General features: G+C 36.6%; 1 long non-coding RNA gene across 1 annotated transcript; it reads left to right on the top strand.

Annotated features, from left to right (window-relative positions):
- Nucleotides 1-14200: 14200 nt before the first annotated feature.
- On the top strand, nt 14201-60471 carry LOC123651626. The gene is made up of 4 exons (XR_006740465.1): nt 14201-14309; nt 15782-15935; nt 58265-58344; nt 59528-60471. It is a non-coding gene; the product is annotated as an uncharacterized LOC123651626 (long non-coding RNA).
- The last annotated feature ends 11618 nt before the right edge of the window (nt 60472-72089 follow it).

The following is a 72089-nucleotide window of genomic DNA, read 5'->3' on the forward strand; positions in this document are numbered from 1 at the left end:
AAAGAAGCCAATCTGAAATGGCTACACACGGTATGATTCCAACTATGTGACATTCTTGAAAAACTGTACTTAAGCCCTGGACAGTGTGGTTCAGTGGGATGAGCTTTGTCCTATGCACTAAAGGGTTGCCGGTTTGATTTCCCATCAGGGTACATACCTTGGTTGTAGATCCTTAGAGTGCAGAATCTCTCTCTCTCTCTCTCTCTCTCTCTCTCTCTCTCTCTCTCTCTCTCTCTCTCTTTCTCTCCCTCCTTTCTCTCTCTCTAAAAATAAATAAAAAACAGATTTTTAAAATCTTCCTCAAGATCATCTTGAGTGGAAACTACATGTGGATGAGGGTTGACTATTAAAAACTGAATAAGAAAAAAGAAAAGAAAAGGCAACACTTCAAAAGAATACAAAAATACAAAGAATAAAAAGAATTAGAAATACTTTATGTAGGTTTTACATCAAGGAGAGGGAACATAGCTCCCAACTTCTTAAGCATGAGCTGCACATGGTCACTTATTTATGAAGAAGACAGTAAGGACAGGAGGAGAAAGACAGTGGCTTTACAGAGGAGTAACATGACAGGCCAACTTAAATGGTGACAACCCATGTTCCTAGTAAATACCTTGATATGTATGATGTGTTGAAAATGGCATATTACCTCTGTAATCCTCCTCCTATGGCCAGTCTGATCATGAGAGAAACATCAAACAAATTCCACTTACGGGGACATTCTACAAAATACCTAACTCATACTCTTCAAAACTCTTAAAGACATCAAAAACAAAATCTGAGAAACTGATAGATTCAAGAGCAGCCTAAGGAGATGTGATGACTAAATATGATGTAATATCCTGGATGCCATTCTATAGCATAAAATGGACACTAAGAGCCCTACTCAGTTTTTCTCAGTGGCTAAAGTATTGGTCCTTGTACCAAAGGTCTTGGGTTTGATTCCTGTCAAGGGCATGTACTTCAGTTGCAGGCTCAATCCCTGGCAGGTAACCAATCATTGTTTCTCACATCAATATTTCTCTCTGTGTGTCTCTCCCCTTCCCTTCCACTCTCTCTAAAAACCAATGCAAAAATATCCTCAGATGAGGATTAACTAACTAAATAAATAATAAATAAGTAAACAAACAAAGAAATAAATAAATATTTTTTAAAAAGACACTAGGGAAAAACTAAGGAAATCTTAATAAAGTATGGACTAACATTAGTTCATAAATTGTAACCAACATACCATACTAACACAGTTGTTAACAATGGAGAAAACTGGGTGTGGGGTGTATAGGAACTCTGCATTATCTTCACAATTCTTCTGTAAATCTAAAACTGTTCTAAAATTAAAACATACATGAATTTATATCCCTTCTCTCAGCCATCCAATCAGTCCTCTCAACTGAGTTTTATTGCTAATTTTAGGTCAAAATGTGTTCACCCTATAACTTAAAATAATACAACAGTTTCTTTATTCTTTGTTTTCCCCCTATGAAGAATAGTAATTGACTTTATTGTATAAGATAAACATTTTATCATTCAGACTCTTTCAACTCATCTACTATTTAATTCCAAAATTATATTGTGTTTTTACACGTTTACATTCTTTTCTATAAGCTATATGTTTAAATTTTTATGGCTACATAAATATTGTTCTCTGAAGAGCTGATAATCACTATGATTTTGTTACATTTTTGAGCTTCTAATTTTCTTGATTTCCCATTTTTCTTTTTTGTGTGTTTGCTTTTTATTTTGCATAATTTACAATATTGTACCTTTAAATTCACCCCAATTTCTGAATGGAAGGATTTAAATAGCTTATAATCATTTCCTCTCTTTTCAATGGGCTACCCCAAGTGAATGTGGGCCAGATGTGCATGTCCAATGTCAGAAGGAAGGACAGAAAGCCAATGGTTTGGCCTAAGGCCTATCAACTGGACCTGTACGCACAGCCATGCCTCGCATAATAATGTTTTGGTCAATGACAGATCCCATATAGGACGGTGGCCCCATAAGATTATAATAAAGCAGAAAATTCCTATCACCTAGTAATACTGAAGCCATTGAAATGCCTTACACGGTGCAATGCATTACTCACATGTTTGTGATGATACTGTGTTACCAAGCAGATAAAAGAATAACACGCTTCATTATGTAGATACATAATACTTGCTAATGATAATAAACAACTGTTACTGGTTTATGCATTTACTATACTATACTTTTTATTGCTATTTGAAAGTGTACTCTTTCTATTTATTAAAAAAACACACAAAACAGTTTGCTGTAAAACAGTCTGCCTTGTTATGCTGGCAGAAGCCTCTTATACATCATGTTTACTGCATCTCTTGATTGTATCATTTTCTCTTGTTCTGATTTAATCTCATGTTGTTTGGGTAGTAATACGCTGTAGCCTAGAAGCAATAAACTATATCATGTAGCCTATGTGTATAGTATGTTATACCATCTTGGTTTGTGTAATTATACTCTATGATGTTCGCACAATGACAAAATTGCCTAAGGATGCTGGGGATGGAGATTGACCAAAAAAGAGAGAGAACTCATGGACATGGACAATAGTGTGGTGATAAAGGGGAGAGGGGTTTGATGGAGGTGGAAGAGGATATAGAGGAGATAAACAGTGATGGGGAAATAAAAATATTAAAATAAAAAAGGCTGCATTTCTCAGAACTATCCTGCTCATTAAGCAGAGCATAGCTCTAAACAGGCATTAATGAGATTTGTCAGGAGGATAATACCTAATCTGTAAAATGCCCTTTGCAAGATATCCCTAGGCAAAGGATTTCCTGCAGTAAATATTAAACCCAGGACCTACAGGTTTTGGATCATGATGCCTGGAGTATGCCACTTAAATGAAATCTCTGAAGGTATTGAATGGAGATGTTCCACAACTTATAAACATTCTCTACTGTGAAATGTGCTTACAAACATCACTGAGAGATTCATTTATTATTCTGGGCCAGATGTGTATGCCCAATGTCCAAAGGAAGGACACAAAGAGCCATATAGAATGTTTCTTTTCTCTACTTCATCTAGATCTTGTATGTTACCTATATCCTTGAAATTATTAGTAAAACTTGCTACTGGTTAAAATCTCTAATTTGTGTGAATCTAACTGACAATCTAATCCAATGGTTTAGCTCAATATCCTTCCTACTAAACCTTTCAAATGTCCTTTGTCTCTAACTCCCCTCTCCCATATACTGATTTCCTTTTCAGGTCTTTCTATCCTGCTGTAAAACACAGTGTGTTCACTCCAGTCCTACCATAAAGAAGCAAGCTAACTCATCAAAAAATGAGTCTCCAAAGTACCAATTTAGTAACTGACCCATTTGCCAAAATTCACTAATTGACCAAATTCACCTTATTTAAAGAAACATTTGAAAATATTACTTATTGACTGTATAGAATATTATTTTCAACTCTTGAATATTCAAGAATATTCCATATAATTTAATTATATTTGCTATGGAAAAGACTATGCCAGAATTCAAGAGAATTAAAGCACTTAATTTTAGTTGATTTTCAATGAATTAAACATTCATTAAACTAATGCTATATTTGTGTATATAATCATATGAGGAAAATATTAATATTTTCAAAACAATTCACTAGCAAATTGGAATATTTGGGCAATTCAGTGAATTTTTACTTTGAAAATTGATCCATTAGTAAAATGGTTCACAAGAAATTGATTTCTAGCAAAATAGCCATTAGGTATATTGATTGACTATAATTCTGGGACATTTACTTTGCCCTGGAGTTATTGAGAGAGTCTTTTCTTTTTTCTTGGCTGATTTTATTTTATTTTTAATTCAATTTAATTTTTTTAAAATTGTAGCTTACATTTAATATTATTTTGTAATAGTTTCAAGTGTACAGAATACTGGTTAGGCAATCATGTACTATACAAAATGTTCCCTTTCATATTTCTAGTACCCAACTGGCACCAGCTATTATAATAGATTGACTATATTTCCTTTGCTATACTTTACACTCCAATGAATATTTTGTAATTAACAATCTATACTTCCCTATACCTTAACCTTTTTCACCCAATCCCTCCATCCTTCTCCCCTCTGGAAACAATCAGTCTGTTCTCTATATCTATGAGTCTGAAAATTGATCCATTAGTGAAATAGTTCACAAGAAACTGATTTTTAGCAAAATAGCCGTTAGGTATATTGATCGGCTATAACTCTGGGTCATTTATTAAAAAAAATGTTTGTTTGTTCATTTACATTGTTCTTTAGATTCCACATAAAATGAAATCATATAGTACTTATTTTTCTATGACTGACTTATTTCACTTAGCATAATACCCTCTAGATCTATCCATGCTATTTCAAATGGTAATATTCTGTTCTTTTTTAATGACTGTGCAGTATTTCATTGTATATATGTACCATTCCTTTTTTATACAATCACCTATTGATGGGCACTTAAGTTGCTTCCATAGTTTGGCTATTGTAAATAACATTGCAATAAACACAGGGGATCATATATTCTTTCAAAATTAGTGTTTTGGGTTTTATCAGATATACCCAGAGAATTACTGGGTCATAAGGCAGTTCCATTTTTAATTTTATGGGGAACCTTCATCCTGTTTTTTGCAGTGGTTGCATCAATCTGATGATATTGAGGAAGTCTCATGGTCAAAAGCTATTTCTTATTAAACAACTTGTCTTTGACAATTATAGAGAAAAGTGCAACCACTGAAAATTTATGACATATTCTGACTAATATTTGAAGCTTTACCCCAAAGTTTGCAAACATTTGTTTCTAATATTATAGAATTTAACTGCATAATACATATTCTAAAATTTAAAATGTATGTATTTAAATTTTTCAAAACTCTACATTTGAACTATATATGGCCCCATTACATTCAGTAGCTAATTTGGACATGACAACAATTCTATGGTAAAGTAATAGTTGTGAGTTATTTTTAGGTTAAAAATAAGACTGTTGATATTAGGGAGTTTAAATGATTTGTCCAAGACTTGTATAGTCAGTGGTAGCAGTGGCAACCTAGTCTGTGCATCTAAGTTTAGAGTCTTTGAGACATTCTCATGATTCATATACCTTTATATTATTTATTATTTTAAATAACATTATATAAAACCATTAGTTGTAGTTTACTTTAATCAAGAACTATATTTTCCAATCATGGAAGTATTATACATACAGAAATTCTGTAAAACTGTGTATAATAAATAGTAAAGTGAACACATAACAGAACTTTAGAAAAATAAGATTACATATCCTTTCAAAACCCTCTGTATAATAGTCTCATATCACTTTCCCTTACTTTCCCCTAACAAAAATCTTGACTTTGAGTTAATAATTCTCTATTTTTAAGTTATATTTTACCATTTGTTTAGTGTTAGTATTTTCCAAGTTTATATGATGAAGCTACGGATGATTTTAATTTTCTTCCACATGTCTGTATTTTTCAAATGCTCTGTTCTAGTTATTAATTACTTTTATAATGCAAAAAGAAATGTCATCTTAAGTATGTTTTTTATCTCCACAACAAACTGACGCATTTCTTGATGGCAAGAACTGTGTAATTTACTTCTTTAAATCACAACATAGCATTATGCCTAAATTAAGCTCCCACTGAAAATCTTCCAAACGGACAATGACTGATAGCTTTCTCCTTTTCAATTCAAGTGCTTTCTAGGACATCAAAAGGGAAAAAATATGATTCAATCTGTTTTATTTCTAAATCACATCCCAAGGTTCCATATATGTACCAAATTATGAAGCTCAAACTAGGCAGTTATAAACTGATTTGAAAGGAAAATATAAAAAAAAAAAAAAATAGCCAGTTCGCTAAGCTGTGTGAATAATATAGCATGTGTAAGATTTGAAACCGGCTCATACTCTGATAACGCCAGATTCCCAAGAGAACCCATTTCTTGTCTTTTCCCCACTTAAGGAAAGAAATATCTCCTTCTACCGAGGAACTGAAAGATGAGGTGAAAAAGAGTGGGTTGAATATTTCTACTGAAAACCCAACACCGTGGTTGATAGTAATACATGATCTCAGAGTCTCCTCTACTCGTCCCATCTGCTGAAATGGCACTGTGCCTACCCGCCAGATGGTATACTGGCTTCACAGGGACGGAGGTGCCAAAGAGATGGTTTTAGAAGACATTGTTATTACCACCCCCTTGGGCCTTCCGCCTCAGTAACAACTCACCCAAGTTGGTACCCTGTCATATCTCACACTGCTTTCGTAATTTCTAGAGAGAAGTGGTTTAAATACTTACTAATTCACTTCCTTGAGCTACCTACTGGTTTAAAAAGCTGAAAACGACTGCCAAAGTGGAGGGGTGGGGAGGAGAAGCTGAGGGTATACTAACACCTGAAGTTGCCAATATCTACAGGTTGTACCTGAGGACCATTAGGATCAAATGACGTGTCAAACTCTATTACTAAACTTAACCACTCTCAACGAGAAGAGAACAGACAGCTCTGCTACATGGCAGAGCCAGTTTATAAAGTCCACTCATCTGAAAAAAGTAAAATAAAGTAGCTCCAGTCTTTTAAAGGAAAGCAATAAAAACAAGCTTTTTTAATATAGTCAATAAAATAAAATAAAATGTCAAATGTATTTATTAATAGCTTAAAACGTGTTAATTAAGCATAAATGAGCATGGATTCTGTCAAAGGATTACTTTTTTTTTTAGAAAAAAGAAAGATGTGTTTTACACAAAAGACATGTAGCTAAGACATGTGACCAGTAGGATACTAAAACTGGTTCAAAAATCATTTGAGGAACTAATTATAGAGACATTTTAAAACATAAACATTAGTTGTCTAGGTAAGTTACAAAGCTTAATCAGTTTCAATAGGGACAATAAGACTAAACTTTGGGGTGACCTTTTCTATGGGAAAAAGATCTCCAAGTAACATGTAGCTTCAGCACTATATTCTCTAAGAGAATCAAATAATCCAAGGATGGACTTGTTAAGAAAATGTCTGTTTCAAGTATGTCATTGGAAAAATATATTTTACTCTCTTTTATCTTATTTTCAAATTTAGAATATTTCTTAAGTATAGGTATGCCAGAGAAACGTCATAGAAATTTTATTTAGCTACAAAATGGGGCAGATTTCCACTTTCCTGGATTATAGTCAATTTGTATTTATAGGCAGTTAATCTCCTTTGCTAAGCTACTCTATCCCCTGATATCCACAATCACTGAGGGGGTCACTTGTGCTTCATTCTGAATCCTTTTACCCTAGGATCTTTTTTGACTTATTCTTATCTCCAATGTTGAGCTATCCTCATCAACACATATTAAGCCAAGATAGTTTAAGCATTTTTCTATAATTTACATAGAAACAAAATACTTCAACATAAATAATAGAAATACTTGCTGATTGCATTCATAGCATACATTCCTGTTTTTCTGTCATCCATTTGTCTAATTGTTCTACTCTAAGATCAAATGGTTTTGGAAGGGATATTAGCCCTGTGGATAATACATAGGATTCAGGCCTATTATAAATCTACCTTCTACATTCTCAAATGAGTGTGTGTATATCTGTCTTTCTGTGTGTGTATGTACACATATACACACACATATACAAATCTACATATATAAAAGCTTAGGCAACAGTTGTGCCCTGTTGACTACATTAGCGGTGGACCAGTCGCTATGAGAATGCACTGACCATCAGGGGGCAGATACTCAATGGAGGAGCTGCCCCGTGGTGGTCAGTGTGCTTCCACAGCCACCTGGCCTTGGCCCGCAAACCTCCTGTGGGTCCTTCTCCTGGCCAGCCAGCCCCAATTTCGGACCAGCCCAAGGGACCCCACCCATGCACAAATTCATGCACTGGACCTCTAGTCTATATATATAAAAGGCCAATGACCATAATGGCAGAACAACCAGCAATATGGGAACAACTGGTGGCTATGATGTGCACTGTGGCAGTCAACCAGCCTGATCCGGCAGATCAGCACCCACCCACACACACCTGCTGGTTATGGACACAGGGAGCATGTGACTGAGCTGTCGGCACCCCTTCTGAGGGAAGAAGCCCACCACGAATACAGAAGGCGCTCAGCAAGGAGTCCGCTCGGGTTGTGTTCGCACCTTCAGGCTGTCCCCCCACCACCACAATGCTGAAGACAGCCTGATTCAGGAACTCTGCCCCTCGCTCCTGCTGACCACCCACACTGAGAACAGCATGTGATAAACATCCTGTCCCACAGATGCCTGAATTGTCTCAAGAGGAAGATGCTGCAGACCCAGAGCGGGAAGATTTGGATGAGACAGAAGGTCTGGGAAAAGCAGGGCCGCAGATGGCTGTGTTCTGCGTCTGTTGCCCGACCCTGCTCCCGGGCCCTTCTGTGTGCCAAGCACCTGCATCGCCGCCCTTGGACGGAGGCCTGTGAGCGAGGGAAGAACTGTGGCTGTGCCTGTGGCTGCGCTCGGCCTCCTGCCCTCATGGATAAGCAGGAAGCATATTCACATGGCAGAATCTAAAACCCTCTTTATCGCCAATAGCGAAATAATGCAAGACCTACATGTGTTTCTAAATAGGACTCTATCAGCTGTATGTGAACCCAGATCAAAGGCTGCTCTCCAGCCAAGAGGCTGCAAAGGTAGCTCCTCTCTGGAATGCACACAACCTGGAGAGGTTTAAAGGGAAAGAAGATAAAAATAAAATAAAATAGCAACAAGATTTGAAGCCACTGCTGATGCTGTCATCTCCCCACCCCCCACGTTGGGGTTCAGACCATCGAGCTGCTGACATCTGCCAGGTTGCCTGGCACAGGCCTTATCTACGTCACCACTCTCAACCTCCCGCCAGCTCCTGCAGGCAGGTGGGCTTGCAGATGGAGGCTACAGTGTTAAAGCAGTCCTGTTGGTATAGCACAGACACACGTGGGGTTTGTGATGAGAGAGAACCCATAATATCCCTTCACGAGTGAGTTTTTAACTGTTCTGTGATCATGCTCCCAGCCTTGGTGACTCTCAAATAGGCCTCAGTGATTCCACACGCTGGATGCAAAGACAGACCCGGGTTTCATGGAGACAGAACCCTCACCCCCAGAGCAGCTGTGTCCTTCCAAAAGGAAGGTCACCCTTGCTGCAGGTCCTTGCTCTTTTGTCACTTTGCATATTTCTTACCTTGCCCTTCTCTACCCACAAAAGCCCATTTAGAATTGAAGGCCAGATCAAGAGCTTCACTGACAAGAAAAAGCTAAAGGAGTTCATCACCCCTATTGAGGGCAAGGCCCGTCAACCATCTGCTGCCCCTCTCCCCGGCCAGTCCCACCCCCACTGGGGTTGGGTGGACTCCACCCATGCACGAATTCATGCACTAGGCTTCTAGTCTTATGTAAACACACATATATTTATATAAATGTATATGTGTATGTGCATAGTCATGTACTTAATTTAGAGAGGAATTCTAAGATTTTTTGGCTTTTTTTGTTTATATTAATTCAATCATAAATATAGGGTGCTATGAGAATGCAAATCAGGGGAAATAACCTACTCAAAATCAGAAAAGTTTTCCCTGAGGCAATGACAAGGAAGCTAAGAGATGGAGACTAATAAGTAAGATTTACTTGGGATTTCATGGGCCATGTTTAAAACAGCACTGGGAATAATTACATAAGGTTTCTGTGTGTGTGCGTTTTTTGTTGTTGTTTTTGTTTTGTTTTTTATCAGAAACTCAAAAGCTCTGTCTACACTGTGTTCAAGAGGACAGTGATGCCTTTCTATCTTTACTTTCTATTTTGAGTGATGAAAAGCCCAGCTCAAACTTACTTAAAAAAGAAACTATTGCCTCATATAATGGAACAATGGTTTCAGATATGGCTTATACTAGGGTTCAAGTCTCTTTCTCTCTCTCTCTTTACACACACACACACACACACACACACACACACACACACACACACACATTTTTTAGGCATTTCCTGCTTGGTATTGGCTTCATTATCTAACAACCCCACATAGTTGCAAGACAGTTAACTTACCACCCTGGGGCAATATCCTTGCTGGTTTTAATTCAGCAAAAACGACCTGATCATAATTAAATCTGAGATTCAAATTAGACCATCTCAGGTTACTTACCTGAGATAGAATCACCATGTAACAAAAAATTTGAAAAAACATAATATCTATGTTCAACCATATCTCCAACATAATATTAATCTTACTTTTTATGACTGCATACTTAGGCTGCTTCTTTATATAACATTTCTGTAATATTTTGCACAGAGGAAATAGAAAGGCAACTCACTGTTTTCTCTAGCATTGCCAGTATACTTTTATTATTGATAGATTATAAATGTATCTGGTATATAATTAAATAGAAATGTTTGCTTTTTTTGTCAAATATATGAGAAACTCACTTGCAACCAGCAACTGGTCCTTATTGTCAGTTCTGAATCCCATTCTAATAGCTTTCTGGGGTGTTTTGGTACCTGCTTTAACCTGGATTTTTCTGAATACAATGCCTGAGCCAAAGTCTTATATGCAGGTTCTTTAATTAGCAAGTGATTTCAGAGGCCAATAGTAAGAGAAATGGGGATTAGCTAGGACTGAACAGTAGTCCAATTGCATTGGACAGCATTGCAAGGTGCCAATCAGACCTTCTGGGGAGCATTATTCTATGAGTCTCTAAGCTGTTCTTTGAGTGAAGAAAGGGAAGCACATTTACATTTTGGATTCCTTTGCATTCCACCTTAACTGGTCAAGAGTGACCTTTTGGCACTAACCCCGCCCCACTGCACATGATTGAGTGCCAGGTGAATTTCCATAAGTATCTTTGGACAAGCCCTGAGGCAGAAAGTGATATATAGGTACATTGTGTGGGTCCAAGACATGTTTGTTTGTTTTTAGGTTATGCCTATGCAAAGCTGGTTAAAGCAGGTTTAGAACTAGTTTGGGCAATAAACAACAAAGCAGTGTTAAGAAGATTTGAAGAAATTCTTTTGGGCAAAAAAAAATATGTAGCTTAAGAGTTCATAGAATTACCAATTTTTAGAATATTAAAAGGCAGACAATGTACATATATGTTTATACTTAAATATATGTTAAATTCCTCCCTGTGTTGCTAAGTGATTAGAGTGTTGGCCTGTGCATGTGCATCAAAGGGTCACAGGTTACATTCCCAGTCAAAGGCATGTACCTTGGTTGAAAGTTCAATCCTGGCCCCAGTTGGGGCAGCTGTGGGAGGCAACCAATCAATGTGTCTCTCTCACATTGATCTCTCTCTCTCTCTCTCTCTCTCTCTCTCTCTCTTCCCTTTCCCTTCCACTCTCTCTAAAAAAAATCAATGCAAAAAGCATCCTTGGGTGAGAATTAACAACAACAAAATTGTTAGATTCCAAGAATACTTCTCACCCATAAAAAGCAATCTTACAGAAATTAAATGCTCTTCCTCATACCTCTTTGGTGCATTTCTGTATTACTGCTTTTTGGCATATGTGAGGAAAGTAAGATCATATCTGACTTCATATAATATCATCTTAAATAAATCATTGTTTAACAAATACACAAATAAAACTTTTAAAAGGGAAAAAACAAGTTTGAAATAAAATTTATTTAATTATTTTTATGTCTATATTTTTATAGATTTCTTTACAGCAAAATTCCATTAAAAACTCCAGTTGTCTGAACTATAAATGTTTATACAATACTCTAAATGCTTCTCTATTGTGTATTGTGTCTCTTCTAAGTCTTCTAAATTTAAAATAAACAAAAAATATAATCATCCCCACTGGGTTTAAGTGTTTCATAGACCTAAATGGACAATAAATTCCTAGTTGGAGAAGGTGATTTCCTATCCTTGACTATTTCTCAGCTATTATAATCATTTGTAAAAACAGATTAAGAAAAATCTTTGACATTCTCCTGTGGCTTCCAGATTGCTATGTAGCTATTCATCCTCTACACAGAAATCAAATGAATGAATTGCTAGCATATGACAAAAAAATAAATCTTCACATGAAAAAAGCTGGGAGGTAGTTGAAGAGACCAGTAGAGTGTAATCTAGTTAGTAAATAATAATGCAAACCACAGTGCAATAGAAATGAAAGCAGAACAAATATGTTTGCCTGATGAGATTTCATAAAATTTTTGGCACTGAACAGCTAGGAAAATTACCTTGTCTACTCATATTAGCTAAAACACTTCCTAATAAGAAAAGCATAAAGAAAGTAGAAATTTTCTGTAGAGCTCTAATAGGTTTATTTGATTTGCAATTTTTGTTTCAGCTTGCTTTTGTGAAAAGCATTATTTTAGGACACCAGGAAACCAGGTAAATGTACCTAATTTATCTGTAAGTTTTTCTGTACAAAGTAGGCAGGAAACTGATTACTTCTCAAAAACATTAGATATTTTCCTGAATGTCTCCAAGGAATACAAGTTGATGCTTTCGCAAAAAAAATATTTTAATTGCACAATAAATTCATGTTAATTTTAAAAATTGGAAAAATCATGAGGAAAAAAATACTGCTTGCCTATAAATTTAACATCTAGAGAAAACCACTCAACATTTTGATAGTCTTTCAAATAGCTGCAATACTTATAAAGGCATATAAAATGCACAATCACAAAATACACTCATATATATGCATTAAAATCCCAAGTAGATCATTTTGTAGCTACCCTTCTACACTTTGCATATATGCTCCAAAAATCCTTTTGTATCAGTAAAAAGCATACACATTTACTATGCATATATGTATGTCTGTTTAATATGTATTTGTACATATTTGTGCACTCTTTTCAAATTTCGAAGTCACCATTTCTGAAAAATAGTGACCTTGATTTTGAAGTAAAAATGATTCATTCTTATTTTAAACAATTACTGCAAGCAAAACTAAGAACTAAAAATAAAAAATCTTAAACCCCATGATCTGAAAATAACCAGTTAACTTTGATGAATCAGACCAAACATTTTCCTTAGAAATATACTCAAATGGAAAGATGGATAAATACATAAACCAAAATCATTTTACAAAATAAGTAATAAAATAAATGTTATTATCCTTAATATTTCTAGAATTTAAAAGCAAAAAAGAAGCATGTGACACTGAAGAAAATACCAACACTTCTGAAAAATGCTATTTCACTGTAATAGGTATTGTTTTTTGAAATATATCTAAAATTAAAATGTATACTTATGATAATATTAAACAATTGGAGGTTTTTACAGTTTTATATGCTCTGACTTTAAACATTGTTTTATCCTTACTAGATAGCATACTCACACATTCTCCCAATTCTCTTCCCCATCGCTTAATTTCTGTTTATTTTTATAAGACTTATATTCTATTCTCTTTCTATCATACCTATTTATCTATTCTTAGATGTATTTTTAAATAAATTCTATGCTCACCAACTTTTAAAAAAACATTAATGGTATCAACTATTTTGTGTGCCTCCATTTCCTAGCCTCTTTGCAGTTGGCTATTGGATTTTTCTTTCTTCATTGTCATTATATTAATTTTCAACTAGAAACCTCAGACATTTTCTGCTGCATCAAGATATCCATTTAGATCTAATATTAAAGTTGCAATAGGTAGTAAGCAATTCATCCTTAAAATATTTATTGGGAATAATATTTTTTTATTCTGTTTCATAATGTAAAAGAGCTGTTCACAAAGATAATATATTTTGAACATGAAAATAATCCATGAGTGTTCCTTTTTATGTTTAGGATAATTGCTTAAAGATATTTTGGAAACCTAGTATTTCAACTGTTTTACATTTGGAGTACCATTTTGCCCTTCATTTCAGCAATTTTTAGGTATATTTCTTTACTCATATTATCAGTGTTGACTGAGAAAAAAATGAATCAATTTTTATTTTCATAAGTCTACACTGTATAATGTTTTTACATTCAATATTTACTGATGTTGAAATGCAGTTCAACAAATTATTTTTATTTCTCAAAACTGACCTCAGTATAGGAAAATGAGCCTGAATTTTCTTTGTGAAATAAATTTTCAAAGGCAAACTCAGTGGATTAAATGATGGCTCCAAAGATATCAAGTCCTAATCCCAGGAAGTTGTAAATATTTACCTTATTTGGGAAAAGTACATTGTGGTTATGATTCATCTAAAGATTACGAGGTGGGGAAATTATTTTGAATTATCTTGGTAGACTCTAAATGCCATAGCAAGTGTTCTGCCTTGTGAGAGAGAGGCAAAGGGAGATTAGATGCACAGAAGGAGGCAACGTGACCATGGAGACAAAAATTGGAGTGATGCAGCCACAAACAAGATTGCGTGCAGCCACCTGAAACTGAAAGAGGTAAGGGACAGTCTTCCCTAGAGCATCCTGAGGGACCACAGCCCCTTTGTCATCAGTAAGACTGATTTGAGAATTCTGACCTTCAGGAGGACTGTGATAAAATAAATTTCTGTTTTAAGTCATCAAGTGTGTGATACTTGGTTATAGCAGCCACAGGAAAGTAATACAATAGGCTTTCACTAGAAATGAATGAGAAAATCAAATTATAAACATTTGTAATTAATCTGAATCTCTTAGAAATATCCATGAAATTTTGTTAAATTTTCATTTATTTATTTAGGTTATTATTAAACCTACAAAGAAAGTTTTGATCTTTTTTTTCCACTGAGGAGCAGAGGAAGGAATTTTCTTGGGGAGACATGAACACATTTGTTTTTTCCAATGGTTTAAAAATGCCTTCACCATCTCATTAGGCTCTAGTTTCAATACAGGACAGCAATATAGGATAGCATATAGAGCATTCAGTCAAGAATAGGTCAAGTTATGCAAAAAAAAAAAAATTCTGTTTACAATGTTGACTACTATTTTCATAAGTAGTATTTTCAACTTTAGCACAAACCTATGCCAATAAATAAGACAATTTATTTATTGAAGTTTCTTGTTCCTACCAAGTGTGTAATTTTGGGTATAAGTTTTCTAAGAAGTCTGATGTCAATTTAATCCATCTCAGACATATTCTTTGTAGATAAGCTCATTAGTTTTGCTAAGATAACATTAAACTTTTTCAACCCCAAAAGAAGCAATTTTTTGAAAAATTTCCTATCATGGTCTAATGTCCAAAATGTATTGGACATATTAAAAATGTTAATGTGGTTAACTTAGTGGTATTTTTAAAAATATATATTTTATTGATTTTTTTACAGAGAGGAAGAGAGAGTGATAGAGAGTTAGAAACATCGATGAGAGAGAATCATTGATCAGCTGCCTCTTGCACACCCCCTACTGGGGATGTGCCCACAACCAAGGTACATGCGCTTGACCGGAATTGAACCCAGGACTCTTTATTCCGCAGGCTGTCGCTCTATCCACCGAGCCAAACCGGTTTCGGTTTAGTAGTATTTTTTTATATGTGTTTTCACCAGCTACAGTAGAAAATGCCCAAAATAATTCACATTTTCATCTTTAATTTTTCTTCTGATTTCTAAATCATAGCTTAAACCTTCTAAGCAATAGTGTTTTATTTATGTTTATAAATGTTAATGTTTGTTCCTGTTTGAAAAATATAACTCTTATTGTATTCAATGCAATTTTTAAAAATAAACATGCCATTATGAAAAGCTTTGGGGGCAGTTTTATCATCCAAAACATTCCAGAACTAAACCCTGTTAAAAGGTAAAATGTTAATGCCAGTTTTTAAGTTATTTTTTTGTTTGTTTATTATACTTAAATTTGCTTTTCTTCTGATTTTCAAACTAGTTCTCTTTATGGTTTGTTTTATAAGGATGATTTAGATTATGTTCTTTTCAACATAGGTAGCTTTTGTTTCATCTAAAGCATGAAGGAACATTCTTCACATCCACAGAAAACACATGCACATATACATCTATTCGTAAGATTGTCTGCCCTTTAGATGGTTCCTCTCTTCCTGGGAGGTGGAGTGTCAGCATTTGGTTGCTGAATTAAAAGGTATGTGTATTACTATACATTTTAATAAATGGAACCAGGTTTCTTTCAAATTGTCTTTAACAGTCCACATTTTCATAAACAATGCATGAAAATTCCTTCTCTTAACATAATAGTAGGTGCCTTAACTATTAAAAATGTAACCAGTTTAATAGATACAAGCTATAACTCTTCGTTACTTTATATAATCCAAGCTACTCAAAGTTGGAAAATCTTATACTATATATTATCTTTCATTTATTTAAGAAATATGTATTGAGTGCCTATTATATTCCCATGCACTGTTCTACAACAGGGACTATAGCAGTGAACAAAACAAGCAAAAATTCACCCCTACCATTGTACAATTTACATTTACAGCTTAACTTCTAGCTATCTCTATAGCATCCATAAGCAGTTATGTGAAATACCTATTCATATTATTTGCTCACTTTTTATTAGTTTGCACATCATTTTCCAATTAACTTTTAAAATATTTTATATATCATTTATTTATATAAACCCTTAATCTGCCATCTATGCTGATTTATTTTTGTAGTTAAACTTACCACATGTTCTATTGTCTTCATTTATGGCAATAGATTCTCCACAAAAGTTTTAGATTTCTATGTAGTCAAAAAATATCTTTTATTTTAAAATAAGCATACCCACCCAGACTTTGTCTATGTATTTGAAAAACCTTTTTGTTATGTATTAATTTTGACATATGATAAGATTTGACATATGATCTATTTCTCATAAATATTCTGTGTAATGCTCAAACGATACCTATTACCACAATTTTATATTTTGATTATTTATTAAATAAGCAAATTCACCTGCTCAGTCCTACTTTTCAAAATTGTGTAACTATTCAGGCAGCTTTCCATTTGAACTTTAAAAATGTTTTATCCAATTAAACACTGTTACAATTCTAACTGAAGTTATATTAATATAATAGTTCTACATTTACATTGTTATAACGTACATACCTCCCCTTCCAGTTAGTGCTGAGTGCTGTCTAGTGTTCCCAAGTGCCAAAAGGCTGTGATGGGTCTCACAGAAAAGAAAAAAACAATGTGTACTAGATAATCTTGCTTCAAACATGACTTATAGTGCTGTTGCCCTTGAGTTCAATACTAATGAATCAACAGTATGCATTAAATCAGGTGTCTTTAAACAAAAACACATGTAAAACGGGGTTCTGTATTGATTGGTTGATGAAAATGTTATGGCTAGAGGCTCACAGAAACCTAATCCTGCATTTCCCTTGGGGGAAAAATGGTTCAGTGTTTGTAAATTCACTGTTTGCAGTGACTTTATAGAACACAACCAACACAAATAATGAGAACCCGTTGTATTTCCTCATTCCTATATAGGTTATTATGCCATTGGCAATGTCTATTTCTGCATAAGAATCAAAACTTGTCTTCTAATGTCACGGTCCTTTATTTATAACAAAACATCATTCTTCAAGGAGAGTGTGTGTTTCTTGCCATTAATTTTCTCAAAGTGAGCACTTCATATTCTGAAAATTCACAGACATTTTGACAAAAGAGGAAGGCACCTTTGACTTGAAGTCAGACAAGAAAAAGGAATCAAAGGAGCAAGGGGCTTCACAGACTAAGGACAGTCTCACTCCCAGGACAGTTTTAATCCTGTGGTCTGATACTGACCAGTGGAAGGGATGCTCCTGTGTCTAATCCTTGGCTTCCTTTTTTCTGCTCCTCATTGGAGCTTACACTGAAGTCCACCTAGCACCATTCTTTCTCCCTGAGGCCATTCCATGACTCTGACTTCCCACTTTCAGAATCAAGGACAGTGACTTGGAAAGGAAGGTGAAATGAGATTTTTGAATCACCAATTGGAATCTGACCATTGAAATAAGAATTACCCAAGGTCAACTTGAAAATAATATTAGCAGCTATCACATATTGAGTTTTTCCTATATGCCCAGTATTATATTAAACATCTTATATGGACTATTGTATTTCATCCTCACTATGAATTCTAAGAGCCAGGTGCTAAGAGAATCTAAGCTTTAAAGGAGAGGAAATTAAGGTTAAGTGAATGTTCAAAGTTGGATAACTAGGAAGTGGGAGGGTTTGGATTTAATACTAGTCGGTCTAATTTCAGAGTGTTTTGTGAAGCCACTCCAATTTGCTTCCTCCCATGAGATTATTAACTTCCTGGTCAAAACTAGGATTTAAAAATCTCTAATCAGAAATACTCATAGGAGGTTGAGCTTAGCAAAGCATAAAAGAGTAGAACTCAGCTTTGTTTCTGCTTCCTCATATCACATGGTTTGTAGACTTTTTTTTTTTCTTTGGCAGATATCTAATTTAATGAATCTTTTTATTGTAAAACAGATTGGAATTGTTTTTCTCATTTTCAGAAACCCATCAAGTGGGTGAAATTGAACCACATGTTCTTCATCAAGGAGAGTAATGTGGAGATGTCTTGACATACTGGCTACATAGGCAAGGTGTGGGAAAAACTAGTGTCTTGCTAAGAGGGCATGTGTGGATCATAAGCATGGGACCAGAGAGAGGATCAAGCCTCCCACTGGTTACTTAAGGAGAATGGGCTTTTGATTATATTTTCTCTAATATTGACTTCTTGGAGCTTCTCAGTGTTCTTGCTGGTCATAGTGCAGCCTGGATTTACCCTTCCTCCTCTTTGGAAGTTTTTGGGACAGTCTCAAACATATGCCTAACTTTTTAACTTATCTAAACAAGATTATAGATATGGCCATGTATTGGTCATCTTGAATGCCTGGCACCCAGAGAACAGGCAATCTTATCAAGGGGGGGTGGTGAGCTCATTTGAGAGTAAGTAGGTTTGTTGTTAGTCTTTGAAATTCGAAGGCTGGCTGATGCAGCTATAAGCAATTTGAAAAAATACACTATCAAGTTAAGTGTAATAAATTAGTATGTTATTTTCAGTTGTTCAGGACATCGTTCTGTAACATGTAATCCTCTATACAAGCTAGTATTCTCTTATAATGTGTAGGGCCACAGATAGTGCATACAAATACACACCAGATTGGTCCACAACATACATTTACTAAAATCTCTATGTTTCAGTAACAAATGATGTATTAAGGACTGATTTTTTTTCAACTAGATATTGAAAATAGATGGAAAAGGTTGACCACCAGATATTTATCTCTTCTAGGTAAGATATTATCAACGTATTTATGAACCACTTTTTTAAAGGGATGCTGATGGGTCAGAACAATTACAGTATTTATGATGTTTTAAAAGTAAGATAAGTAGCAAAGTCAATGAAACACAAATGGAAACTATAGTTATCCAGAAGGAAATAGTCTATAAAAGTGTTTTTTATCTGAACTGGGTTTTGGAGGTGCTAGAACTTAGACTCTACTAATCAGGGAGACTGCACCCTGGCCAAAGTGGGAGGGATCTCCAGGGAATCTTTAACAAAGGGATTTTCAAAAACATGGTCCACTCTTTGTTTCGAGAAACTCATATCAAGTTTTAAACTAAGGGCTGCATTTTGCATGAACAAGACAGAAACACATGAGCACTTCAGACAGACTTATACTTTGGTTCAACTTGATACAGATATACTTAAAGTATTTATCCAATATTTTATGTAGAGTCAAAGCCTAAAGGCAGTGCAGGGAAGAAAAACCACTGGTGGTATCTTCTCTGCTACCCCTGCATTTATCTCTGGCTCTAAACTGACATATGTCATTTTGCAAAAACTAGAGAACATTTTTAGAACATTTATTATTACTCAGGAATGCTCATAGGTGTGTTTCACCTATACACAACAGCTCCAAGGGCATTGTTCAAGAATTCCGGCTACTAATTACATGTTTCTTTAGAGTTGAGTTACATTTCTAGAAATTTCACTCACATTTGAGTACCTGATCTCCTTCCCCTGTGATATCTCCACCTTATTACTCATTAATATGATCACTGTCATCATGACTACCTATATCACTTGGTGCACTGGTACTGACCTCAACTTGCTCCTCCGCAGGTGAGGTAATACACAGTGTGAGGACATCATACCCCATGTTACCTCCTTTCTGTCATTGTTGATCCTCTTCAGGTCTGCAGTGTTTCATTTTGTGATGGGTGGTTGTTTCCACATTTCAGGTCTCTGGCAATAATATTTACATAATCTTTAATCTTTGCCTCTGCAAGTGCTCAAAACTCACAATACGTACTCTCCTTTGAAAGGCTTTTCTTTCCGTCATACTTATACAAAAATATGAAATTCCTGGGGATTTCTGTTGATCTTTGGGAAAGTTTTGGTCATTTTACTTGGCCCAGCAGGTATTTTTCTTACCCAAGTTTTCCTTCTCTCCACCATCTGCATTTTCTGTCCCCTGTGCAGTTAATGGGAGAGGAATTTGGAATCCTGTTTTCTTTCTTATGGTCAAGCTTGTCCCATATATATTATTAATAAACATCATTATGTCCCACTAGCTAATTAATAGCACAATGGTGTTACTATGTATTTATGTTATAGCCAATATTATTTTGGTATACATAACGACATTCCCATAAAAGATTTTCCTAAGCCAACTTTCTATGAATATAGTGATAAAATCTTCAGCTTAGAGAAGGTCGGAACTTTTTTTCCTTGATTTTTAACCTATAATTTCAATGGACGCTATTGAGCCAGATAAAATTCATTTTGCTATTTCTTCATATGAAGTCTTCTTTACTGTTCCATGCTTATAGTAAATTTTTTTGGCTGTTAGAAAACTACATTGGTATCTAATGTTTATGAAAAGCATCTAAAGGCAACTGACTGATTCCTAAAGCAGTAAAAGTATAACTGAAGTTGAGTTCTTGGCAGGTTAGCTCTTGCAAAGTTTAGGGAAGCTGTATTGTCCATGCTTTAGCTCACAGCCTCCACTGGAAAATTCTGATTAGTTGAAGATCTCAGATGAACCCTGTGGAAAGACTTTTAGTCACTTTAGCTTATTTCTGAGACTCCCCTTCCTTTAACGGATGAGCTCAGCAAAGCAACAGGTCATGTGAATTAATTGTTCTGTAGACCCCAACCCACTAGGCTGGGGGCTAGTATGAAATGAGAGAAGAAGAAGAAGAAGAAGAAGAAGAAGAAGAAGAAGAAGAAGAAGAAGAAGGAGGAGGAGGAGGAGGAGGAGGAGGAGGAGGAGGAGGAGGAGGAGGAGGAGGAGGGGAAGCACAGGGATTCACATTTACTGAGTTCCTACTTTATGTGTTAGACTTGGATGAAAACTTCTCAAGTAGTTTACATTTCATTAGGAAAATTCTAATGTAAGCCAAACTGATTCATGAACTTTTAACCAGTGAAGAAACTTTCCCCAACTAAACTATTGTGCCGAACTCTGTGAGCAGACATGGGTGTGCTATACCAAATTAACAGATTTCTATCATTTATGTGCTAATTTCAATGTCACTGTCAATCCCATCTGTTATTGCTTCAATCCTGAATTAATGAGGCAAGTCAGAGCGGGAAAATGTCAGATCATCTGAGAGCATCATTCTTTCCTAAGGTCATATAAAATGAAAGAGTACTTTTGTCATAATTCAACAACCCTTCCCATTTTATAGAGTCACAACATGTTAGAGCTGGAAGGTTTGTGAAATATCACCAAATCCAGATTTATAGGTAGAAAAGCGGAGGTTCAAAGAGGTGAAGTGATTCATTAAGTTTTTGTTGCCATTATTCTGTGTCCTTCATTTCTATCTTCACAAGGACTAGATGTAATCTTTCATTCATTTGAGTGCCACATTCTCCTACTTACCACAGGCAGATTTAAGGACTCCTCACCTCTCAACGTGCTGGAGTAGAGAGAACTTGAGTTGCTTCACTTCCTCTTCTTAACACTCACGGATTCCACCTACTTCAGGGCTTGCTATGTGCCAGCCCTGGTGTTACTACTTGTATATGCATTATCACATTTAATTTCCATATCTGGGAAACTGAGGCTTTAAGGTTTGGTTACTTGCCCAAAGTATTAATCGCATAATCATGAAAGTGGAAAGGCAGAGCTCAGAGACATGGGGGATGTACTATTAGCCTCTGTGTTCCTACTGCCTCCTCTTTTGGGCTAAATCTCTCTGCTTTGCTGACCTAGGCTAGAAGCTTCAGCACTAACCTGGGAGCTCACGGCTGCACTGAGGCTCCAGACCCTTTGTTTTATTTTAAAAGTTCCTGCCCACGAGGTTCTGAGCCAGAACCCCTTCAATTGGTCCAAGATTCATTGTCTCTTTTGACTGCCCTGAATTCTTGCCTAGCGAGTTTGTCTCGCACCCCAGCAAGAATTCTGACTTGGCATTTTTGGCCTGACTGCCTTCCCAAACTCCAGGGCCCAAAGGCTGGCACACTGCTGTTCTGACAAGAACCTGGGCAGCCACTGCTGACTAGAAACATCCACTTCCTGATAATTCAGGAAGCAAAGGAAATGCTGTAAGAAATTGGGATACAGGTGAACAGGAGCCAGGCCTCAGCACTGTGCATATCACGGAGGAGTTTGGACCACCAGGTGATAGGGGACAGCTAAAGACTTGTCACAAGGGTAGTGAGAGGCCTGAGTTTGTGTGATAATCAGAGACAGAAAGATCTCTCTAGGAATATGGAGAAATGTTGGAGGAGGAAGAGATGAAATGCCTTTTCTCTCTTGCTTTGCCTCTGTGAGTGTTTCACATTCCTCGGAGGAGAACTCAAATTCGTTTGCTGGATAAAAATCCTCTCTACCACATGGTTCACAGTGATCCCTCCCTACTCTGCACTCCTCAAACACCAAGGGCCCAGTCAACTGATTTGTAAATTAACGGTATGACAACCACACACTTTTTACAATCTGTCTCATAGAGGAGCTATTTATGTAATACATATTTGTGTAATATAAATTAGAATAATATAAAGTAGTTTGATGAGTTTGTATATTTATATTTTGTATTTGATATATGTATTCATGCCACCACCAGCACAATCAAGAGAGTATTTTCAGCATCTCAAGACGTTTTCTCATGCTCCCTTGCAATCAATCCCTTTTCATCTCTCCACAGGCAACAATTTATCTCATTTTCTACTCAAAAATTATGACTCTTTCACAAAGTCATATAAATGTAATCATGCATTATGAAGTCTTTTGTGTCTGGCTTCTTTGATTCATCCATGTTATTTTGTCTATTCATAATTTCTTTGCACTACTGAGTAATATTTTGTTGTGTAAATAAAGCTCACTTTTTAAAATCTATCTTTATTTTTGTAAGTATTAGAGATGTCTCCATTTTTCCCCATTGACCCCATCTAGCCCACACCTATTGCCCCCCTACCCCAGGCTTTTACACCCTATTATCTATGCCCATGAGTTTTGAATATATGCATATAAATTCTTTGGTTAATCTCTTCCCATCTCCCAACCAACCCTACCCCCCTCTGAGATTTGACAGTCTGCTCCATGCTTCTGTCTCTGGATCTATTTCATTCATCAGTTTATTTTGTTCTTTAGATTCCACATATGGGTGAGATCATATGATATTTGTCTTTCTCTGATTGGCTTATTTTGTTTAGTATAATAATCTCTGGGTCCCTCCATGCTATCTCAAAGGGTAAGAGATTCTTCCTTTTAATTCATTTACCACTTGATGAATACCTGAGTTCTTCTGTGTGTTTTTTGTTTTGTTTTGTTTTTTAACTGCAAATAAAGCTGCCATGTACATTTACTTACAGGTCTTTGTGTGATATATGTTTTCATTTCATTTGGATAAATACCTAGAAGTTGGATTCCTGAACTGCAAAGTATGTGTTTCACTTTATTAGAAACTGCCGAACTGTTTTTTCAAGTTGTATATTTTATAATCTCACCAGCAATGTGCTTGAGTTCCAGTTAATCTACATCTTTCACAGCACTTGATAGAAATGTCATTCTGGTTCATTTTAGCCAATCTAGTGAATGTGAAGTGGTAACTCAATTTTAGTTTGTATTTCCTAAATGACTAATAATACCAGTATTAAGAACTTTGCATGCATTTATTCATATTTTTAATACTTTTTTAAATTTTGTTTTATTTTTCCATCACTATTTATTCCCTTTATACTTTCTTACCCCCTCTCAATCACCACACTGTTGTCCATGTCCATGAGATCTCTCTCTTTTTTTATGAATCTCTCCACCCCCAACCCCACCTCCTCTCTCTCTCTCTCTCTCTCTCTCTCTCTCTCTCTCTCTCTCTCTCACACACACACACACACACACACACACACCAGAGCTGTCTGCTCTCTATCTATTAATCTCTCTATTTTGCTCAATAGTTCAGTTTATTCTTTAAATCCCACTTATGAGTGAAATTATATGGTTTCTATGACTGGCTTATTTCATTTAACATAATGTTCTCCAGATCTATCCATGCTGTCACAAAGGATAGAATTTTATTCGTTTTTTTATGGCAGAGTAGTATTCCATTGTATAAATGTACCACAACATTTTATCCACTCATCTATTGATAGACACTTGGGCTGATTCCAAATATTGGCTATTGTAAATAACACTTCCAGGAACATAGGGGTGCATATATTATTTTCAATTAGTGTTTTAGGTTTCTTCAGGTAAATTCCCAGAAGTGGAATCACTGGTTTATATCTTTTTCTGTGAAGCCAAATCATTTGCACATTTTGATTGCATCATTTGCTTATTATTGGATTCTGAATTTTAAAAAATTGTCTTATACAATATGCACATATTATTAAATATGTATTTATAAATATTTTACCCCAGTCTAGTGACTTGCCTTTCAACTTCTGTTACTATGACTTTCACACAGCAGTGGTTATTATTTTGATGAAGTCCAATGTATCTTTTTTTCTTTAGTAATTCATGCTTTCAGTGTTAAGAAATATTGGCCTAACCCAAGGTCACAAAGACTTTTCCCAAATTTTCTTCAGGAATTTTTATAGTTTCGGTTCTCATATTGGGTTCTATGACACATTTAGTGTTTATTTTCATGCATGATACTAGGTACTAGGTACCATAAGAGGAGGGATTCATTATTTTGCATATATTGTAAATGGTCTGTGATTCCAGTGCCATTTGTTGGAAAGACTATTCTTTTCCCATTTGAATTCCCCGGAACCTCTGTCCCAAATAAGTTAACCATGTGTTTCTATTTTTGGATTGTTATTTTATTCCATTGGTCTGTGACTCTCCTTTGCCAATATTTCCTCACATTTTATCTTTCACTTAATGCTTAGAATACTTTTTAATTGAAGCAGAAAAGAGGAACACAACAGGCCTGGCACTGCTATCCTTAGGAAAACCTGCTTGAGAGTTTGACTGCTGACTGGGTCCAGGGAACTTGGATTTCAGGAATGTTCCCCCCATTCCTAACTCAAAGAACGATTCACTGTGCTTAAACTGTAAACATTACAGTTATGCTGGACATCTGATTTCTTTCTATAAGTCTGGAATTTTGGTATGTGTTAGGCAGATGGTGCCTGCTTAATCAATCCCCAGTGAAAATCTTGAGCATCAAGTCTCTAATGGGTTTTCTGTTAGACAGTTCACACATGTTGTCACAATTTAGTACTGGAAGAATTAAGCACGCCCTGGGTGATTTCATAGGGGAAACTCTTGAAAGTTTATGTCTGGTTTCCCCTTGACTTTGCCCCATGTGCCTTTTTATTTTTCCTAAGTTTACTTTGTAAACCATTGTTGTGCATAATACTATATACTGTGTCCTGTGAGTCCTCCTAGCAAATCGCCAAATCTGGGAGTCATTTAGGGACCCCAAACACAGTGTCTGTCATATCTCCCTGTCTAGATTATATATTTGTTCTGGACAGAGACATAGCTTAATTGTCTTTAAATATTTCCATGATATGTTATAGAGGGCAGGTGTCTAATAGATGTTTCTTGTTTGAGATAGAGGACCTACAGATACAAACTAGAGTTTCATCATGCCCTTAGCTAGAAAGACAGTTTAAACTGGAGAAGTGTGTTTGTAAACTATAGACAGAACTATTAAATCATTACTGTTTTGTCATTATCTTGGAGGGAAAAAAACCATTGCATTTGCTTTGTACATAGAGTACATTTCCCCAGGAGTTGCAAAGAAAAAGCAGCCATAAGCTGAGTTTCTGCCTTACCACATGGCCCCACAGAAGAAGTTACCAGTCACGGTGTCACAAATACATAAAAGTCCCTGTCCAACAGTTTCTTCCTGGTTCTTTGGAAATATGTGTATCTTTCAGGTAGCCAGTACATTTGAAAATAAATGACATTGCTCTCTTCCTGGGCTCACTCCAACTTTTTCCCACTTCATCAACCAGAGTAATCACACACTAAGAGATAGGGTTTCTAAAAGTTGGTGCCAAGAGCAGGATACACATTCTTCTCAGTTTGCAGAACCATAATCCTCATGTCTACAGATTTAAAATAAAAGTCAGTTCACTTAGAGAAGATGCTCTATTGTTAACCTCAACTCAAGATTATTTTACCAAAATTTCTGACAACGATGCAGAAATGAGGAAAAGGCAAAAGAAAAACATCCTGTTGATTGCATAGCTTCATGTGTCTAATCAGGGAATAAACAAGTCACTCTATATTTGGAACTTATCAGGAACTTATTAATCATTTGTCAAGAATTACATGTATCAGGAAAATCCAAAATATTCTCTCCCGGCTACTCTTTCCTTCCTCTTTCTTTCTCTTGGTCTTTAAGAAAAATTTAGTTGATCTACAACCATTAAGATAGCCCTGAAGCAAGATGTAGAAACCTAAATGTGTTTCTCATGAATCATTATGAACTTTGTCTCCCAAACAAGGAAGCTGCACTTGCCACAAATAAACAAATGCCAGAAGATTAAAGGTCAGTGGAGAGTTCAGAAAAGCTGCACAAGCCTACCGTACATTTTAAGCAGAGAAGGAAAAGTTCTTTCAATTTTTTACCTTTCACAACACTACTAAAATTTTAACTTAAAAACCTGTAGCCATAGTTAATCCATGCTGGAGAATGAGAGATAATGTTCTAAAAACTTACAGAATTTGCAAAAGAAATTTTCATCTAAAGACCTACCTCAATTCAGCCAATACTGGAAGAAGAAAAAAAAAAACTTGTTAAAGAATAAGTATTGATTTTAAGATAGAAATGAAAAATTTGGCTCAAAGCAATTTTTAAGTTAAATGGAAGCAACTTTGCACTAAATGGCATAGAGTTCAGTAAAAAATAGTTTTGTGTCTGAGTAGCAGTTCTACTCTGGGCTTTCCTGGAGGGACTGCTCAGCACCCCATTCATGTTCCAAATGACTGTAGATATGGTTACTCACTGTTAGATTGGCAAATGTTTTCCATCTGCATGATTTCACAAAAATGCTTGGATTTATTATTATTATTGTTATTATTATTTTTTAATATATTTTTATTAATTTCAGATAGGAAGGGAGAGGGAGAGAGCATGCCCCACTCTGGGGATTGAACCCACAACCTGGGCATGTGCCCTGACTAGGAATTGAACCTTGATCTCCTGGTTCATAGGTCAACACTCAATTACTAAGCCACACCAGCTGGCAATGGTTGGCTTTTTAAAAAAAGAAATGTGTTCATTAGTAAAGCTTGGCTACATTAACAATAATTGGAATTAAGTTAATTATTTATATCTAAAAATCAATACAACTTCTCACAGATATATAGATTGAATCTAAGCTACAGAATATTTTTATATAAATGTTGGCAAAGATGTGTTGTATACAAAGTTTATTTTTTCATAAATTCCTTTTGGTGCATAACAAATGATCAATATTCTATAAACATGAATAAAATTGAAACTACAGTTTCTAAATCCAAGATATTTTAAGGCTTCTCTTTATTAAATTCTTTATGGCCCAGTTAAGGCATCACTTCAAAAAAATTAAAGCATCAATAATACTATTTAATAGTACTGACTACATGAAGTAATTTTCCTAAAAAGGACTGAATTTATTCTTTTAGTGTCAGCTTTTCCTTCTCCTATAAAGTACTCAGCTATAAACCCAGTGTATGGAAAACCTCTGAGACATAAAATGCTATGTCTTTCTAACTTTTCAAATAAATAAAATGATAACCACCTTGTCTGAGCATGTAAAATTTTCTATATACAGCTCTGAATCTGGGATGAGAGCACCTTGCTTTCTCCTGTTTAGACTGTAAATAAGATACATACGGCCTGCACAGGATTTGTCAGGATCCAGGGTCTCTGAGCTCAGGACACCTGGAAAATTAGATCAAAGGCCACTGGACTCTAGCAAGTCTGTGAACTAGTGGCCCTGCTGAGAGGATTAAAATTCCAGTAGAAAGTAAGTTATATTTCTTGTGATGGCCATCTTCGGTCCACTTGGGAGCAGTCATCTTTGACCACATGGGGGCAGCCATCTTGTGTTTTGGAGTGATGATCAATTTGCATATTACTCTTTTATTAGATAGGATAGAGGCCTAGTACATGGGTGGGGTCTGACTGGTTTATCCTGAAGGGTGTCCCAGATCAGGGTAAGGGTTTCCTTGGGACACGGGGTGGCCTGGGTGAGGGACCTATAGTGGTTTCCAGGCCATCCATGCCACCTGGTGACCCAAGCAGAGGCCCTGGTATCTGGGATTTATTTATATTCTATAATTGAAATTTGTAGCCTTGAGCAGAGGCCAGGGCAAGCCAGGGTGGGAGGGAAACTTGGCTTCCTCCATCACTGGGGCAACTCAAGCTTCCAGCTGGCTCCAGCTCTGTGGCTGCCACCATTTTTGTTGGGATTTTTTATCTTCTGTAATTGGGACTTTGTAGCCTTGAGTGGAGGCCAGAGCAGGCCAGAGCAGGGTGGGAGGCTTGGCTTCCTCGATCGTCGGGGGCAACCCAAGCCTCCTGCTCTCTACGGCTCAATGGCTGCTGCCATTTTTGTTAGGTTAATTTGCATATTTGCTCTTGATTGGCTGGTGGGCATGGCTTACTGGTGTAGAGGAGGTATGGTCAATTTGTATGTTTATCTTTTATTTTATATACACTGAATGGACAGGCTATTATACATTCAGAGATCATAATAATGTGGCCATTCAGTGTATATAAAAGTCTAACTGATCATCACATCCGAAACAACCAATCGGATGAAAGAACAGGCTGTGTGAGGTGACCAGGCTGGCAGGGGTGTTAGAGAGGGGCAACCAAACAACCGAGAAGCATGCTGCATAGGGTGACCAGGCCTGCAGGGGAGGTGTAGTGAGGGGTGACCAAATGACTGAGCAGCAGGCTGCATGGGGCAACCAAGCCAAAAGGGAGATTAGTGAAAGGCAACCAAATGACCAAGTAGCAGGCTACATGGGGCAACCAGGCTGGCAGGGGTTTAGTGAGAGGTGATCAAAGCACCAAGCAGCAGACTATGTGGGGCAACCAGGCCCACAGGGGGCCAATTGGGGGAAGACCACGCCAGCAGGCGATGCAGTAAGGGGTGACCAAGCTGGCAGGGGTGCAGTTAGACATGATCAGGCCTGTGAGATGGGCAGTTGGAGGTGACCAGGCTGGCAGGAGGGAATTAAAGGGTGACCAGGCTGGCAGGAGGGCAGTTAAATGCAACCAGGCTGGTGGAGAGGGCAGTTGGGGGTGACCAGGCCAGCTGGGGTGCTGTTAGTGGCAATCAGGCAGGCAGGCAGGTAAGCAGTTAGGAGCCAGTGGTCTTGGATTGTGAGAGGGATGTCCAAGGGGTCCTGGATTGGAGAAGGTGCAGGTTGAGCCAAGGGCCCTCCTGCTGTGCACAAATGTCATGCAGCAGGCCTCTAGTTTATATATAATATACCATAATTTATATAATTCAATATCCCAGTGATGCGCATTTATGACCTCCAATTTTTAATTAAACAATGCTGCAATAAACATTCCAGTGTCATTTGCTTTGCATATTAGTCCTGTTATTTGTTTACAAGAATTTCCTCAGAGTGAAATTTCTGGGTCAGTTGGTATGCACATTTTCAAGACTTTCAGTAAATGTTGCCAAATTGTCTTTCAGAAAAGTTGCAACAGTTTTTATTCCCACCAGGACTTATAGAAGAATGCTTATTTTCCTGTTCCTTCTCATTAACTGGGAATGTCATTAGTTTTCCTCATTAGTTTAAATCAGTTTCAATTTAATAAGAAAAATTTGAATTTTGGGATTTTGCTTTAATTTGCATTTCTTTCGTTACTATGAGGTTGAATATCATTTTATATTTTATTTCTTCTTTTATAGATTATTCATGCTCTCTGTCTATTTTCCCCTGTGGGCTGTTCATTCTCTTATTAATTTGTTTGGGTTGCTCTTTGTCAATGATAACATCTTTCTTGATTGCCATACACATTACAATTTTCCCAGTTTGTCCTTTGCCTTCACACCTTCTTTCACAAATTATTTTGTAAGTTACTTTAAAGCCTTTCAGGATGAGGTGAAAGATGAGTGGATATGCGCAAGGACACAGAATTAATAAATAGCAGAACAGCAATTTGAATGCAGGTCTGTCTTTTTTCGTTGGCCATGTCTTTACTCTGTATTTTCCCCTAACACTTGATTGTCTTAAACGTGGCCTACTAGTATATGTTTCCTGAAAACAAGCAGTGTTTGAAAAATGTTTCTTACAATCTAAGGTCGGTATTATTCTCTCCCATACTTCTCTGGAGTTCTGGATTATGATAAATAATGTAATTTCTCTGCACATTACACAAGATCAAAACCAAAGTGGCTGACACAAGCTACTTTGATCATCATGCAGTACAGTCTCCTTTCTGTGCTGTGGAAAGTGCTATTCCCAACCTCAGGGATTGCTCCATCCAATTAACATATTTGACGATGTACCTATATGCACAGCTTTAATTCTATAGAGATGGAAAATAACAATCACTCCTGTTCTTACTAACTCAACAAAGACTTCCATAAAACTTTTATTTTGTGGTAACAGTTAATATTGACTGTATATCATTCTTCTAAGTGCTTTATATGTGTTGTTCATCTAGTCCTCACAACAACTCTTAGCTGTAGGTACTATTATGATCTCTTCCCCGCCCCCCCCCCCTTTTTTTTAACAGATGGGGCTATTTTGACTCACAGAGAGGTTAAGTAACTTGCCCAAGATTGCACAGTTTTTAAGTGGAGGAGACAATAGGGATTAAGACTGTCTGTTTGCAAAATCTGTGCTGTTTGCCACTAGCCTGGGCTGCCCCCCACCACACAGTCCTTGCACCATGTACACAGCCATATAGGGTCTCGCTATATGGTGGTGGGAGAAGCTTACAAATGCAACCTCAGTCCCCATGCTACTGCAGAGAAATAATTCATTCAGCCTGGATTTGGGAAGCCACCAAATTCAGAATATCTTTTTTAGAGAAATACCAAAGAAAATTAATGGAGAAATGTCAGCTTTGCAACTTTTTAATGCTGAAAATGCAATACACAAAAATAAAAATTTGAATATAACTTGTTTTCCAAGGTCTGCCAGCCTTCTGGCCTTAGCAATTTTCTTTAATTCCCCAAAGAAAATGTCTCAAGATCTCATCCTACATTCTATGAGAAGGCCAAGGCTTCAACATTTTTAAAGAATTTTTAAGAGTTTGTATATTTCTGATTTTCTCTTGTTCCAAATTCCTCATCCTGACTCATCTGCCATAATTGCTCTCCTTCTGTTGACCTTTTCCAAAGAATCCCTAGACAAGCTTAGTGTGTGTAATCCCCTTATACTGATAGTTGAGTGTAAGTGAGGGGAAAGACAGAAACCTAAAAATTAAATTTTATCCAACTTTATGTTTCAACTTCCCATCGTGGTCCTAATATGCCTCAGCCTCTATAGCCTGAAATCTCTCAAGGACCATCTGTCTCTTTAGGTTCGAATTACTGTCAAGATACGGGGATTCTAGTCTCTTCAGAGACCCTTCTCCTTTCTCTTCCCCTTTTTCTGACACTCCATACCCAAGTGCCTCAACATCCTGTTAGCTCCTGCTAGAAAAAAGTTGCCTCTCTTTGTCCCTGTTCTATATTATCCCCAGGAGACCATACTAGGTAAGATGGTAGGGGAGAATACTTACCTTACAATGACCAAGAAATTTTCCCAATCAAAAGAGTTAGTTCCCTTCTACATCAATAAGATCATGTTCATTATACCAGATGACCAAAAAGTGGCAAGTATATAGATATTTAGTGAGACATATGCACTACAGAAAGTAAAAAATAAAACCTATACATATTTAGGGGCCCAACACATCAGAAAAGGTTTTCAGAGTGCAGTGGTCTGGATCATGTCAGTATAGCCAATTCAACATAAAAGACAAAATGGCCCCAGCTGGTTTTGTTCAGTGGACAGAGCATCAACTGCGGGCTGCTGGGCCCCAGGTTCAATTCCAGTCAAAGGCATATGCCTGGATTGTGGGCTCGATCCCCACTGTGGGGCATGCAGAAGGCAGCCAATCAATGATTTTTCTCTCATCATTGATATTTCCATCTCTCTCTCCCTCTCCCTTTCTCTCTGAAATCAATAAAAATATATTCTACCAGAGGCCAGGTGCACAAAATTCATGTACGGGGGTTATGTCCCTCAGCCCAGCCTGCAACCTCTCCAACATAGGACCCCTCAAGAGATGTCTGACTACTTGTTTAGACCCGATCCCGGTAGGTCTAAATGAGATCAGGTCTAAACGGGCAGTCAGACACCCCTCTCACAATCTAGGACTGCTGGCTCCTAACTGCTCATCTACCTGCCTTCCTGATTGCCCCTAACTGCTTCTGCCTGCCAGCCTGATAACCCGCTGACCATTCCCCTGCCAGCCTGATTGCCCCTAACTGTCCAACCCTGCAGGCTTGATTGTCCCCAACTGCCCTCCCTTGCAAGCCTGGTCCCTCCCAACTGCCCTCCCCTGCTGGTCATCTTGTGGTGGCCATCTTTGACCACCTGGGGGCAGCCATGTTGTGTGTTGGAATGATGGCCAATTTGCATATTACTCTTTTATTAGATAGGATAAATAAATAAATAAATAAATGACAAAATACTTCCTCTTATTTCTCCCAGTGCTAAGAAGGAAATAAAATATCTGGTAGGTCACTTTGAGTTCTAAAGGCAGCATATTTCATACTAAGAATTCCTCTACTCATTTATTAAATGGCATGGGAGACTACAAGCTTTGAGTGGGATACAGAGCAGGAAGGGGCATGCAGTAAATCCAGAATACAGTGAAAAAAGCCTCAGCCATACAATACAGCAGAATCAAAGATATTAGAACCATCTTTGGTGGGAAAACACCATGAAATGTTTATGACAAGCCACAGTAGGAGAATCACAGGCATTCTATAGTTCTAGAGTAAAGTCATACCATCTACAGTCATATATAAAAACAAACAAACAAACAGCTCTGGAATGAGCTTGAAGCCTTCATGTAACCAAAATCATCTCTCCACTCCCTCTTCCTAATCCTATTGCCCTCACTTTCGCACAGGTAGGTGCTGTTGCTGTAAGCTCTGTCCAGCCCACTTTCTGCAGCCTATCTCCATTGCAAAGCTGCTTTCTGAGGAACCTAAGAAAGGCATGCACTCATTTTTGGGGGGGTTACAGTACCAAACTGGGAAACCAATAAAAATCTCTATGAAACAAATTGAGTTTAACAGGGAAGAGGGCAGGGCTCCAAAGCTTTTTTCAATTGTAGTGATGATCTAAGATATCATCCAACTGCTGAAGCTTCTGCCCACATCACTTTTTTTTTTTTTTTTTTTTTTTTTTTTTTTCCCCTGCAAGGCTTTTTTGTGTCCTGGGGCTAGAAATGCCCAGGAGTTAACTTTACTCTCTGGCTTCTACAGGTATGAATCTGCTTCCATTTTTTGCTTCTTCTAAGAAACAGCCAATAAGATTTTTTTTTTTTTTTTTTAAATCACACTTAGGATAATAAACCCATAGGCTATACTTGGTAACAAATCAGCACTCATTTTATTGGAGTTGGAAGTTAGCTGGATTCTCTATGTAAGAGAGAGTCATATGAAGATATTCAAAGACAGAATTAAACCACCCAGTGTGTATTTCAGTGGATTTCTCTACTGGATCCCATTAAGCCTTTCTCATTAACATCCCATAATAAGTGTGCTCAGGGAGAGTTTAAACTTGTATTTTCCCACAGTCATTCTGAAAGGTCGAGTGTGGAGTAAATACTCCCCTTTGAGGTAGTGAGAGGCACAGTTCAAAGAGGAAGGAGATTGAAAAGAGGATTGCTACAGTCCGATGATAGCAAGGTGAGGAAATAAAAGGCAAGGGCTTAAAAGACTCTTCCAGTGAGCATGGTTTCATGCAACCCAGAGAAAAAGGAGGTTAAATGGATTAAGGTGCAGTTCACAGGTCTGATCACACCCAACTGTGAAACCAGATATTTCTAACATATAATTACTCTTGAATTCTCTTTTCTGAGAACCACTACTTGAGAAGGCATGCCAGTGGAAAAGCCATCAATGGGCCACAACCAGATCACTGGGAACTTAAGTAACTATTGGGTGTTTAAATAACTGCGACTCAGCCCTGCCAATCCAACTGTTTCCGGGAAACGTCTGTGCTGTCCCAGCCTCTGAAATGCCTTCTTTTCCCCAGCTTGAAGAACAAAGGCCACCAGCACTCTGGGTGTGACCATCTATCCATCTGGGATGAGCATGAAATGGAATAGATGTACTATCCATTCCACTATTTTGCCTCTCTTTCCCCCTGCCCTTACTCAAAATGCATGAGAGAGGAAGGCTTCTGGATCCCTACTCCCAGGCAACCTCCATGTCACCCCTTGGTGCTGGGAAATGAGGCAGTATTTGGTTGATGCTTGTAAGTCTTTTGCCAAGCCATAGCCAATGGGAGATTTTATAAGCCAAGTGTTTCCTAGATTAGGGTAGCCCCAATAAGATCGAATATAACTGATAAACCACAACCAAGCTGTGAGCTCTCTGCAGGATTCCACTTGCCAAACATGAGCTGTTTTAGCCCCTGAGCCAGGTAAAAGGTATATATTTAAACAACAACAACAACAACAACAATCCTGGAAAATATTCAGGTCTTCAACCTTATAGTGGTGGAAGAGGACTTGTCTTGTGAGTCAAGCAAAGAGAAGAAACTAGAGAAGAAAAAAGTGTCTTCTGGAGGAGTTTTTGTGAGAAGGTACTAATCAGTGAGATGACTTTAAATAAACTTGCTTGATTGTTTACTTTTATTTTAATGATTATTAAAAAGGAAGCACATAACCTGCATTCAAAAGGTTCAGTCTGGCCTGACCAGAGTGGCTCAGTGGTTGAGTGTTGACCTATGAAACAGGAGGTCATGGTTCAACTCCTGGTCAGGGCACATGCCCGGGTTGCGTGCTCAACCCCCCAGTAGGGGGTCTGCAGGAGGCAGTTGAGCAATAATTCTCTCTCATCATTGATGTTTTTATCTCTCTCTCCTTCTCCCTTTCTCTCTGAAATCAATAGAATTATATTAAAAATATTTTTTAAGAATTAAATAGGACAAAATAAAGAGCTTATCACTGTGCTCCGTGTGTTGAACATACCCAATATATGTCAGCTCTTATTATAATTATTCAGGATAGGAGTAGATAAGTACTGACTGAGACTGTGGCAAAAACATTTTAGTATAGTGTGCTCAAATGCCCAATGCCAAAGTCATCTAGGTTAAAGCCTTGGGATATACTCCCTATTCATATGTTATCTGTTGATATGTTATCACTTCACTTCTGTCACTGGTTGAGATCCCAACAAGTGCAAAGAAGCAGAGAGTAAGTAAAGTTTCCAGAGGTCCTACACCCACCCTGAACAGGAGCATTCCCCACGTGCCTGCTGGTGAAAGGTATAAATTCAGCAGAACAAGTGTCCTCACGTTGGCTTAATTTTCATGTTATCCTAATCTATAATCTGAATTTATGTTAAAAGGAAAACATATATGTTACCCCCTCAGAGATAAAGTATTTACATTTTAATGATTACCTATTTTTGTGTGCACTCTGCTTTAACGTAAAGTAATCATAACTTATTAATATTTTGGGTTTATTTTGGAAAACTCCCAAAACTCTCAAAAGCACACTACAGGGCCGTTGCCTTTTGTACCTACATTTTCCCCATGCTGACAAGCCCCAAATGCTTTCAATTACTATATATTAAGAAATTATAAAATGTATTTATTTTTTGAAGAGTTTGAAGACTACCAGAAATAACGAGATAATGCAAGAAATGAAATTCTACTATGTCAGTGATTGGTCAGTCAGTGAACATTTTATTAGTTGTTCACAGGGTACATGATGCTTATATTAACTACTAGAGACCCAGTGCATGCGATTCATGCACTCGGGAGGGGTTGGGAGAAGGGGCATGTGGGGGCAGGAATCCAGTAGCCTGGCCTGAGCCCTCTCACAGTCTGGGAGCCCTGAGGAGTGGATCTAACCTGGCATCTCCCACCCAAGGGGTCCTTAGTGCTGCTGCAGAGGCAGGAGAGGCTCCCACACCACCATTGCACTCACTAGCCATGAGCCTGGATTCGGGCTAAGCAGTGCTCCCCCTGTGGGAGCATACTAACTCCCAGGGGGCAACTCCTGTGTTGAGTGTCTGCCTCCTGATGGTTAGTGTGCAGTGTGGTCTATCTGTCATTTGATTGATTTGCAGATTAGCTTTTTATTATATAGGATTATAATTTGACAAAGATGCATTGTAATAGAATAAACTTTTTCCAATCCAGATAACATATCCACCTGGTTTAAATTACTATAAAGGATCATTTCCCCTGGGAGATTTGGATATGTAGGATGGGTTATTTTTTTTTAATTTAGATCTAGAATTATAATTAAATTATAACTATCTTAGCAATAAAAGGAATAGTTTTCTTTAAGGCTTCAAAGTATTTGTGGTAAAATGATTATTTGATTTAGCAATTGCTTCAGACAGTCAACTATGATGTATGCCTTAAAAGTAGCCCCGTGTCCGGATCATAACCTTTAAGAGATGAGAGGAATAATCTGAACCTGTAACGGCACCGACTGCTGTGCTCAAAAGTATAAATATTCCTGTCTTTGACTGGCATTTAGCATTATAAAAGAAGAATGATGTCCTCTATTACAGCAAAGCAAGAATCATCAATTCAGTTTACATGAAGATTTTCTAGGTCCTTGCGTCAATCATTTCATAAAATTATTGATTAAAAGAAATAGAAAAGAAGAAGAATAGCATAAATAATAGAAAAACATTGAAAACCAGCACACACTCAGTGTTTTGAGCTTATGATGCAGATCGCAATTCAAATTTAACCTTCAAACATAAATGTCAGGAAACATGCCATCATTTTACTGAACACCCAAGGTCAATCAATTACTTCCATCAACTTAGTACACAATTAGACACCCATAGGGGAAATACAAAAACTTAGAATTCAGATATTTGTTTCTATTTCTATTTGAATGTTAAATATATCTGAATACTAAAAAAAGAGGATACCTAAGTGTGAAGATTGAAAAGTTATCACAAAATGAGCATACAAAGTGAGAAATAGAACATTATCAGCCCCCAGAAACCTTCCATGGCCCCATATGAGTCAGTAATAACTCCTCCCTCTTCAAAGGTAATACAATGACTCATTTCTACCAGCTTAATTTTGTCACTTTGTGAAAATTGTGTAAGTTCAATAGAATAGACATATGATTTTGTTCCTGGCATCTACTGCTAAAAATTACAGTAGAATTTTTACTATCCATATGTAAAGTATCCACATGCCCTACACTCATCATGGATAGGAGCATCGCTTATGAAAAAACATCCATTTTATATACATACATCTATATATTCCTTTATTTTTATTGCTGAAAGGTAATCAACTTTATAAATGTACAAAAATTTTAATCACTGTACCTTTGATGGGCATTTGGATTGTTATAGTCGGGGGTGTTACACAAATAATTTTGTTATGGATATCCTTGTACATGTTTTTGATGCATTTCTGCAGAAGACATTCAAAAAAAAAGGGGGGGGGCTTGTTTGTGGGGGTATGAGCCTATTTAATATTAGTAAATGATGACAAGTAATCTTCCCAAGTAGGTGACCAAATTACAACCCATCAGTTCTCATTGCTCCACTTCTTGACCACTTGGTAAGGTCAGTCTATTTAATTTTAAGACTCTCTCCTACGTGTGTAGTTAGAAAACATGGAGGTTTAAATTTATGTGTCCTGTAGACTAATGCAGTTGGTGGGAGATGGCTTGGGGGGTTACATATACTTACCAATCATCTGAATGTCTTCTTTAAGATATTCAAGTTTCTTGTCTATTTTATATTGGATTGTTGACCTTATTGATTTGAAGAAAATTATTAAATAAAAAGATCCTTTTATATATTATACATGTTGTAAATATCATCTTACCTCTTTGATTTACCTTTTCACTCATTTAATGGTGCCTTTTGTTAAATGAAGGTTATAACTTTTAATATGTTGACAAAATAACAATCTTTCCCTAGATGCTTATTACATTTTGAGAATTTTCTTTTTGCCCCAACAACAGAAAGGTATCATCCTAAGTTAATTTTTTTATTATGTTTAGTTCTTACCCTTATCAGACTACAATTCAAGTGGAACTAATTTTGTTTGTGTCTGAAATAATAGTTAAATTTTATTTTTTTCTATATTAATATCAAAGTCATACTTATTTAAAATACTTTTCTTTCTCCCTTGCTCTGCAGAGCCACTTTAGTCATGAACCAAGAGTTTGTGCATGCATCAGTGAGTTCTCATTCTTTCGATTCTTTATGAGTCTGGATCTTATATTTTTTAGTCTTGAATTTTGAGCCTTTCTTCAAGATTTTCTTTGCTGTTCTTGGTTTTCTTTTTCACATATCTATTTTGGACTTAATCTGTTTTCATGAAGTTATTCTTCTTAGATTTTCATTTGGCTTTCTTTGAATATGTAGATATATTTGAGATAGAATTCTCATACATAAAATATGATTATATACATTCATTTATAATTTCTCTTAATGATGTTTAAATTAATCTCTGTAGAGATCTTGAAACTGTTAAGTTCAATGCAATTATATCCAAGATATATATAAGTTTAAACATATCCATTTAGATTTTTAAATTTTTGTTTTTCCAGCTTTATTGAGATAAATTAACACATAACACTACATAAGTTTAAGATATACAATGTGAGAATTTGATACCCGTATATTGTGATTACCAAAATAATGTTAGTTAAACATCTGTCACCTTGAATAATTACCTTTTGTGTGTGTGTGTGTGATGAGAATTCAGGCTTAAGAAAAAGTAGGTTTACAGTTGTCAGTATGCAAAACACAGTTATTTTTGTATTATTATTTATTAAATATCATATTATTTAATTGCATTCCAACTGTAAATCTACTTTTTTTTCACCCCTGTATTTAAGATCTATACTCTCAGCAACTTCCAAGTGTATTATAAACTATATAGTAAATTATTGTTAACTATAGCCAACCTACTGTATGTTAGATCTCAGAACTTATTCATCTTATAACTGGAAATTGAATCCATTAACCAACATCTTCCCATTTCCCCCACCCCAACTTCCTGATAACCACCAGTCTACTTTCTGTTTCTATGAGTTCAGCTTTTTAAAAAAAAAAATATTCCACATGTAAATGAGGTCATACAGTATTTGTCTGTCTCTGTCTGACATTTCACTTAGCATAATGCCTTCAAGGTCCATTTATGCTGTCACAAATGGCAGAATTTTCTTTCTTTTTATGGGTGAATTGTAATGTATATATCACATTGATGAATACATAGGCTTGTTGTTTTTTCATGTCTTGGCTTTTGTAAGTAATGCTGCTACAGGGCAGCCTGAATCCCACATTTGTTGATTGGAGAAGTTTGGGGTTTGGTAACATGTTTGTTTCTTGGTTAAGGAATTAAGCCAAGTACAATGCAAATCATAATCAACATACACCCACATTTGAGTCAATTCTTTGCATATTTTACATAAAAGTAGTTTTTCCAACCCAATTAATCATGGAAATTTCCAAATTTTCCAATTTTGGAAGTCATTGCTATTGGAAACACTTGTTTCAAGGACTCTTTAATTGGTATTTCATAGAACTAAGGATATGTATCTTGTTAATTAAAAATTACTGAATTTCTTCTTCACATTTCAGACTACTGCCAAAAAAACAACAACAATTTTTAAATTTCATATGTAACATATCAGACTTACAATGATGGTTAGAACAAATGGTGACCCTATAAAAATGACTTTTTATAGACCAGATTATAGCAAACTAGAGATTTTTTCAATCTAAGAAATCAAAACTATACAAAGAAGATCAAGAGTATAATAACATTTGTTAAGGGGTAAAGTTTCATAGGTGGAGCCAGTATTGGAGGGTTAGTTCAAGGAACTAAACACTGCAAATGTGACTGAAACACAAGAGCATGGGAGAGAGTGGAGTTAGGTGATGTTGCAGAGGGGACCTGGGGCCAGTGCATGCACAGTCTTGAGAGAAAGTCAAAATAATGACTTTGACTTTCTCCTAAGAGCAGTGTGAAGAAAAAAACAAAAAGGAAGTCATTCAATGGCATGATAAGAATGGCAATTTTCAAAGGTCACTCTGGCTGCTGCATAGAGAACAGGTTATTATGAGGTAAAAAGACCCAGAGAAATAATCAGGAAAGAATTTTGTAAGTCTAAGAGAGAGGAAGGTAACTTGCACTAGAGCAAAAGTACGGAGATGGAAAGAGGTAATGGCCTCATGAGAAATGAAAGGAAACACTGCTCTCCCTCCATACCACACCCCAAGCACACACATCATGGTTCATCATGAAAGTCCATAATTATTATCCGTAAGTAGGACTTGCTGGTGCAGGTCCTCACCCTATGCTCAGTCGATTTTGTAAGAGACAGGAGAATAGCTTGTAATGTGTCACAACGTGTGCACTTTGCCTCCTGGAGCTGGCACATGGTGGGCAGTGGGAGGAACATGGATTGCCAGCAGGCCACAGCTGCAAGGGGAAAGGCTCGCCCACTCCTAGAGGCCCTTGGTTTACAAGCTTAAACACTTGCCAGATCTGTAGTTATAACTAGCCTCGCTAAGCATTCCTTTCTTCCTCCTGAGGGAAGGACTGTCCAATCAATCAATAAACTATTTTGATCAGTCAAAACTTCCCTATGAACACTTCCATGAAATGCACTATGTACTTTGGGAGAATTCATTAACCTTTCCAAATGCAGTACCAAGAGCTCAACACAAAGCCCAGTGTAATTATCTTCTGAATAAATGATAAGGAGGGATGGCAGGCAGTATCTCATATTACAGGGATACCAGAGAGGCAAGCAGAGAAAGAATATGCAAACAGACGTTTTATTACGCTTCACACTTAATTTCATTTACTTATCGATCTAAATTGGGTTGGCAAACTACAACCTGCAAGCTAAGTCCAGCCCATCACCCGATTTTGGAGTCAAGTTTTTTTGGAACACAGCCACACCCATTTGTTTATGTGATGTCTATGGCAGCTCTCATGCCAAACAGCAGAGACCGAATAGCCTACGAAGCCTGAAGTATTTACAACCTGGCTCTTCAGAGAGAAGTGTACCAACCCTGACTGATCTCTACGCAGATTTGTTGAATCGAGTAGTAGGCTTCTTTTAGACAACTTCTGCCAAGTTGTTGATACCCATCCCACTATTCATATGGAAACTTTCTAATACAAATTCCATTTGGCACTAGTAACAGATGGAAATGGAATTGTTTTTTCTCCTTGAAGTCCAAAAATTAGGCGAAGTGTTGCTCTCAAAGTAAATGTTCTTGTGAGTCTGAATAGCACAGGCTGCCATTTTAACAAATAGATTATTAAATTAGTGCTCTTTAAAATAATAATGATCTGAGAAAATTGTGTGTTATAAAAAAAAAAAAAACTTAGAAAAGACTTTTTTTAAACCAACATTTGATGAAGCAAAGCTCTCAAGTTTTCAAGCCCCATCCAACTGCCCTCCGCTCCTGCAAATTACAGCTGTCTGATAGGAAATGTGAAATAAAACGAAGCCCAGAGTGGATTGCAATATTTCAAGTGACTGTAACATCTGTTTAGCATGAAACACTCGGTTGCAATCATTCTGTTGCCTTTAGGCAAACTGTAATTCCACTCCTACTTCACTGTCCTGTGTAAAAATAGTCATACTTCTTGGGTTCCTTATTCAAAAACTGATGCCCAAGTGCCTGATTCATACCCTGGCTCATTAACCCAGTGAACATCCTGAACAAGTTAAACTAAATGTCTTCAGGGTTGGAGCACAGCAAGTGGGTGTATTTTGTTTTCTAACATTATCTATTTGAATAGTCTAAGAATTTGCAATCAGGGGAAATTAGAGCTGGCAGGAGCATTACAGCTTGTGATTTTACAATGATTATACAGCTAGAATTTAATTGGCTTAATGAGGAAATACAAAAATCCTACTTTTAACTACAACATTTGCAGACATTAAAATGTCTGGCAAAACCAAAGAAGGGCACAACTCTCACCAGCTGTTGGAGGAGTATGAACTGGCACTTCACTTTGAACAAAAATTTATTAGCATTATCATCAAACTGAATTTGTGCATAGCATTCTGACCCAGAAAGTACTTTTTGCTACATAATCTGAAGAAACTCTTGTACTTGAACATGGAATAATAATCTGAAATGGCCTAGCAACATTGTTTGTAACACACACAAAAATAAATACTTCAAATAAATTGTTCATCAATAGGAACAAATGAATAAATTAATTGTGATACATTCATACAATGGAATATTATTTAGCAGAAAATTTGAATGAACCAGTACTAGAGTCTGAAAGGATCTAAAAAGAAATGAAATGCTGAGTGAGAAAAGCAAATCCCAGAGAAATACACACAGAAGAAAGTAAGTGCAGATCATGCTGTTAAACTGACCCTAAACTCAAGGAGGAGATAATGAATTATTAGTATAATCAACATTTTGCAAATTAAAATCCATATCTAGCTATTTCTAGATACCCATGTACTTTTATGGGTCTTTTTTTTTTTTTTTTTTTTTTTTTTTTTTTTTTTAAGAGGAGTGCCATGAGCCTTACTCTTATGGCATCCACATCCTTGCTTTTCTTTCTTTTATTTTTTTTTTTCTTTTAAATATGTTTTATTGATTTTTTACAGAAAGGAAGAGAGATGGATAGAAAGTTAGAAACATCGATGAGAGAGAATCATTGATCAGCTGCCTCTTGCACACCCCCTATTGGGGATGTGCTCGCAACCAAGGTGCATGCCCTTCATGGGAATCGAACCCGGGACCTTTCAGTCCGCAGGCCCACTCTCCATCCACTGAGCCAAACCGGTTTTGGCAAGGGTCTTTGTTTTTAATCCTGTAACTTAGACAAATAACTCAGGTATGAAGATGTTTTCTCTAATTTTATCCATCATTATATTTGAAGAATACCCCATTGTCATGAAATCTGTTATTACTGGCAAATGATCTTTTCTTTCTTCTTGCCCATATCAGTTACAGACCCCATTTGTGACTCCAACTCTGTGAGCTATTCCCAGCACCAGTTGTGGTTACTTACTTAAAGCTATAGTAATGTCATGTATAACCTACGTGGCCCTTGAGATCAGTGATCTTGCTAAAGAGACCAAACTATATACTGCTATAGTCTGAGTGCAGAATAGAGGTTCTTCTCATAAGACATCAAGTATATGCTTATTCCAACAAACTGGTTTGGGTCTATAACACTGACAGGTCAATTTGACCTTCCTCTCTCTGCAATTAATATTTCAAACATCTCTACATTTCTCGAGTTGCAATCTGTTCAGTTCTCTCCTTCCTCTCAAGAATTTACCTTTGTCTAATTTAGAGAGAAGAGAAGCTATCAGACAGGAATTCCCTCTACTCCCTACCCACAAACTTACATATGCACATGTTCTCTCTGCCCTTTGATTAATTTGGGGCCAATCCTTTCAATTAGACTACAGATCCTCTCTCCTCAGAAATTGCACACTATTCATTATCCTTTCAAGCCATTTCCCTTCTGTTTTCTCTCTGTGTGAGAACTAGTCCCAAGAAAAAAAGTAATATTTCTCAAGTATCTTCTATCTCAAAAGAATAAAAAATTATCTATTTATTAATGTCCTTATATCCCACTTTTTCAATAGCCAGACAATTGTCATAATTATCAGAAACTCATCACAAAGTGATTACTCACAAACCCACCACTCAGGTAAAGAACTAAACATTGCCAGCTCTCATAACAACAACCCCACCCCCACCCAATTCATTATCTCCTTTACTTCACCCAACAGTGACCACTATTCTGGCTTAGAACACTGGGAGTTATATTTACCTATTTTTAGTATAATTATTTCTTTAAGATTCTATTTTCAAAATTCATCCATATTGGTGCAGTAATTCATTGCTTCTAATTTCTTATTGCATGAACTAGAGGCCTGGTGCACAAAATTTGTGCCTGGGGTGGGGGGTGTCCCTCAGCCCAGCCTGTACCTCTCCAGTTCATTTAGGCCCAATCAGTCAGACATGCCTCTCACAATTCAAGACTTCTGGCTCTCAACCGCTCACCTGCCTGTCTGCCTGATCACCCCCTAACCACTCCCTTGCCAGCCTGATCAATGCCTAACTGCTCCCCTGCCAGCCCAATTGCCCCTGCTGGCATGGTCACCCCAACTGCCCTCCCCTGCCAGACATCTTGTGGCAGCCATCTTGTGTTCACATGGGTGCAGCCATCTTTGACCAGATGGGTGGCCATCTTGTGTGTTGGAGTGATGGTCAATTGGCATATTATTCTTTTATTAGATAGGATACATAAATAAGTTTTAACAAAAGTAAACAATCATGTTATACAGTATGTCCAACATCCTAGAAAGTTTCCTCATGTCCCTTTGAGCCAGTTCCCTTCCTGACTCACACTTCTAAGTAGCCATTGATCTGCTGTCACAATGATTTTGCCTTTTCTAGAATTTTGCATAAATAGAATCATTTGGTATGAAGTGTTTTGTGTCTTTATTCTTTTACGTAGCATCATGCTTTTAAAATTCATCCATGTTGGTATGTGTGTTGGTAGTTTGTTCCTTTTTATTGCTAAGCTGTATTTCATTTTAGAAATGTACTGCAATCTGCTTAGCTATTGACCAGTTGTTGGATATTATTCACTGCAATTTTAATTTGTATTTTCCTCATTACTGGGGAAGTTGTTTATTACCACTTATCTATTTTCTAAGTGCCTGTCCAAGATTCTCGCCCAGTGTTCTATTAGACTTTCTTATTATTTATATCCTAAACCTAAACAGATTGCTATTCTTTGAATTACAAGTACCTCCCCCACTATGTGTACTGCTTTTCTGTTTCTTAATGGCATCTTTTGATGAACAAAAATGACTAATTTTATGTTAATTAAATATAGAGACCATTTCCCTTTTGGTTGATAAATTTTGTCTTGTTTAAAATAACTTTTTCTATCCCAAGAACATTAAAATCTATTCCTTAATTATTCCATACTAGAAGCATCAAAGTGTGTTTCATATTTAGGACTACAGTAAATGTGAAATTAATTTTTGTATATGATATAAGATAGGGGTTAACTTTTTTCCTCTGAATTTGTTCATATTTTTAGTATTTTGGTTACAATATCTAGTTAAACTAATACCATTTTTGAAAAGTCATCCTTCCCCATCAGCCTATGTATCATTTTATCATAAATCGAGTCCCATATACACATTATTCTCTTTCTGGTCTTTATAGTGTGACTTCTAATCCATAAATATGATTTATCCTTCCATTTGTTTACTTCTTGACTTTTTCTCAATAACATATATATATATATATATATATATATATATATTAGAAATTGGCAAATATATATACATACACATATACATATGGTCTATTGTAAAAGGTGTTTTGTTTTTTTCTTTAAAGCTTCTTCTTGGTATATAGAAAAGTTAATTTTTATATATTGACTTTTGTTATTTTTTTATCTATCAATAATTACTTTATTTTTTTATTTAAATTCTTTATTGTTAAAGGTATTACATATGTCTTCTTTTTTCTCCATTGACCTCTCCCAGCCTGTTCTCGCCCCCCATCACATGCCTTCAGCCTATATATTGACTTTTAGACATCAACCTTGCTAAAGTCACTTATTATGAGACCGATGATTGTGGATTCTTAGAATTCTGCACACTGAATACCCAGTAAGGCCAGTGGTTATTTCTAAGTTGTTAGAGCTGGAAAGCCAATGGAACCAAGTCTGAAGGCCTGAGAACCATAAGCACCAAGATCAAGAGAAGATAAATGTCAAGCAATCATGCAAGGAGCAAATTTAACCTTCCTCCATCCTTCTGTTCAATTCATACTCTCATCAGATTCAATGATTCCCACTCTTATCAAGGAAGGTCATTAGCTTCATTTAGTCCATCAATTCAAGTGTTAATCTCTTCTAGAAGCACCCTCACAGGCATACCCAGAAATGATACTTAACCAGATATCTTGGTATCCCATGGCCCAATAAAATTGACACATTAACTTATTTATCTTACTCCCATCACATACATTCTGTGGAATTGTTGATCAATCTCCAAGTCCTCACCATTCAAGGAATGGAGACATGCTGTATTAGTAAACCAATAAGGCTTCCTGTTTTGGATTTTTGAATTTTTACCACTGAGATGGAAATTGTGTGTGGGGAAGGGTAGAGGATGGAGCTGATTCACCCAAGTACTGTAATGGTATTTGGAAATGACTTTACAGTGATCTGTTTACATCATGTATTCCATGTACTCCTGGTATTGATTTTTGTTGCTTGCAACTAAAACAAAGACCAAATAATAAAATAAAATAAAACAGTAGCAGTACTATTTATTCACAAAATAAGAACACTGTTATTTAATTTTCAATTTCCCTTTAAACTGACCTACTACATCAAAGGGAAAAAATCAGTATGATGATGACCTAACTTTAAAGCTTCTCCAGCACCCATTAATCTCTCTTTCCAGTGATAACAAAAAGGTAAGTCTTCAAGCTTAGAATTTAGGGCAAACAACAGTATATTGCTAACATTGAATAAAATTGTTATATTTTCTTTTACACATTTCTATTTAAGCCAGTATTATTGATTTTCAATTTATGACATGACAGAAAAAATTGTTTAAGAGAAATAACTTAAATAAAAATTGAACAGTTGAAGGTTGATATTGGGAAAAAAAATCAAGAACATGTGACTGAAATTTGAGAAACAATGTCCAAGCAAAGAAAGGGATCTGGGCAGTGGTTAGTCTAAGCCACTCTCCCTCATACTCCCACAACCAAATCTCCTTCCTTTCCAAATTCCCCTTCAAAAACATCTCAACATATTTTATTAAAACTTGTTCCCTACTTTCTTAAATGTCTTCTCTGCCTGTCTTCTTTGGAGTTCTCAGATTGACTTTGTCTAAGTTCTAAGGATATCAAAGGCTGATTGTGTACAACAGAGCAGACTCTACTGCGCCAGGGTTAAAACAGCAGACACTCCAAAAGTCATCCAAAAAAGCAAAGCCTTCTAAGGCAGTTTATTTTTAATGTATAAATTAGACAGAGGAAAAATGACTTTAAGTGTTTTTGTGTGCACAAGGCCGCCCTGCCATGCCAGATGAATCCCATCATCCAGAAATAGCTGCGCTCCATCCTGGTCATTATGAAACTCAAGCTCATTTCAAGGCAGGCGCCCGGCTCTGAATGCACAAGGATTGTTGAGATGCATGTGATGGCAGACTCCATCTTCCCTAGTCACAAACAGCTTTTCTGAAGATGGCTGTTCTTCAGACCCTGTGCATACAATTTTTCTATTGTACATTCCTTCCACTCTCTTCCCACTTTTTTTTGGCTTGTTTTCATTGGCTCTTAACATCCTTATAGTCCTGTTTTTCATTTATGGTGATGAAATTAAAAACTAGACTATGATGTGAATCCAAATATACTTGTATTTTTTTATTGAAACTAAAACCAACATTTTGTTTTCATTTTTGTTCTTTAGCAGTCTTTAATTGTATCCCATCATTGAAATGTTATCAGAATATTCAATGCTGATAACATGGCCAATTTTATTTTCAAGTTAAAGCTTCTCCTGTGGGCTATACTTGGCACTGACTTCTACCTGATTTGGACTTGAACCACTTTGGCTTCAACTGAGGCAAAGATAACCAGTGAATAGCCTGCCATGAATTTGCTGTGGAACCACATGCTGGTGCAGAAATAATCATATACATTTGCTGGAGAAAGACAAATTCACAGCAGACAGATTACAGCAGCCTGGTTCCCATGCACTAGACAGGCTCCATGGAAAGGGAAGCCTGAGGCACGTGCATAGATAAGGAAGAGGACGGACAAAGGGAGGAGTGTGCAACACTTCCTGAGGTAAACCTTCCGCAGCAGCAAGGTTCAGTGCACTTCTATCAATAAAGCAGGGAAGGCAGCATGACAAGGTAACAGTAGGTCTGGACTGGAAGTTCTGAAGACTGTTTGAGACCAAGCTCCACCACTGAATGGTTGTGTGGGTTTGGGGTTAGGCTTGTAACCCCCTCCACTGAGCCTCAGTTTCCTTTTCTGCCCTGAATAACTCATAGCACAATTGCAAAGGTCAAATATAAAACTGATTATGAGAACTGTCTTGTGAAATATAAGATGTTATCCTATATAATAAGAGAGGAATTTGCTAATTATCTATTACGCCCTGAGGCATAACGACTGGATCATTGATCTGCAGAAGGGTGGAACAGTGAACTATAAGTGGGCAGCAGAGAGCTATAGGAGGGGGACAGAGCAGCAAGCTATAGGGGGGAGGGGGCAGGGGGGACTCCAGGAGTGGGAGGCAGCGGGCAGAGAGCTCCGGAAGGGTGGAACAGTGAGCTAGGAGCAGCAGAGAGGTAGGAGCAGCAGTGGGTGGATGGCCAGTTGAAGCAAGTGGCAGCAAGCTACTGGCACATGGATTCATGCACAGGGCTACTAGTATGAATATAAAATAATCTGATTAATCATTATCTTGCAGTTATTCATGATAATAATAGTAAACACTTTGCCCCTGAGTTGAGTAGGCAGCTTTTACCCTGTTTCCCCGAAAATAAGACAGTGTCTTATATTAATTTTTGTTCCCAAAGATGCACTAGGTCTTATTTTCAGAGGATGTCTTATTTTTCCATGAAGAAGAATACGGTACACATTTATTATTAAATGAAAATAAAGGAAATTTATTATCTGTATACAGTACGGTAGTACGGTAGTTGTCAACACAAACCAGACAAACTGTGAATCCTACAGTATCAAGAATTTACTCATTTACTCAATGACAATCATGTCATCATCTTCTGGAACATCTCATAACAATCAAATTCCTGAATTTCCTGGTGAATTTCTTGTGACTCCATTTCTTTCAGAATCAGTGGACCAAATCTCTCATGTTTAGCCAAGGGGGGCCTTATTTTTGGGGGGATGCCTTATATTTCACTCAGTAGGAAACCTGTAAGTAGGTCTTATTTTTGGAGGATGTCTTATTTTCGGGGAAACACGGTAGTATTCAAGCAGTATAAAGTTAAATGGCATCTAAATCTCAGAGGAATTTTTAGTGCTGTGATTTTCAAATGAAGTTTCTTCATGAGGGGATCATTGAAGAGTTTCTCAAAGAAAAAAAAGTTTATCCATGAGAAAGATTTAAGTGGAATAAGCTGATTTTTAACTTACAAAATGATTGTTAGTTCCTTCTCTAGATGCTCAGTATATACTCCCCTTCTGAGAGAGGTCCATTTACTTTCTGCATTTTAATAGCATTGCTATTTTCTGCAAAAAAAAATATTTTCTGAATAGTTTTATGATGCCAGGAGAGTGAAGAAAAAGAATAATACATATATTTATGAAATCAAAACACATATACTACTAAAATGGAAGAAAAAAACAAGCAAACTTAATGATAAAACAAAACAAAACAGCGCGTATGGAATAACTTGAGTAGAGTGTTCTGAAATAGTCATGGGATAAACCACAAGAATGCACTAACAATTTTTTATAAGTTACTTAAAAATTAAGTAGATGTTAAAGTAAATAATTACATGCTATGTGTCTATTCATGAGATGTTTCTATTCCTTCATTAGTGAGTCATGAATTTATTTTGTTTTTTATCTCAGTCACAGTAATATTATGATCTGGCTAATTCTATAACACCAGAAAAATACTAAAGATGACAGATCTAAATCATATGATTGTTCATAAGCTATGTTTGCTTCAACTTACCCTGTTTGATATTTATCTAGTTATACCATATTTCTTAGGTTAATAATTCCATCCTTTTGTAGTCAAACTTTCTGTATACTAATATTTTTTAAAAATATCTCTTGTATACAATATTTGTCTTTAAAGAACCAAAATCTAGTTTGATAATCTTTGTCATATAATTGGAACATTTAATCCATTTACATTTAATGTAATTACTGATAGATTTGTGCATTTCTTAAAAACTTTACATTTTGAAACCATTATAGATTCACAGAAAGTTAAAATGATAATACAGAAAGGACTTTTGTATCTTTTATTCCATTTACATCTTTTACACTAATAGTGCAATATTCAAACCAGGAATTTGACATCGTAATTATCAGGTGTGCAGGTTAGTAAACCTACAATTGCAATAAAAACACAGCACTCTTCCATCACTACAAAGGTTTCCTTCATAGTCAAAGGCCTCCTCTTTACAGTCAAAACCACCCCTCACTCCATCAATCCTATCCCATGGTAACCAATGGTCTGTTTTCCATCTTCATAATTTTGTCAGTTAGACAATGTTCTACAAATGCACATATACTGTATGCAATTTTCTGAGATTTTTTCAATAAGCATAATTTCCTTGATCCATATAAGTTGTTGCATGTATCAATATTTTCTTCTGTTTTGTATTTTAGTATCCCATTGTATGGTTGGACCACAGGTTGTTTAACCATTCACCTTATGCAGAGATATTTTGGTTGTTTCCAGTTTGGAGCTCTTACAAACCAAACTGCTAAGAACAATTAAGTATATATGTTTGAGTGGAAATACATTTTTATTTCTCCAGGATAAATGCTCAGCAATACAACAGATACCATTTGTAGTAAGTGTTTTTAATTAAAAAAAAAAAAAAATACTGCCGAAACCTGTTTGGCTCAGTGGTAGAGCATCAGTCTGCGGACTGAAAGGTCCCAGCTTCGATTCCAGTCAGGGGCATGTACATAAGTTGCGGGCACATCCCCAGCAGGGGGTGTGCAAGAGGCAGCTGGTTGGTGTTTCTCTCTCATCTACGTTTCTAGCTCTCTATCTCTCTTCCCTCCTCTCTGTAAAAAATCAATAAAAATATATTTAAAAGAAAATACTGCCACAATCTTGTCCATAGTGGCTTTACCATATTACAATCCCATGTATGTAAGTTCTATATACATGCCAACATTTGGTATTGTCACTATTTTTTAATGTTAGCAATTCTAATAGGTATATAGTTATGTTTCACCTTGGTCTTAATTTGTACTTAATGGCTAAACATCTTTCATGTGCTTATTTGCCACTCACATATTCTCTTTAGTGAAATGGCACTTTAAATCGTTTGCCTGTTTTCTAAGTGAAATGTTTTACTGTTGAGGTTCAGCATTCTTCTACATTCTATGAGTTCTTTAAAATATGGTCTGCAAATATTTTCTCCCAGTTTACAGGGTGTGTGTTTTTCATCCTCTGCACATGGTGTTTCATGCAGTAAAAGTTTTAAACTTTGATGAAGTCCAATTTATCAATATATTTATTTCATGAATCTTGCTTTTGATGTCATGTATAAGAATTCTTCACCAGCCCTCAAGTTCTGAAGATTTTATCCCACTTTCTCCCATCCCAGCTTTATAGGTCTATGTTTTACATTTAAATCTAAGATTCATTTTGAGTTATTTTTCGCATGAGGTTTAGATTCTTTTTTATTTGGAGTAGATCAGGCTATGGATACCCATTTTTCATCTTGGGGGAAAAAAAAAAGTCAGTTGGTTATAGTTATGTGGAGCTATTGCTGGGTTCTCTATTCTGTCCCAGTAATCTAAATGTATATGTCTCTACCAACACCTCACAGTCTTGATTATTATAGCCATATATCAAGTCTTGAAATCAGGGATGATTCTTCCCACTTTATTCTTTTTCAAAATTATTTTAGCTATTTATATCTCCACATAAACTTTAAATTGACTATATTACTTATTTCTTACTATTTATCCCACCTGTTCTATGTCTTTGTTTTGTTCATTTAGATATTTATTTTCTTTGGGAAAATTCCTTCACACCTGTTGTTTTCAGTTTCCTGTGACTCTAAACATATAATGAATCCCAGGCTGGGAATGAAGTATGGCAACAGAGAGGAACAAAGCATGTGGCTGGATGTATCAATGTACTGCTTCAAGAGGCAGTCATGACCTTGAATGATGCTGGGATAATGATGAAGATTGGGGTAAAGAACAATATGAACAATAATGCAGAATTAGTCCCTAAACCCACAAACTGTTTATATTGACGTAGTAACTGTAGATAAAAGTCCTTTTTTTTTTTTAAGGTTAAAATGTTACCATAAGCTTAGTTTTCTTTTTTTTACTTTTCTGAGAACTTCTGCTTATTTGCAACTTTCTCTGGGCCATAGCAGCACTCCAAGAGTGTTTTGGCAACAGCCTCTGTTGTGGTCAGCAACTCCCTCTGCAGCTGGGATTTCTAAAAGAAGGAGGAGCATTTGCCTTATAGTGCTCCAGCAACCAAACAAGAAAAACTTCTATGGGAATTAGTCCCAGAACTCCTCCCCACCCCCCACTTCCCTTCCTTCATGTGATCAAGGAGATTAAAGCCACTGGTGCACATTTCAGCAATCATGTCACTCACAGTGGGGATAGTACAGGGTCACCATCCTCACCACTGGGTCCTGAAACAGATCGTGGGAAACTTCACTGACTAGTAATCATGGAACTAATGACCTGTGTGGCTCAAGTTAGAGAATTTGTTAGAGGATAAGACTATGTTAAAAAAAAAAAAAAAAAGGCTATATCCCCTGAAGTAGAGACATGCCTCTTGATAGATATGCATGTGTATGTGTGTTTGGTGGGGAGTGGTTAGGTACAGAATTTTTTCAAAGACAACAGACAACAAGGCAATGATTTATTTAATCCATTAAAAAAAAAATGTTTTTTCTGCCAAGGGCCATTTGGATATTTATAACATCATTCTCAGGCCATACAAAATTATCAACTTAAAAATTACATTGGTATGAGAAAACAAACAAAAACAAACAAACAAACAAACAACAACAAAAAACTCCTAGATTTATTGAATTTTGAATCCCACTTTGGTTGCCTCGGCAGGGCCTGACCAAATGATATGACCCATGGGCCAGATATTCCCCACCCCTGGATTAAATAAACATAGACATCTAGCTTTGCCTTCACCACAATCAATAAAACAAAATCAAATAAGAACAACAACAGCAGCAACAAAAACACCAACAACACACATTTTCTTGTCTAAGCAGCAATTGAGTATAAGTGGCCAGAGGTGATGAAACTTACCAGAAAAAGGTCACAATTAGCATCTTAAAAGGTGGGAGTTGTGTCTGGCTAACCCAAACTGAGCAAAACCACTGTAAGACATCAATTTCAAAGTCTGGAAAATGCTTTGATATTTACAAAAATGGTATTGTGAAAATGTAGACCACTGACTAAAATTCAACCTAATACCCCAGGATGTTACCATCTTCTAATAACCTTCAAACAACAAAATAACCAAAGAAATTGCTTTGAGTTGCCATAACTTTACATAAATATCATGTTGAATTCATAGACATTAGAAACCTGTGAGCAATATTCTGTAAAGTCCCATAGATAGCTCTCCCTGAAGCCTGGACAACAAACCATGGGCTTTTTGTTTCTTTTAGAACAAAATTAATATTTTGTTAATGATATTTTTATGTAATCCTAAAAGAACTCTCTCAATATCGACCTCCTTTCACAAACATTTGCCTTCACTCTGAGGAACGGGTGACATCGCCACCATTAACGCACTCCAGTGAGGGTCAAACACTTCCTCTTTTAATCACCAACAGTTTTGAAACCACACATTGAGAAAAGGGACATTTCTCATAAGAAAACACGCTGTTAGCTCAGACAAAGGCTGTTTGTGAGGTTGCCTCCTGCTGGAATTGCCCCTTAGCAAGACAGATGCTGGAAAGAGAAGTTCAAGAGCCATTCTAATCACATCCAGTTTTGGTTACTTCCTCTGCTTGCTTCCAGCACAGCTGTTCAGAATAAAACAAAAAGAGGAAATGGGGACATCCAGACTGAATATTATTAGAGCCTTTAGAAAACCCTCTCAGGAAAGGAACCTGTGACATCACAGAAATGTGTCATCTTCTTTATGGAACTCTGCTCTCAAAGCAGAATATCTGCAAAGTCTTAATACAGATGATTAATACTGACACACAGCTAGCCTACAAGGCAATAACTGAGGAAAAGGCAACATTCCGGCAAAGTCTTTCCAGAAACTAAAATGTTATTAACTCAACCAATGTTCCTTTTAACCAACCAAATAAACAAGGGCAAGATATGGTACGTTTTGGCACAGAGAAGCTCCCAGCAAAACTCTGGACTGAATCTCGGGAATGGGTGTTTTAATTCTTCTGTATAATTTTTGGCAATCAGTCTAAATTCACTTCATTCCTCTAAATTAGGGGTGTCGAACTCAATCAGAGAAGGGGCCAAAATCTAAAATCCAGCCTAAATCGCGGGCCGAATGGTTTACTGAACAGTCATAAACTGTCATTGTGATGGAAATGCAGCGGAGTGCAGTGATGACAGCGCGGTGCGGGCCACATTGCAAGACCTGGCGGGACGGATTTGGCCCGCGGGCCTTGTGTTTGACACGTGCTCTAAATCTTAGTATCTTCATTTTTAAAAAAGGATGGAGATGATTCTTATTGGTTTTAGACATCTATGTCGTATGTCCCATAACACATAAAAGAAATCTATTTATATGTAACTCATTACCTCTACTAATGCCCAACTAATACTCCTTTCTCCAGTAAATCTTACTGCTAAAGATGCCATCAATTACCCTGTTTCCATACCAAGAAATTTGTTAGTTGTTCTCTCCTATTTTTCATGACCCAGTCCTCCCTTAAGTAGTTCAATATAGTTTCACTAGTTATTTGGATTTTGTAAAAAAAAAAAAAAAAAAAAAATCTAGTCCCATTGATTTAATAACTGACAAGTTTTTATCAATCTTCCCAGTAAAATTTTTAGCCCAGCTCTGTCCTCCCTTATTCAAGCATTTGCAAGAGCATCTTAGCTGGTCTTCAGGCATTATGTTGCAGTATACTGCCCTCGCCTACATCTAGGTTTTTCAAAGTCACCTGAGTCTATTCTTAACCGATATCTAGTATACATCTCTACTTGAAATCCTTCAGTCATTCCTCACTGGACATAGAATAAAGTCTAGCTACTTAATGCATTACCCAGGGTTCTTCAGGACCATTTCCTAAAACAAAACTCCACCTATCACATCCTGGAAAAATTCTTTATTTTTAATACTCACCTGAATGCTTTCAAACCTCTGTGCTGATATAAATCTGTCCCCCAAGACTGAGAAGCATCTCCCCGTGTACTTCTACTGCTAGTTGGCCTCTCTGTACCTCAGAAGTCATTCTTAGTATTTGCTTCTAGGGGAGGAAGTTGGTAAGTCCAGAGAGAAAAATGTTAGATCATCATTCCTTTTTCTCCACACTAACAAAATTAAATTCCATTTAAGAAGAGGAGGTACAAAAGGAAAACACCACCTGGAAACAATAATGAATTGACAGCCACAATTCCTTAATTTTGGTTTGTTCAAAGGCTCCATCTTCATGGGTGTATTGAAGGGTATGTTTAGTTTAATCTCCTAGTAACAATAAATAAATAAATAAATAAATAAATAAATAAATAAATAAATAACTTCATAGTTGAATATCACTCTGTAATTTATAAGCAGAGGATTCTATGGAAAAGAAATTACATTCTTGAAACTGTGTCCCTGGGGACTGTTAGAGCTATACTAGTAGTTGTCATTAGTATCAGGAAGGCAATAGGAAATATTCCTGAGAATCTAGGTGCTATGGGAAGAATACGTCTAAGCAACAAGGTGCACAGGTTCCAGTGAGACCATGGGAAAGCTGCTTAACTGTTCAGGACCTCAAATTTCTGACCCAAAAATGTGGGGACACAGTTAGACAATGAGTAAAAACATGACAGCCTCTCTTCCAATCTGTAGAAACATTTGCAGCAATGGTACCAGAACTAATTGTGTATGTTCTTCTATAGGATGAAGGTATAGGTAGGTTGGCTGATACTTCAAGTTGTCCAGTTTTCTTAGGACAGTCCTAAGTTATGTATGTTGTTTTAATTTAATTATTTTAAATGCCTCCTTGCAGTTTTGAAAATGTCTAATTTGGGCTAATGAATTATATCGTATCTGAATTATGAGCTTTTATTTTTTTCCTGAAAATTTTAGGAAATTTTGGCTTTTGCTAAATTCACAGATTATGGAGGAGAATGGGAGTTTAGAGCTGAACTAGAAAACCTTTCCTCCCTTTAAATATCTTAAAAAGCATGTTTCTTTTTAGGATTTTCAATCTTTTAGCATAAGTCTAAGATTCATATAGCCTTTTAAAAATTATTGTCAGGTACTATTTATTTTGGTTAAAGTTTACAGATTCCAGTGGGACCCTCTCTTTTGTCAACGAATGTCATTCTTATTGCACCTCTCTATTGAAAGCTCTCTCGCTAATGGTAAACAAAATACATATACCATTTTACCATCTGCAGGATTGATAGCATTTAATTAGGAAAGCCAGGAGTGCCAGAGGTCATTTTCCAAGCAGCACCTCAGGCAAGAGACCCCCTCCCAACCTCTGCTGTGACTAATGGTTCTGCAACTCATTTTAAGTTCATTGCATCCCAAATTCCCCCTAGAGAGTTGGAATTCAAATCAGGTGAACAGATGCTCACAAATTAAGGTACTTTATCTATAGACCTACAGGGATCATGAGGTGATAGGTGGAGAGGAGACAGATGAAGGAACAAACAAGAAATTTTGAAACCATTAATTTCTTGTCTCCCTTTTCCCTTATCCCTTCTCATCTCCATGGACCCCCTCCTTTCCCCTCTGCTATCATTGCTGCCCATCACTATATTATTTTTTCCACAACCTTTCAGTCTCCATAGACGGAGAGTTCTGTTATTTGGCAGGCAGTCTCAGTTGAGTTAACGAGGGACATGTGTTTTTAGGTGCCAAAAGTGAATCTTTTTCTCTGTTTCTGTCTTCAGAATCATAAAGCTTGCTCTCAGTACATTGACTGAGAAACAGAGCTTATAAACACTGAATGTTGCTTTTGTAAGTTATGGTTCAGCAAACAGAGAAATTGACTTTATTCTGGGTAGAAGTATTTCTGTAACAACAGTTGCCAGTTCCTTCCCTCCTTGACATTTTCTCTAAATTCACAGGCTTTGACCCAGACTCGTAAAATGAGGATCATTCAGGCTTTTCTCCACCCAAATCCTATGTCCCAACCATTGTTTCCCAATCAAAATTTGACCATGGATCTTATCAAACATCTGATTTTCCCCTAGAAAACAGGAAACAAGAAAGCTATTAAAAACATACATTTAGCCGAAGCCAGTTTGGCTTAGTGGTAGAGCGCTGATCTGTGGACTGAAAGGTCCCGAGTTCGATTCCAATCAAGGGCATGTACCTTGGTTGTGGGCACATTCTCAGTGGGGAGTGTACAAGAGGCAGCTGGTCGATGTTTCTCTCTCATCGACGTTTCTAGCTCTCTATCCCTCTCCCTTCCTCTCTGTAAAAAAATCAATAAAAATATATTTTAAAAAAAAACACATACATTTATATCTTATTTTTATTCCTTTTTTTTTTAAAGCTTCCATTCATAGTTAGTACTTCTTAAGTGAGAACTATTGCCGCTATGTCAAGAAACATTGCCTTTGGGGATTTTTTTTTTTTTTGTCTCTGTATATTAGAATAAGTGTCACTGTCTCATGAAAAGCATCCACAGTTCATCATTAAACATTTTAATGAATGCTCTCTTGGGCATGTTATATTTCCTTCCATCTGCCTTTCCCAGTTAAACTTTAATATACTACATATTTTCCTTTACAAAACAATAATGATTTGTAACCTTCAAGTGGAGCTTTCAGAGAAGTTGTAGAAACCCATGTTTGCCTATCTTTCATCATTCTTCACATCACATTATTTCACTGGTTAAACAGTGCTTTAAAATGCTCCAAATTTCCTTTTTGCATTCTGATTACAGCAGCTCCAAGTTTGCCTCAAGAGAGCCATTCCTCATCTGCCTGTGCTGCAGTGCTGGGCTGGGCTGTGTGAGCACATGAGGTAAGCTCGTTCAAGCTCATCTTGTCAGGACTGTCATATCCCTGAGACTTCACACAACAGCATTTCCCCTCGTGTGTTCTCAGCAATGCCACACATCAGGCGATTATAGAATTCAATATGCAGTATCATACAAAAATTTCCAACTTTTGCATAATGTAGAACATAAAAATAAACAGACTAGAAAAATAGTGGCTCACTTCATTCTACTCAAGGGTGAAAATCATAGCAAAAGGAAAAATAATATATATGTTTTATCCATGATAAGGGTTGGGAACAGGAGGGTGTGAGATAGCATGAAAGCCACATTTCCTCTAGCCTCTCAGAAAACATCTTTGTTTGCCATTGTAGTGTTACCAAGGCAACATTAGCTACTTATGACAGCACATGGAGATGGCTATCACAGGCCTGATAGCACTGTGTTTAAATGTTATACAGATTCTTTTTATTTTTATTTTTTTATTTTTTTTATTTTTATATATTTTATTGATTTTGTACAGAGAGGAAGGGAGAGAGATAGACAGCTAGAAACATCGATGAGAGAGAGCGAGTCATCGACCAGCTGCCTCTTGCACACCCCCCACTGGGGATGTGCCCGCAACCAAGGTACATGCCCTTGACTGGAATCGAACCCGGTTCCTTTCAGTCCCCAAGCCGACGCTCTATCCATTGAGCCAAACTGGTCTCGGCTATACAGATTCTTTTTAATTGGTATTTTTAATGGTGACATAATTGCAGATGTCTCACTCTCCCCCTCTTTGCCCACCATTATTCATCTCTCTCCCTTGGTCTTTACCAAACTACTGTCCGTGTCCATGGGGTATGTATATATGTTCTTTCACTCATCCCTTCACCTTCTTTACCTTCACCCCCCGGCCCTCTCCTCTGGCCAGTCTGTTTCATGTGTCCATGCTTCCAATTCAATTTTGTTCATTAATTAATTTTTTAATCAATTTAATTAATGCCACATTTTAGTGAGATCATGTTGTATCAGTCTATCTCTGAAATGTATGAATTCCTGTCTTTTCTTCCCTACTCCCTAAGGGAAAGGCAAAAGAATCACTGGTAGCCAAAGACTGAAATAAAAAGAAATCTAGATTATAGCCTATATTAAGCTACATTCGGATCATTCCTATTTTATTTTTAGATCAATAGTTGTGAATTGAGTGTGCTTTGCGGTTCACAGGTACAGTATTCACACATTTGTGACCCAACTTCCTCATCTTCCATCTCTACCAAACGTCTCAAGAAGAAATAATAAATTTGATTGTCAAGGGAAGATGAAAAGGAACCATCAGCAACCTTTTCCTGAACCACCTCAAACTTTTAGGGCATACCCTTGTGCAAGCTGTATTGGCATGAACTTGTTCCTTTACATTTCTATCTGGCCTCAACTCCCTTTGACCATGGAACTTTCTGACCACTACTCTGAGAAGTAGGAGGGACAACCATCAAGAAGAAGTGCAGAGGTAATAATGTCAGTGTGTGCTTGGGGATGTGGGCAGGGGGAGCAGATGGGAAGGAAAAGCCTTAATTTATTTCAGCTCACACCTGTCAGAATGGTTAACATCAATAAATCAACAAGCAACAAGTTTTGGTGAGGATGAGGAACAAGGGGTACCTTTGTGCACTGTTAGTGGGAATGCAGATTGGTGCATTCCCACTACAAAGGTTCCTCAAAATTAAAAAAGTAAAATAAAAATAGAACTACCTTTTGACCCAGCAACTCCCCTTCTGGGTATATATATCTGGAAAAAAATATATACTAAGCCAAAAAGATATGTGCATATACATCCCTACGTTCATTGCAGTGTTGTTTCCAATAGCCAAGATAGGGAAATAATCTAAGTGCCTATCAGTAGACAAGGGGATAAAGAAATGGCACATATTTAATCACACACATCACTATAGAGAAGTGAGAGAAATGGGAGATTAATGTTAAAAGCATCCTGGGCCTGTCTCCTAGCAGTTAAATATGGACTTAAAAAAACAACCTTACAGTATAAAGAAATTATGCCAAACAAGTACATTTGCTTTAAGATCCCTAAATAAAAGATTCAGTCAAAACCGGTTTGGCTCAGTGGATAGAGTGCTGGCCTGCGGACTCAAGGATCCCAGGTTCGATTCCAGTCAAGGGCATGGACCTTGGTTGCGGGCACATCCCCAGTAGGGAGTGAGCAAGAGGCAGCTAATCGATGTTTCTCTCTCATCGATATTTCTAACTCTCTATCCCTCTCTCTTTCTCTCTGTAAAAAATCAATAAAAATATTTTTTTTAAAAGATTCATAGTCTAGAACAGTACTTGCAAAAAATAAAAAAAATAATGATTCATAATTTGGCATAAAATATTTTTCTACTTTAACTTCTTAGTTAAAGATCTGATTAAGTGGGTGATTTATTTTATTTTTTATTTTCATACAATAATAGGTCCTAAGTTGGTGTGAATTTAAAATCTACATATCTGGTACAAATTCAGGACTCACAAATCAGTGCTCACAATTCAGTGCTCACAAAACTGAACCTTCCAAATCTGGTATACTTTTTAAGAATTTTCTAAAGGGTTCACCTAACGTTAATTTGCCTGCCTTATTATCAGCATTATGGCATTTGCCATGTTAGAATTTTAGTCTGATGGATACTTCAAAATTATGCAGTCATACTATCTCATTCTATGCTCATTTATAAAGGAATTATTTATTATGACATTTTTAAAAGACAGAAACCATTTAGAATTTTACTATACTTTGAATATAATTATTTCAGAGTCTAACATAAGGTTATAAGTCAATTAACTTTCAAATATTTCAAACAAACTTTCATTTAGTTCATTTATTGACTACTGACTTTGTGCCAGAAACTGGGTAGGCACTATAAATACAGATCCAGGCAATTAATGGAGATTAGATGGTAGGGGACCATGAACAGAAGCAGGAAGACCAATTAGGAGACTATTGTAATAATAGCATAAGCAAAAGGTAACTGTAAAATTGACTAGATGATAGGTAAGGTATTGAGTTAGTTTGCTTTAGATATATTTTGTTAGAATTCACAGAATATGCTAATGGCTAGAATGTGGAATGTGAGGAAAAGAAAGAACTCAAAGATGATTTCAGAATTGTATTTGCTTTTTAGCTGTTATAACTGAAAAAAAAAAAAAAAAAAACTGCCCCTTATATTGGATGGAGAAGACTAAAGTAGATAAATTTGAAACGCGGGGGGGGGGGGGGAGTCAAGTGTGTTTTATGGGCATGATAATTGGGTAATTTACTTAGGGTTCAATGGAGAGATCAGGATCAGAGAAGTTGATAGCTTATAAATAGGATTTTATAGCATCCAAAGGTGTATTTTTAGCCTGCAACTATTCTTAGTGCCTTTGATGCATTGATTTATTTAGCTTTCAAAGCAATGCACCCAATCAAGAAAGTACTTTAATTATTATAATTTGCAAATGAATAAACTAAAAGCAGTGACTGTGTAATGTATCCTAAGTCACATTGCTAATAAATGTCAAAGCAGAGTTTGAACCCCAGCAGTCTGAATCCACATTCTTATTCTCAACATCATGCTGCTCCTATTTATGTAATATGATTCTGTCCCACATATATATACGTGTGTATGTGTGTGTTAGGTATATATATATATACCTAGGTATACCTAGGTATATATATATTAGGTATATATATATATATACCTAGGTATACCTAGGTATATATATATTAGGTATATATATATATAATAATTATATTATATATATGTACCTACCAGCTGACCAGCCGACCAGCTGACCAGCTGGTGTCTATAATGCACAATGACCACCAAGGAGCAGACACTCAACACACAGGCATGGAAACATGCAACAGACTGATGAATCTCAGAGGGAAGGGTGCAAAGAGATTAACCAAAGATTTTATATGCATACTAAATGCCTGGTGCACACATTCGTGCACCAGTGGGGTCCCTCGGCCTGGCCTGCGGGGATTGGGCCAAAATTTGCTTTCCAACATCCATGAAGGGTCCCAGGTTGCCAGGGGGTATTTATGAATCCATGCACCAGGCCGCTGGTAGAATTATGATTTAGTTGAACAAATAAAAGTAGCACACATAAAAAACTATAGATTAGTTAGAGACAAACATATCTTGGCAATGACTATGAAGCAGAGGAGTTTAGAATATGTCTGAGCCTCCAAGATAATAGAACACAGCAATAATTAGTGCTTCATATGATTAAATTACACACTGAAGAACTAAGATTTTAGCAGGTTCCATAGATAATCAATTTATAGGCATAGATTAGCTTAGTCATGGGTATATTAAACTTATAATAGCTAATCATTCAGATAATAGAGGCCTGGTGCACAAAATTCAAGTACGGGGGGTGGGGGGTGTGTGAGGGAGGTCCCTCAGGCTGGCCTGCATCCTCTCTAATCTGGGACCTCTCAGGGGATGTCTGACTGCCAGTTTAGGGATCTGGCCTAATCCAGCATTCTGACATCCCTCTTGCAATCTGGGACCACTGGCTCCTAACTGCTCACCAGCTTGCCTGATTGCCTCTAACCATTCTGTCTGCCTGCCCTCCCCTGATGACCTGATTGCCTCTAACTGCTCTCCCCTGCCAGCCTTATCTCACCCCTAACTGCTTGCTCCCCTACCAGCCTGATCACCCCTAACCGCCTCTGCCTCTCCCCACCACCATGACTTTGTCCAGAAGGAAGTCATACATGTCTGGTCAACCCTCTCTAGTTAGCATATTAGCCTTTTATTAGTTTAGATTGTGCACACCTTGCTCTACTGAGTAGGCCTTTTGTAAAAGCTCACTGCCTTTTAAGTATTTCATAATCACTCTTCATCAAATAGCAGTCTTTACTGCTACTAAAGGTTCATTTCTTTAACCTTGTTTTCTAAGTAAATAATTATAGTCCATGTCTACTTCATTCTACACAATAAGCAAGAACTTAGGAACTTTGTGGGAATTTCAATGAACTCAACATATACTTATTGAGCACCAAAATTGAGAGTGATAATGTACTTAGCCTTGTGAGAGTATCTTTGTCCCAAGATTTTGCAAACTCTGTGCCAGCTTGTGCCAATTCATTTCTCTCCTTTGACAGTAAAACAGAAGTTTCTAACTTCCTGATGAGGAAGTACTTCTACTTTCCCTATACAAGGATGATCACCTAAATTTTATACCCCTGCTGTTAAATATTGCCTTTGCTGACAGTGCTGAAAGTTTGCGTTGTGAGAATGGACTCCCTAGAAATATTTTTCCAACACAAAAAATCATTGGAGTGAAGTAATGTGTACAGTAGCAATGAATGTTTCTCTTGGATCTTCAGGTCAGTGTTCAGCATGGCCCACTGACCAAATCCAGCCCATCACCTGTTATTGTATGGCCCATGAGCTAACAATAGTTTTTCTATTTCTTACATATCCTCTATGGCTATTTTTACACTCTACAGCAGTAGCACTGAGTATTTGTGACAGAGATCATATGTCCTGAAAATGTTTGTCCTTTAACAAAAAAAAAAAAAAAAAAAAAAAAAAAAAAAAAAAAAAAAAAAAAAAAAAAAAAAAAAAAAAAAAAAAAAAAACAATTATTCCCAACCCTTACTCTATATACCTGAAAAAAATCTCAGCCATACACATTGTGGAATGTAAAAAAATAATTATTTGTTTTTACTTTTGTCCTTGAAGATCATAGCAATATGTGGCAGAAACTTGTAAGAGAATCATCTTTTTTTGTTAATTCTCACCTGAGAATATTTTTCCATTGATTTTTAGAGATAGTGGAAGGGAGAGAGAGAAAGAGAGAGAAACATTGATCTGAGAAAGACAGAGATTGGTTCCCTTTGCACATTCCTTAACTAGGGCCAGAGATCAAGCCTGCAACAGAGGTGCATGCCCTGGACTAAAATTGAACCCAGGACTATTCAGTCTGCAGACCAATGCTCTTTCCACTAGGTTAAACTGGCTATGGCAAAAGGATCATCTTTATCAATGATGAATTAGAAATAGAACAGCATTGAAATGAACCAAGACATCATTGAAAAAAAGTGTAATTGGTGACCATCTTAAGAGAGGGCCTCTTAATGACTCTCCACTCTTCCTTTAAGGGAACTCATTACTAATTGTTTCATATAGAGAATTTCAGGGTTCTACACTAATGCATCAGCGTTAGACATTTTCTAAAGAAGAATATGGAGAAGAAGGCTTTGCTGTCCAAGTACCGAGTTATTGGGCTTAACACAAGCAAGATGATTATTTTACAATTGCATAGTACTTTGACTAGTCACAACATTTAAAATTCAACTATCTCTTGTCATCCCCACAATTAAAGTTGGCAAACTAAGTATATTTATACTTGATTTAATGAGTAAACTGGGACATAGTGTATAATGAGAAAAAAAGGGGGGTCTTGACGTCAAAACCTCTGACCTTCTTCCCACTGAACTCTCTAAGCAACAGGGTCTCTTATCTAGAAATGGAAGTGAGAACCACTGGGATGTTTATTGTAAAAGCAAATTACTCTGTGATATACTATAGAAAAAGAAAGAAATAAAGTGGTTTGCTTGGATAAAGTAACATTTGGGAGGTGGGGAGTGGGGGGTGAGGGGTGGGGGAATCACCTGCCTTCCTGCCCTGTGTTCATCCCCATTAACCAAGGCTAGTGAGAGTGAAAATTGAAATCATTTGCTCTAGGAGCCCAGGGTTTTGGCCACCGAATGTGTTAAGCTTAGTTAGGATGAATTTCACACCAGCAGGCTCTGTGATCCACAACTGCATAGTCTCATCTTTTCCTCTAGCAAGTAGAGAGACAAGTTTTATACCCACCATCACAAATGTTATTGTCCAAGATTTTGTTTTACAATACAGCTGCTTATATCAGGAAGTATCAAAATTACAGTGTTCCAGGGGCCACTTGATCTATATATTTTTAAATAAGTTGAAAATTTACTGAATAATTTAAAATAGCCATATCTTCAGACTTCAATGAATTGTTTGTACGATGATGTTGTTCTTCATTACTTGCCTGAATGCACCCATTAAGCTCAGAGTGAACAATAAATCCCCAAAAAGCACAGACATATACCTGACTCAGCAGGAAGCCCCCATTTCAACCACCCCAGGATCTGGCAGTTCCAAGCTTTGTGTCTGCATTTCTATATTCAAGAGGTGATTTAACTTTTTTATTTTCAGTGAGGAAAAAGAGCTGTGTATCCTTAATTATAAACATAAACCTAAGATAGAAAGACCTTTAAATTGAGATGTACCTATTTTTTAAGTTGTTGACACCTTTTACCTGTATTATTTAAAAGCCTACATTCATTTTCAAACTAATTTCTCTCAGGCTGTGTATTTCCTTGCCTTAAAATAGAACCACATTCTTGAGAACTTCTTAGGCTTTCTCATAATCTCTTTATTGTCTGATAGCAAATTATGTGCCCAACAAGTCTGACAAAGGCTCTGTACAAGGTTTATGAAGGTTCAGTCCTGTGGGAAAGACAGTGTCTGAGCCAGATTTGGCTGATATAAAAGATTCAAACATGTCCTTGGCCCATTTGTTGATTGGATTGTTTATTTTTTGTTATTGAGTTGTATGAGTTTCTTGCATATTTTGGATATAAACCCCTTATTATATAAGGGGTTTATATCCAAAATATGCAAATAAATTGCTTTTTTGTTTTGTTGAAAGTTTGCAAATAAGTTGCTTTTTTGTTTTGTTGAAAGTTTGCAAATAAGTTGCTTTTTTGTTTTGTTGAAAGTTTCCCTTGCTGTGCAGAAGCTTTTTAAATGTTTTTGATTGTTTGGTTCCCTTGCTCAAAAGGATGTATCCAAAAAAATATTACTCAGACTAATGTCAGGTAGTTTACGTCCTATGTTTTCTTCCTGTGTTTTATGATTTCAGGCTTTATTTTTGAATCTTTAACCTGTTTTGAGTTATTTATTTACTTAAATAAAAATAACTTAAGAATATATAAAGTTTCATTCCTAGGGGGAGGAAGGGGTTTAAACATTTTCTCATATTTTAAAAATTGAGTGCAATAATAATATGACTTACTTTGACCAATGAAAGTTCTGAATAGATTCGTCTATGACTATCTCTAAAAGATAAAGGCTTAGCCCTGGCTGGTGTGGCTCCGTTGGTTGGAGTACCATCTCAAGTGCTGAAGGGTGAAAGGTCTTGGTTCAATCCCCAGTTGGGGTACATATGGGAAGCATCCAATGGATGTTTCTCTTCCATCGATGTTTCTCTCTCCCCTCTCTTTCTAAAAATCAGTTATAAATAAATAAATAGTAAAGGTTGATGGATGGGCCAAAATGAAGAGATTGTGTATTCTTATGTGCCTGGCTTATTTTGACAAGCAAGGCCCAGCATATGCTGAGTCATGAAAAATCAGTTCTCCTTTCTCCGTGTAATAGGAACCACGGAGATATTTTAAAACTTCTTATTGAGGGTGGATATTGTCACATGATGGTTTCTAAGAAAACAAAATAAAAGTGTGATTTACCAGTTACCCAATTAAAAAGCTGTCTCCTAGGAAGATACCAGGGAAGGTAGAGAGATTTAGAAGTTTGATGGCAATGGCCTTAAGCCTCTCTGATAAATTATTTGACCATTGATTCTTTTAAAATTCTAAATCCATTAAAATTCCTCATATTATGTGAATTCTTCCCATTTGTTCCCATTATGCTCGTGCTGGACATTTTTACTGCATGTACCATATTTTTAGGTAACATACATTACCTAGATTTACATTATTCAGATAATGTAGATAGTTTGGCTAGTTAAAACAGCTAGAAATTTGTTTTGAAATTGAAGAAATTGTTTAATTCTGAATGATTTGGAAAGAACTTAGCTCTCCAAGGAGAAAACAAAGCTCATTCAATAAAGCTAGAAGCAGATGCAAATATGTCTAATCAAAATGAAAGGAATATTTCCATCGAGAAAATGGGCTGGTACCTAGAAATTAGCCTTCTCTTTTTTACTTTGAAACATCTCTTTAGGATAATGGAAATAATTATGGCTATTGCATCCTTCTGATGGAGCAATGACTCATGGAGAGATACAGATGAGATGGAGAGGAAGTAGACTGAATGGCCCTGTCTAATTGAAAGCTGCCATCTAATTCAACACATTCCAGCAATAGGAAGGTCTCAGGCCAGTTTTGAGACAAGGAAACAGTGTTCCAAAGCATGAGTCACACAGTCAAGTGTCCTCTCCAGCACCAGCAGTTCTCCTGTAGTCAGTCACAATTTTTCTTTTTTATGGAAACAAGGATCTAAATTTTCCATATGCAAATTATATAGAACACGTTTCTTCATTTACAGCTGTCTCCTAAAAAAAAAAACAAAAAAACACAATATTCCCTTTTTCTTGTAGAATATGTTGGTGATCATTGTAATACAAAAATACCAAATTATAAATGTAGGCATTAATTATCCATTTTTCTGTGCTGTTTCCTCTTTGCCATTACATGAATGACTTTGACCTCATTATTTTATCCTAAAACAATGCCATGCAGCTTGAATTTTTAAACTCCTAAGACCTGAAAACAACTGTGCTTCAATGTTACTGTCCCACTGCAACAGTCAAATTAAGTTAAAACTGCATGTACATATGAGTGGCTTTGACATCAAGATATCATTTGGCTATTAAACATTCATAGTTCTGTGTTTTTCTAAGCATTGACTGTTTATCCCATACAAAGCACCAAGATTGAAACTGTTGAAAGCAGAGATTTTAAAATAATTAATTTTCTGGCTTTATTCCAATTTTAACCTTTGCTCCCCCCAAGGTTAATATAGGTCGGTCCTAAGTGCAGGGCCAGCTTTTGTTTCTCTCATCCTCCTGTAGAACCATCCTGCTAATTTCTCTTAATTGTATGGTGACCCAGGCCCAGCCTAGCTTGCCCAAGTGCTTGCTAAATTTTCTTTGCAGCAAATGGCATTAGCAACAAAACTCTGTTAAAAAGAACCTAAGGCAACTAAAGCTTTTACACACATTCTAAAGCATTTTTTTTTCTTTCTTTGTGATTAAAAGAGAGACTACAATGTTAGTTCCACAGGATTTTTCCATTTGAGCAAATAAAGAGGAGCCTGTAACCTCCATCTCCCAAAACCTTGTTTTGTGACCAGCCTGATCCCAGTAGTGCTGTGTGGCCTAGAAAGCAACTGGGCATATGTGTGTCTCAACGTGAGCGAGAGGGAGAAGGCCCTGAAGCTGTGGAATGCTGTCACTCCCAACTTTCCAGGAAAATGGCCCTGTTCTCTGGCTCCATCATCATCACATTCTGAAATGTCTCCAGTGTCCGGAAAGATTTATTTTTGCCTCTCTTGGTTTTTCTCTCCTCTAGCAATTAGATAGCCTCAGAAGAAACTTTCTGGTTATATCAATGTCCCATTTAACTCATTTATTTCTGTTGCTGTGACTTAAAAATCTCTCCATCAATGCAAGGTGATAAAATTGAACTCCGCTGAATATATCGCACAAGCCCACACCTTAGCGCCCATGTGTTGCCTTTTATTTTCTTTATCCTACAGGTTAACATCCTTCCTCTTAAATAGGAAAACCAAGCAAAATTTAGCAAAACACCTTTAATAGGAGACAAACCTACTATAACAGGGTGGTGCTATACAGATTTCTCCTACAGGAACAAAAATATGAATCTGACCCAGAGTTTACTTCAAATTCTACTGTGATTTGCCTTTAGGCCCTTGCTAGTCATTTATCCAAACTACCTGCTTTCATAACATAAGAATGTTGATTAGGTTACTGATTTGCCTAAAATCCCATGATACAGTAATGTAGGACTGGAAAGCTATTTCCCAGACTGCACTATGTGCAATACTGGTATTGCTGATCAGATTCGCTCACTGGAAGTTAATGAAGTACCTACCTTGGGAGCAAGTAAAGAATCAAATACAGAAAACTAGCACATTAATTTAGAAAAATGCTCATAGTCAGTTATTCTTTTGGTGATGAATTCTATATGTGTTTATATAAAAGCATAACATATACTTGCTTATGCAATGTTACGATTCCCTGGCTCTTTAAAATATAAGTTGTCTTAGACAAAGGGATGGCATGGACTTGCTGGAAGCTGTAGCACATAACACAAACTCTCTTTCAGCCCAAAATGATTCTCTGGCAATATTAAATTGAATTTCCACAACAGATTGCATGGGTCGCTTTGCAACAGTCCACTAAACAGCACCACAGGTAATAAAGATGGAAACTGGTTAAATCACAAGTGACGACAAGATGCTGTATTGTTTCAAAGCAAATTTGTGGTGTGTGGTGTTTTTTTTTTTACATCTTTCCAGTCACAGTTCTTGGTTTAATTTCCTGAATTCGAATACATCATGGTGACAATTCCTCAGACCTTGTTCAGGTAGAAGATAATCTGACTGAACAACAAATGTTTTGTTTTCTGCATTTGATGTTCTATTTTAATAAACATCATTATCTGGGTGATGTCATGTCTGAAATACAGAAGATAGATTTCTAGTTAATGGCAAATGAAGTGGCATTAGTGTGATTGTGTATTTGCAACTTCTTTTTTCCTCTGAATAAAATTAGTAGCTTGCTTACTCAGGGAGAGTAAGGTTGTTTTTAAAAATCCTGATCAGGATTATATTCAAGAATTGACTTTCAATAAGGCATTAGAATCTGCTCTGCGCAGAAGAGACATTAATAAAAGCTCCATTGTGAGAGATTGAGAAAATAACAACCCAGTTCTTCCCACCTGCTTGAATTTATCGTTTTTGCTATGTAACTATGCAGTACCCTCCTCCCATGATTGGGTTTTACACGTGGATTGTTTTGGCCAATGCATGGCAAATAGAAGCTTGGAATGGGATTGTGCATCTGGACTTGTCCTCTTGTCCTCTGTTATTTCCATAAGAAACTTGCATTGACTGGCCAGATGGTCCCAGAAGCATGAAAGTCATGTGGACCAGAGCCAGCTCACAGAAGCCTGAGTGAGCTGTTGAACTGCAGACAATTAAGTGGGTCCAGCCGGATGCCAGCTGACCCTCCAAATATGCGAACAAGCCAGCAGAAATGCCTAGCCTATTTCTGCTGATTCTAGAAACATAATAATTGCTTATTGTGTGCTACTAAAATTTCGTGTCTATTCATTACACAGCATAATTGTGACAGTAGTTGAATGAGCCACCTAGATTCTTTGACAGTGCATATACTGGTTCCATGCATAAATATCTTGCAGTTAAATAAGCAAGAAAAGTGTTAGTGAGTCATGACCATGTTCCCAGCACCGTGGGGAGATACATGAGAAAAACGAGGCACAGTCCATGTCCTCAAGAAATTTATCATCTCATTGAGAAAGAAAATGCACATACTGACAAGAGATCATTTGTATCAGTGTATCTTGACTAAGTGCTTATAGCACTTTTAATAGAGTACTTTAGTGAAAATGTCCAAGTTTGGGGTGCCAGTCAATACTCACCTAATCTAAAACTTATAGGGACTGGGCCCAGAGATATATATTTTTTGAAAATCTCTTTAGGAAATTCCAGTACCCTCCCTGCTTAAGAACTAATGGGGAGATCTAAATAAAATGCATATTGTATTTGTGCATAAGTGCAATGGAGTAAGAGAAAGATGAGGTCAATATATTCTCCCATTGTCACAAAAGTCTTAACAGGTGAGGTCTCAACATGCCTTAAGGAATCACAGAATTTAGATAAATAGAGAACAGGTGGGAATCCAAGCAGAGTGAATATAATAAGCTCTGGAAAGGAGATGGGAATTAATATGACAGAGACACAACAGGAATTTATTTAATTATGTACTTATTCACCTAGAATTTTTTTAGCATTTACCATGTTCCAAGAAATATTCTGAGTTCTTCACAAAAATTAGCTATCAGAGCAATGCAAGATAGGCACTAACATCACCCCACTTCATAGTGCAAGCTGACCAGGGTGGAACATTTCCTATACTCTACAGTGAATGATCTTGCATGGAACTAGTATTTAATAGAAAATTTCTAAATGTCTAGGATAATTTTTCCTTACAAAGAAACCTAGACAAAAATATTAAAGTTGTTGTTAACTACCTTGAAACTAGACATAAGAATAATTTTGCTCAAGTTGTATATAACTTGCAAAATGGAAGATAGAAAAAAGGCAAGACAGAGAGAGAATAAAATCATTTGATATATCAACTGTAGTTAAAATTTTGCTTTAATATAATTCTAGCAGAATAGATTGATTATAATAAAAAATATTCTTCTTCATGGAGAATGTGTTCATGCTTTATTCTATTAATAGTTTAAAAGGCATGACGGTATCGACTCCTCCTAGTAAGTGAAAAAGATATGGGGGTTCTGTCAGGATAGGACTCAAGTCCTAAGCAAATTATCCAAGGAGAAAACTATTGTATGGGTCTCCAAAGCTTTGCTATAAATGTAATGATAGTCACTCAAGGTTCAATTTTAATCATTATATTTTACAAAAATTCCCTATGTCACAAATACTTTGTAGTGTGTGTGTCTTTTCTTGTTAATGTAATATGTGATATTTTTTCCTATATATAAACTCTGAAAATCATTCCAACCTCCTGCTTTTAATTTTGAAAATCTTTAGACACGAACACCTATTCTGTTATATAGTATTAAGATTTTGCAAATCCAGACTAATTTTATATATATGTCTCTATTTTACAGAGTATCTCCAAACTCTAAGTCCAAATAATTGATATCTATCTGAAAATAAATATTTAATAA

The sequence above is a fragment of the Pipistrellus kuhlii genome, unplaced genomic scaffold (assembly GCF_014108245.1).
Source record: "Pipistrellus kuhlii isolate mPipKuh1 unplaced genomic scaffold, mPipKuh1.p scaffold_m20_p_7, whole genome shotgun sequence".
Lineage (NCBI taxonomy): Eukaryota > Metazoa > Chordata > Mammalia > Chiroptera > Vespertilionidae > Pipistrellus > Pipistrellus kuhlii.